Consider the following 60,468-nt stretch of genomic DNA (forward strand, 5'->3'; position numbering starts at 1 on the left):
AATAAAAAATTACATGATTTCCAATAGAAATGCTTTATAAAAAAGTGGTTTACATTTAACGTTATTTATTTATGTATTTTTACGGCTGCTAAGGCCTACAACTTAAACTACTAAATATAATTCAGTATTATTTAAATTCAAGTTTTCAGTCTTTTATTTAAGTAAGGGTTACAAATTGTGTATATATATAAAAACTAATACTATTTATGTATTTTTACGGCTGCTAAGGCCTACAACTTAAACTACTAAATATAATTCACTATTATTTAAATTCACGATTTCAGTCTTTTATTTAAGTAAGGGTTACAAAGTGTGTATATATATAAAAATTAATACTAATTGTATCTAAATAACATACATACTGAAAAGTGCACCAAACTATACTTCGGTAATGCAATGTGTATGTGCAGGTACATACGTAAATAAATAGAAAATAAAAAGGAAATTTCATTACAAAAACTAAGCCACTTGTAGTACATAAATTATGTGTCTACATATCTTTAAAAAAAAAATTTTGTGTATCTGTTACTACTTTCTGGATATTGCTTTGTTGGTCTGTAACTCCACATCCAACATTTGTTTTTTAATTTCTAATTTGTTTAATTTGATTCTTAAATTTTCACGGTCCATTGTTTGTTTATGGACAAATTGTTCTTTGGCGAACTTTAACTTTTTATTTTTTATTTTTAATGTAATTCTCATCGTTCTGGCAATGTTTTTCAAATTGTCATTAATCTCATTTAGCACTTTTACTGAGTTGCTTTGGTATTCAATTTGGTTGTCTACTTGCCTTTCCAATAGACTCTGCTTCTTGCATGGAGTAAGTACCGATCGGCTGCAGCAAGGTTCCTGTTGTTGTTGTAGCAAGAAAGGTTGCTCGTTCTCCTCTTCACTCATTTCAACCGAATCGCTGTCGTTATTAAAAGCAGGTTCCAAAATTTCACTTGGTACTTCCGTCATAGCCTGCCGCGCACCAAACTCCCGCGTGCCAGCTATCCCGTCGACTGCTTGGTCCATCGACAGCAAATCGCTAGCTTGCTGTTCCAATGGCGTGAGTGCGGAGTAAACAGATGGGCCGCCCCCCGTACCAGCAATATTGGTTTTATTGCGACGCATTTTGGCCTTCAAATGGACTTTGTAGTCAGCCCAAACCTATAAATTTTATCAATCCCATTATAGAATTAAAAGTACACATATATCACCCAACCTACTTTTTTCCAGCCGGTGATATCACGCATCGGTGGTCCAGCTGGCCATTGGCCATTGTTTTCGCGTTGGGTGTTTTAAGTAACCCTTTGGCCAAATCTGGGTGTATTGCCATGAAGTCCACTAGGAGTTCGAATTGTTGCTTTTGTGTTTGTTTTGTTTTTTGAGTTGTCCTATATATTTTAAAAAGAATGTACAATGAATTTAAAGATATCAATTTATAAAATCATCAATTAATACTTACATATTTGTACAATGCGAATGCCTATTACTTGTAGCAAGAAAAATGCGAAAATGAATGCTGTTTGACATTCGCTTTCGCAATACAGAGTGCCGGCAATGCGAAAAGGGAGAAAAATTGCGAATGGGCAAAATGTGAATGCGAAAGTCAAAATATGCATGCGAATGTCAAGATACAGAGTACCGATTTTGCGATTTCGCGTATTTTTGCTTTCGCATCGCAATACAGAGTAGGCCCCCTGGGCCCGAATCGCCACATAAGTGATCGTATAACTCGTCACGTAAAAACTTGTTTTTCGGATTATGACATACGTGATCGTACGATCCGTCACGTAAAATGTCACTTTTTTGGATTACTACATACGTGAATGTACTTTGTGGATCGTAAATCGGTATCGCGACAACCGTGAACGAGAGACAATTGCACTCGATCGTTCGTATTGTTATTCAATTACAAACCGGCAACCGAAAGCGAGTACAAATATATAAATATACAAAAATTTAATACAAATATAAGAGAAAATGTAAGTTATTTCTCAAAATATGTGTTTATATTATTGTTGAACTATGTTTTATTATTTAAGGAAGAATTTTAAAAAGCTAAACCCAAACCAAAAGGAGTGCATGGCGCAGTTTATGGCGGAACACCCGAACTTGGCGAAAAATAAATTTCCGAATTCCGCACAAGGTAGAGCAACGTCCAACAGACTGTGGGAGGAGCTTTCCAAGCGTTTTAATGCTGACGGGCCACCAGTCGAAGACGCCAAATGTGGAGGAAGGTAGATATATATATATATAAAGTGCAACCAAGATACTTACAAATGTTTGCTCGTAGGTTTTCGCGGATCAAAAATATCAGGCGAAGAAGAAGCTTTCCCACAACAAATTGTCCAAAAGACAAACTGGAGGAGGTCCTTATAATGAAATTCCCATCAGTGCAACTGAGGAATTGATTATAGGGGCAGCCGGACTTGAGGTCGCAGCGGACGCACTTTTGGCAATTCACCCGCTCAAAGAAGCAGCACCGAAAATAGTGATAGTGAGAGCGACAGTGATGGTGGAACAAGCAGCGCATCAGCCAGCGCTTTGCCTGGTTCATCTAGGTCGGTTACTACCCAACACCACGTATAACCTCTCGGTGAAATACTCTACGGCGAGTAAGTAAGAGTGCCGAAAAATTGTCCCTGCTCCAACAAAATTTTAGTAGAGTGTCTGATTTTCAGCGCGATTTGGGGAAAATATTGACCGACTGGTGCAGGTGCAGGAGAGGTTGTTGCAAGTGCAAGAAAGGACGCTGACCATTAAGGAGGAGAAGCATCAGCTGCATCAAGAATCACATGCACTTGATTTACAAATCAAAAATTTAGAATTAGAGTCTCTAGCAATAAGTGTAAATAGAAAAAGAAGAAATTAAAATTTTAAGTTAGCTTTAACAAGTTTGTATATGAATTTTTTTTACTGTTTTGATTTTAAGCAATTAAACGAATAGTCATTTCATTTATTTTATTTCTAATTTTAACATACATACTTAGCACGTAGTAAAAAACAATTAAATGAATTCATTTGCTTTTACAAATCGTTTTTTTCTTAATATTTACGTGGAATTGCTTAGAGAATGTTTTATTTGGTCTCTTATTATTTGACCAATTGTGGTAAGATGGTTGGCTTCGCCTGGGTCAACATCGCTGATTTGGTCTGATTCATATCTTCGTATGTTGTAATCAATTTTGAACTGTGTGCAGATATTATGTAAAGCTGCACACACATTGGCAAACCGTGCCACTTTTGTAGGATTGTATCTACCCCTATTGCCATACCCTAAAATTCTCCAACGTCCTTTAAAAATACCAATGGTACGTTCGATGATACATCTTGCTTTTGAGTGTACACATTAAATGCGGATTCACTGGAGCCAGAATCACCTGTTGAAATGAAAATTGTCATTACAATAGTAATATTAACCACAAAGCATACACTGTCGTATCTAAAAGCTACACATTGCTCCGCCTATTAATTTCAAACCTCTCTTGCAATACTCGTCGTTGATCTGAATGCCTCCAAACGAAGGAATCATGAGCCGCACCACCGTACTGACAGTTGATTGCCAAAATTTTATATGTGTGATCGCACATCTGCCAAAATATTTATATAGTTGGTACAAAGAATAAAGAAAATGAGCAACAACTCACTATCATGGCGTTGATACTATGGTATCCTTTCCTATTAAAGTACATATGCTCATCCACAGATGGTCTTTGCAAGCCGATGTGTGTGCCATCAATGCAACCGATGACTGTAAAAGTAGATATTCAATTAAAAAACTTAGTTAATAAATGTAATTGAACGTTTGCCTACCTCCAGGTATTTTGTATTTATCCATAAACCATTGCTTGCATTCCGAAGTTTCGTTTAAATGAAATTGTACATTTTGTGGACACAACTTGTTCTCCATTTCGAGAATAACGTGGGATGTTATCTTTGACACAGTGCTCTGGCACATTCCAACCAAATAATCACTGCCGAAACAATGCTGATACCCGCCACTTCCTAGAAGAGAAAGTGTGGCAGCTAGTTGTAGAACTGGAGGCACCGCTTTTGCATCCGACTGCTTCAAATTTAAGGCATGAAGTACAAACTGGAAAGCCTCTTTAGATAATCTAAATCGTTTCAAGAATCTACAGAACTCACATTTTTGTATACTTGTAAAACTTTATTTGCCACATACTTACGCAGTTTGTGGTACAGCTAAAGGATCACTTTTATCTCTAAGTAGCCTCCGTGCTACTGTTTCATCTTCCTCACTATCGCCTGAACTTATATAGAAAAGTAAGTGCACATCAATTTTGAAATTTCGTTTGTTTATTAAAATTTTTAAATATTTTGACATTTCCACATCTATTGTGAGATAAAAATAAAATCCACAGTGTTGTGGACCTTAAAATCTATTGTGAACTAAGAATGAATTACGATACGATAGCTTTCGTATTTTGTAATGCCAATCGACCCATACGTGTGACGTATCACGTAATTGTCTTTCGTATAGTTTTCGATCCGTGATCGTATATGGCGATTCGGGCCCTGAAATTTTCGTGTAGCTAAACGTACAGCAATGTTGGTCGCTGAGCGTACGTACGCTTGAAAAAAAGGAAGAACAAGATGTTTGTTTACATTTTTTTGTATGCAAATATGTTTAATTATTTAAAAAATGTTACTTTAGTTAATAAAAGTGCGTGAAAGGTATATTACCAAAGCGAAAAAGAGTATTAAACACCACAACAGCTTGGTTAGACATTGTTGAGGCGTTTAAAAGGCTAAAAAGTGTTGGAAACTAGAAATCACCATTTTCTCTAGTCCGCGGTGGTTTAAAATTGCCTTTCATAATTTACAAAGGCACGGGGATGCAAACAACGTTTAATACCTATTTTCCTTTGGTTTCGGGGACGGATATAGCTGAAGAAATTTAATTTTTTATTTTCTTCAATAATTGTTTGTTTTTTATAGCGACGCTCGAAAGTAGCTTCGTGTGCAGATCTTGAGGCGTAGAGAAATTGTAGCTATATGAAATATCTTGTACGCTTCTATGACGCGTAGCCTAGTGTGCACCTTGCCTTATCGTGTTAAGGGCCGAGCGGAGCAGACGGTCGACTGTGTATAAAAACTGGGCGAGACTTCGACCGATTTCGCCCATTTTCACAGAAAACAGTTATCGTCGTAGAATCTATGTCCCTACGAAATTTCACAAGGATTGGTAAATTTTTGTTCGACTTATGGCATTAAAAGTATACCAGACAAATTAAATGAAAAAGGGCGGATCCACGCCCATTTTGAAATTTTCTGTTATTTTTGTATTTTGCTGCACCATATCATTACTGGAGTTCAATGTTGACATAATTTGCTTATATACTGTGAAGATGTTCAATTTTTTGTTATAATTTGACTTACAATTTTTTTTTTTAAAGTGGGCGTGTTCGTCATCCGATTTTGATAATTTTTATTTAGCACACATATAGGAATAGGAGTAACGCTCTTGTCAAATCTCATCATGATATCTTCAACTACTGCCAAATTGCGGCTTGCAAAACTTTCAAACTACCTTCTTTCAGAAGTGAGCGGTGCCACGCCCATTGTCCAAAATTTTTCTAATTTTATATTCTACGTTATAAGGTCAACCCACCTACCAAGTTTCATCGCTTTATCCGTCTTTGGTAATAAATTATCGCACTTTTTGGGTTTTTCGAAATTTTCAATACCGAAAAAGTGGGCGTGGTTATAGTCCGATTTCGTTCATTTTAAATAGCGATCTGAGATGAGTGCCCAGGAATCTACATACCAAGATACCTCAAAATTTACTCAAGTTATCGTGTTTACGGACGGACGGACATGGCTAAATAAATTTCTTTTTTCGCCCAGATCATTTTAATATATAGAAGTCTATATATATCTCGATTAGTTTATGCCGTTACGGTTATGCGAACAAATTTAATATACTCTGTGAGCTCTGCTCAGCTGAGTATAATAACGAAATAGAGAATTTAATGACGAACAAATCGTTCATATAAATATTTTATTTAATGGTGTCCTTTAAAATGAGGCAAATTTTTTTTTTTTCTTTTCCTTCTTTTTTATTATTTTGAATCGCATTTTCTTCTATATGGGGGACTCCAAATAAGGTCCACCACGAACCAAAAATTAAAAGTGCTCAGACTTTATTTTAATCACTTCGATTCAAAGGTTTAGTATGTGTGTCATATGGAAATAAAATAATTTATATCACTGTACAAAGATGCATGAATTAAAAAAAACTCGTTTTCGTTTTTTGTAATTTGCCTCTTTTACTTATGCCTTCTCTTTTCTGAAAATAGTGTCGCCATGTTGGATCGCCCGTGAGTTTGTGTGTTCATTTCACAATATATTTCCACTTAATAACAAAAAGGGTATAATGGCCTACGAAAAGGGCCATTTTGCATACCGACAGCTGAATTTGTGAGTGCAAAATGATGGTAATATTTTTTCCAAAAAAGACAACACCAAAACAATATATAACGCCTGTTCTTAATACAGCTACGTTGTTCAACTTAGATCTATATACATACATGCCGTTATTAACATTTTTCTAGACTTTTATTTAATATTGAAAAAAAGTAAAAGAAACCTTGGAAAATAGAGTTTTTATAAACTGGCCACACCCCCATCCTTATTAATATTTCTGATAAGCAAACTTACACCTGAAATTCGAATCAGAATTTAAATAGCTACATATGTGTACTTTTTTTGAAAAAAAAAGTAACCTTTTCCTGAACACTCGAGTTTGTCGCGTCCGCAACAATTTTTTCATAGGTTGAATCGTATATTGGTCTATAAGTTTAAAGCCCACTTGCAGAACGGACAAATATATTTCTAACTCAGAGTTAACCTGATAGGAGGGGTTAAACTCATACAGTTTTGACAAATTTTTCAAATTAACTCTGAGTTAAAAAGACAACTTGCCATGCTGCAAGTATGCCTAAGACTTCTTTCTATTACACCAAAAAAGAGAACATTTTTCATAATTGAAGCGATAAAAAATAGTTAATTTACTTTTTGAAATATTAGAAAAATCTTACAAAACATATCGAAAATATAATTTTGCATAAATTTTTCATTTTTTAAAACGGTTTTCTCGACAATTTTTTTTTCTTTTGTGACTATATCAACTACTGAGTGGACTATTTATTACCTTATCTCGACTGCCGTTACAAAAAAGCCCTCAGAATCCTTTTGATAAACACCCCAGCTAATGTCAAAACTTATTGTAGGGCGGTCTTTAACCGAATTCTGAGATAGGGTGTTTTCGAAACGGCAGTCGGGATGGAGTGATATTCTACTCAGCACTCGGTATACAAATGATTATTTAAAGATAAACTACAATCAGTTCTGCTGAACTTTAAACATTACTTCAGGTTTGGTTTTGGTACTTTAACGAGCTACCTTGATTTGGGCCCTGTTGGCTCGACATTACTGATACTTAGCATAGACTTGACTTGACTTGGCGTAAACTTTCAACTTAGCCACGATTATACTCCACTTAGCGCATACAATCTGGCACCATAATCAGCTGTTTTCCAGCTGTCATTTTATTGTGAAATATTTCCTAAAAAAAAGTGGCGGTTTTTAAACAAAGTTAATTTTGAATACTACAATTAATTTATGAGTGTAGAAATTAATAAATAAAATAAAAATAAATGTCAATTTGTGTGTCAAAATGTCAAAATGAAATAGAAACAAACAAATGGTATCTCAAAATGTAAACGTCACTTAGAACTTACATAGAAAATCAAAATTCAACAGACTTCTAAGTCAATTTAAGTGTTGCTAAGTTTTAAGTAATCAGTAACAGAACTGTAAGTGACAGTTCTCAAGTCAAGTCAAGTCTATGCTAGGTATGAGTAATGGGCCCTAACGTGTTCCCTTACACAAGGGTATTATAAATTTGGTTGAATAACGGAAGTATGTAATGGTATAAAGGAATCGAGATATATATATACTTCCTTATATCAAAATTATCAGCATCGACAAATATTTTGTTTAATCCATGTCCATACGTACGTTAATAGGATAACTTGAGTAAATTTGAAAAAAATAAATAAAAATAAATGTAAGGCGCTATAACCTCCGAAGAGATCTTAGGCCGAGCTTCTCTTCCAATTTGCGTCGTGCTCCTTTTTAATTTTTTCTACAAATTGGCGGGATGGGAACTACTTGTTCTGGCCGACTGCGAACGGCATCTGCGAGGCAGATGAGTTTTCACTGAGAGCTTTTCATGGCAGAAATACACTTGTAGTGCTTGCCGAACACTGCCGAGGTGCGACTCCGCTCAGAAAAATTTTCTTCTAATTGAAAAACCTTATTTCCAAAATTTTGATGTTGATTTGCCCGAGGTGTGAACCCAGGGCTTTCGGTGTGGTAGGCGGAGCACGCTAACATCACACCACGGTGGCCGGAGTAAATTGAAATATCTTTACGAAATTTGGTACACTGGCTTATCTGCACGCAGAATATATTGAAAGATGAGCGCAATCGAACGATAACTACGCCCCCTATTTAAAAATGGAAAAACTGATATAGTTCATAGAAGACAGATAAAGTGATGAAACTCGATAAGCGGGTTGACTTCATGACAAGAAATATAAATTTGTACAAATTTTGGAAAATGGGCGTGGCACTAACTACATTTAATAGTTTGAAAGCCTTTTTTAAGCCATAAATAATAATCTGTTGAAGGTATCACGCTAAAAATCGTCACGGGGCTTATTCTTCCCATTATACATTCCTCTGTGAAAATTAACAAAATTGATTGGCGGCTACGACTACTTTTAAAAAGAGATCGAATTCAAAATTTCAAAAAATAGAAACAAATCTGTAATTCATTACCAAAGATCGAAAACGTGCTGCTTCTAGATACATATCTCGATTGACTATGACTTGAAATTGAAATTTTGTAAAATTTAGCAAAATAGGCGTAGCGCCGCCCACAACGAACGAAAATTAAAACTTTATGCCTTAAATTAGATGCCCTTAGGATCACTTTGCACTTTTGCGGAATTATTGTTCTGAGGACTATATTTTTAAAAAAGTTGCTTAAAGTTTTAACCATCATAAAATTGGCAATTTAATTATGACACGTTAATACATTACCATAATAGATATGTTAGTTCAAAGTACGAAAATTCATAAAAATCTGTAAATGGGTGAGGTCTGCTCGAAAAAAGCGACCCAACCTAACGAAATTTGTTATGTATTGTTTCAATGACGATAACTGTTTTTTGGTATATTTCAGGTTTCATATCATTTAATGCTCGTGATATTTCTCTTCAAATGTATCCTCTTAAACATATGTATCAAAGCTTCCGTTGGGTATATAATGTTCGCTTTCGCACGAACGTAGACTTTCTTACTTATTTATATAACATTTTATCAGCTATGGAGTCGTAACATAAGTGATCGCATAACTCGTCACGTAAAAACATGGTTTCCGGATTATAAACTACATACGTGATCGTGTTACTTGTTTCGTATTCGGCATGATGATTAAGGCATCGAGTACCGGGAATCATGAATCCCGTTATTCCCGATCCATTTTGCCATCCCGAAATCAGGGGTTTTCTTGGGATCATATCATGGTTTAACTATTAAAGGTTACCCATATATCCCTAGACCACCCTGTGCTTTTCACATCCCAAGCTCCCAAGTCTCTCCCATTGTTCCATAAGAAGAGGTTTCTGATGTAACATTTTTAAAAAATGTGGCACTCCGCTTTCATGGCTGTTTGTTAGGTGAGGAAAGAGGGGGAAAATGCTGAAATTCAACTAGTATAAGAAAGTAATCTATATCTACTTATATCTATCTGTGTCTATCTATCTATCTATTCTATATATATAAAAATCAAATTCTGTGTGTGTATGTGTTTCTGTGTTTCCTATGGATACGTATTTCCCACACTTCAATCATCACCAAATTTTGGCTATAGGTTCCTTCGATCAAGACGAAGGTGTTTCATATTTCAGAACCAAGAATTTTAAATTTAATTTTTTTTTCAATATCACGTGCGTCACTGGGTGGTGCGACAAATTTTATATGACAGCAAAAGTTACTCATACGCCATGTACGTACTTAAGTGCAGAACTTTTGTTTGGTCATAGCATTGAATTCACAAAAAGTTAAAGCGATTGCACTGAGTGATTTAAAAGTTTTTATTAAATTTAAGCATTTCATTGTAAAAATAGCTGTGTATATGAGATGATAGACAAAAATTGTGCAGCTAAAATATTTTGATTAAGTTTAGAGATTAGAGATTTTGAGTATGAATTGTGTGTGACAAAATAAAATTTGAAAAATAAAGCAAATGATAAATTAGAGGAATGAGGGATCTAAGAAAAAAGAAGGAGAGAGGTAGAGGGTGTAAAAAAAGAAGAGGGAGAGTTAAGGAAATTACAAAGGGTAAGAATGAGAAAAATTGGAAGATACATTTTGAAGATCAATAAAATCTAATATACTGATTGCTTTACCTTAAGTAACGGGTAGGAATGCGTTAAAATACACTTTCTTATTTAGATTAGTATCTGCTCAACCCGAGCAACGCCGGGTACCCTGCTAGTACCCGTATAAAACAAAGTCACTAAATGTCATTGCACGCCCATCATTTCACACACAATGCTGCGGTTTTTTGCATTTGAAAGCTTAGCTACGCGATATGAACATTTTCAATATAATTTGAAAGTGTATATTATGGGGGCGTGGCCAGTTGCCAAAATGTAGTAAAAAAGTCATACAATTTTTGTTTACACAACTATAAATTCATAAGGAATGGATCGATTGGAATATTTCTTCTTTGCAGCAAAACTTTGAAATATTTACCTTCGTTCTGCATCAAAAAAATACTTGATCCCTTTCTAATATGAGCAAAATGGTTTAAACAAAAGTAACATGTTTGCCAAAAATGCATTGCATGGGTTTGTTCGCTGTGAACTCTGCGAGCAAACTTGCATTGAGTGGAACATTTTGCATCAAATGCGTACATACATAGCATTCGCTAGCGTTATTTAACTTCAGGAATAGATTTACAGGTGTATATGTTATATAGTTTAATAAAAACATTACATTTTCATTGTAAAATTAACTTTTTAAATATAAACGAGCTCTAGGCCAAATATTTGTATATTCTTAATAAAACACAATACGTGAATTTTTGATATACAATTATATTATTTAATTTGTCGATATTTCGACTTCAGTCTGAAGTCATCATCAGGACTAGGTACGAAAAGAACAAACATACATATTAAAATCATAAAAATACACATTTCCACAAGTACAGAACTTACATTTTTGAATGCAATATGTCGACTAGTGTAACAAAAATATAAGTTTACGAACAGTGCAAAGCAAATAACAATAAAATGTAAATAACACACAGCCGTTATCATAAACAAAAAATGAACATAAGCAGAAAGTTATCTAAATGAGTAGTGAGCGCCGCTCAAGTGATATCAGCTGCAGCCTGCAGGTGAACTCTTTGGTAAACAGTGGGAGATGCTCTTATCTATTATTGTTGTTGTTGTCGATCAGCTGCCTAAAGGCAGAGGCAATACCAATTGTATCAGATTTGAAGTTCATCCGTTTGTCGCTGGGTGTATTTATTATGTGCAGCATCTCTAATATGTAGCGTTTGTTGTAATTCCTCTCTTGCTGTAGAATTTCTACATTTTCTAAATTGGGAGAGTGTCCAGTTTCTCTGCAATGCTGTGTTAGCGCCGTTTTGCCATCATTAGGGTTGCTGCGATTTTTAATATTCGTTTTATGCCCGGAAATCCTCGTTTTTAGTTTCGATTTAGTAGTCCCCACATATACTTTGTCGCATACGTGGGACCCGTCACCATTACATAGAATTTTATATATCAAGTCCGATTTCTCATATTTATCTATTCTACTCTTGGTATTACTGAAAATTTGTCGCAACGTATTATTGTAGGTAAAGGCTAAATTATATTTCTCTTTGTCATAAATATTTGAATATTTTATTCTGTTAGACAGGCCTGACACATATGTAGTCGATTTATATATTTTATTATTTTCGGCATTTTTCCTCGCAGTGGGTTTCTTATAATAATCTCTTATAAAGTTTTTTATTATGCGTGTAGGAAATTCATTATTTTCTAGAACATTTATTATTATTTTAATGTTTTCTTTATGATAAACTTCATCGCTGATCGAGAGAACTCTGTTGATAAAATTATCATAAAGAAAACATTAAAATAATAATAAATGTTCTAGAAAATAATGAATTTCCTACACGCATAATAAAAACTTTATAAGAGATTATTATAAGAAACCCACTGCGAGGAAAAATGCCGAAAATAATAAAATATATAAATCGACTACATATGTGTCAGGCCTGTCTAACAGAATAAAATATTCAAATATTTATGACAAAGAGAAATATAATTTAGCCTTTACCTACAATAATACGTTGCGACAAATTTTCAGTAATACCAAGATGGATACGTATTTCCCACACTTCAATCATCACCAAATTTTGGCTATAGGTTCCTTCGATCAAGACGAAGGTGTTTCATATTTCAGAACCAAGAATTTTAAATTTAATTTTTTTTTCAATATCACGTGCGTCACTGGGTGGTGCGACAAATTTTATATGACAGCAAAAGTTACTCATACGCCATGTACGTACTTAAGTGCAGAACTTTTGTTTGGTCATAGCATTGAATTCACAAAAAGTTAAAGCGATTGCACTGAGTGATTTAAAAGTTTTTATTAAATTTAAGCATTTCATTGTAAAAATAGCTGTGTATATGAGATGATAGACAAAAATTGTGCAGCTAAAATATTTTGATTAAGTTTAGAGATTAGAGATTTTGAGTATGAATTGTGTGTGACAAAATAAAATTTGAAAAATAAAGCAAATGATAAATTAGAGGAATGAGGGATCTAAGAAAAAAGAAGGAGAGAGGTAGAGGGTGTAAAAAAAGAAGAGGGAGAGTTAAGGAAATTACAAAGGGTAAGAATGAGAAAAATTGGAAGATACATTTTGAAGATCAATAAAATCTAATATACTGATTGCTTTACCTTAAGTAACGGGTAGGAATGCGTTAAAATACACTTTCTTATTTAGATTAGTATCTGCTCAACCCGAGCAACGCCGGGTACCCTGCTAGTACCCGTATAAAACAAAGTCACTAAATGTCATTGCACGCCCATCATTTCACACACAATGCTGCGGTTTTTTGCATTTGAAAGCTTAGCTACGCGATATGAACATTTTCAATATAATTTGAAAGTGTATATTATGGGGGCGTGGCCAGTTGCCAAAATGTAGTAAAAAAGTCATACAATTTTTGTTTACACAACTATAAATTCATAAGGAATGGATCGATTGGAATATTTCTTCTTTGCAGCAAAACTTTGAAATATTTACCTTCGTTCTGCATCAAAAAAATACTTGATCCCTTTCTAATATGAGCAAAATGGTTTAAACAAAAGTAACATGTTTGCCAAAAATGCATTGCATGGGTTTGTTCGCTGTGAACTCTGCGAGCAAACTTGCATTGAGTGGAACATTTTGCATCAAATGCGTACATACATAGCATTCGCTAGCGTTATTTAACTTCAGGAATAGATTTACAGGTGTATATGTTATATAGTTTAATAAAAACATTACATTTTCATTGTAAAATTAACTTTTTAAATATAAACGAGCTCTAGGCCAAATATTTGTATATTCTTAATAAAACACAATACGTGAATTTTTGATATACAATTATATTATTTAATTTGTCGATATTTCGACTTCAGTCTGAAGTCATCATCAGGACTAGGTACGAAAAGAACAAACATACATATTAAAATCATAAAAATACACATTTCCACAAGTACAGAACTTACATTTTTGAATGCAATATGTCGACTAGTGTAACAAAAATATAAGTTTACGAACAGTGCAAAGCAAATAACAATAAAATGTAAATAACACACAGCCGTTATCATAAACAAAAAATGAACATAAGCAGAAAGTTATCTAAATGAGTAGTGAGCGCCGCTCAAGTGATATCAGCTGCAGCCTGCAGGTGAACTCTTTGGTAAACAGTGGGAGATGCTCTTATCTATTATTGTTGTTGTTGTCGATCAGCTGCCTAAAGGCAGAGGCAATACCAATTGTATCAGATTTGAAGTTCATCCGTTTGTCGCTGGGTGTATTTATTATGTGCAGCATCTCTAATATGTAGCGTTTGTTGTAATTCCTCTCTTGCTGTAGAATTTCTACATTTTCTAAATTGGGAGAGTGTCCAGTTTCTCTGCAATGCTGTGTTAGCGCCGTTTTGCCATCATTAGGGTTGCTGCGATTTTTAATATTCGTTTTATGCCCGGAAATCCTCGTTTTTAGTTTCGATTTAGTAGTCCCCACATATACTTTGTCGCATACGTGGGACCCGTCACCATTACATAGAATTTTATATATCAAGTCCGATTTCTCATATTTATCTATTCTACTCTTGGTATTACTGAAAATTTGTCGCAACGTATTATTGTAGGTAAAGGCTAAATTATATTTCTCTTTGTCATAAATATTTGAATATTTTATTCTGTTAGACAGGCCTGACACATATGTAGTCGATTTATATATTTTATTATTTTCGGCATTTTTCCTCGCAGTGGGTTTCTTATAATAATCTCTTATAAAGTTTTTTATTATGCGTGTAGGAAATTCATTATTTTCTAGAACATTTATTATTATTTTAATGTTTTCTTTATGATAAACTTCATCGCTGATCGAGAGAACTCTGTTGATAAAATTATCATAAAGAAAACATTAAAATAATAATAAATGTTCTAGAAAATAATGAATTTCCTACACGCATAATAAAAACTTTATAAGAGATTATTATAAGAAACCCACTGCGAGGAAAAATGCCGAAAATAATAAAATATATAAATCGACTACATATGTGTCAGGCCTGTCTAACAGAATAAAATATTCAAATATTTATGACAAAGAGAAATATAATTTAGCCTTTACCTACAATAATACGTTGCGACAAATTTTCAGTAATACCAAGAGTAGAATAGATAAATATGAGAAATCGGACTTGATATATAAAATTCTATGTAATGGTGACGGGTCCCACGTATGCGACAAAGTATATGTGGGGACTACTAAATCGAAACTAAAAACGAGGATTTCCGGGCATAAAACGAATATTAAAAATCGCAGCAACCCTAATGATGGCAAAACGGCGCTAACACAGCATTGCAGAGAAACTGGACACTCTCCCAATTTAGAAAATGTAGAAATTCTACAGCAAGAGAGGAATTACAACAAACGCTACATATTAGAGATGCTGCACATAATAAATACACCCAGCGACAAACGGATGAACTTCAAATCTGATACAATTGGTATTGCCTCTGCCTTTAGGCAGCTGATCGACAACAACAACAATAATAGATAAGAGCATCTCCCACTGTTTACCAAAGAGTTCACCTGCAGGCTGCAGCTGATATCACTTGAGCGGCGCTCACTACTCATTTAGATAACTTTCTGCTTATGTTCATTTTTTGTTTATGATAACGGCTGTGTGTTATTTACATTTTATTGTTATTTGCTTTGCACTGTTCGTAAACTTATATTTTTGTTACACTAGTCGACATATTGCATTCAAAAATGTAAGTTCTGTACTTGTGGAAATGTGTATTTTTATGATTTTAATATGTATGTTTGTTCTTTTCGTACCTAGTCCTGATGATGACTTCAGACTGAAGTCGAAATATCGACAAATTAAATAATATAATTGTATATCAAAAATTCACGTATTGTGTTTTATTAAGAATATACAAATATTTGGCCTAGAGCTCGTTTATATTTAAAAAGTTATAATTCAAAGGCCGTAAACAACAAAAATAATTGTAAAATTAAAAAAAGTAAAATGTTATAAATTTTATTATTACTGTAACGAATTCTGGGGATTTCTGATATTTGTGCACCTTCTGCTAATGTTCGAAACCCTGAACTGTTGAAATAAATCACTCCAATATTCAGTATTGGAAACTGGTATTTATTTAAGTTACTTTGGGATTAGCACTTCACAACCAATAGCGTGTTTAAATCAAATCTGAATAGTTATTACTCAGCTTGCGCTGCTTTTATACTCTCTGTTGCCTCGTCCGTATATTTTTCCAAAGGTCTAGACGTTTCACCTTCTAGAACTGTTGTATCTCCTGCTTGGTAATTTAGTTATATGCGTGTGTATGTGTGAGTAAGAACTTCGGTTGATGACTGCATCTGCGTGTGTGAGATATCTTTTCGTTGCCTTGTACATAAGTGTTGCTAGCTTTAATGTGTACATGTTCATAAGAGTGGCTGTTTCATGTTTTTGTTGTTGCGTGATTATTTACTAACAGCCTAGTGATATCAGCATTCGCCACATTACTATAGGATATGAATGTATTTTCATCTCATATCAGCTTGATATTGTATATATGTACATTAGACTGGGTCGATTTATTAACCGATATCGCGCCATCGATTTTTCGATAGGGTTTGGGCTCAGGAAAAGTTCCACTACGCATACCCAAAAAAATAATTCTCGATCCTGCGAAAAAAAATGGCGAAAGGGTCACTTTTTCGACCAAAACACTCCCCAAAGCCCAAAACTTATTTTTTTTTGCAAAAAAGTGTTATCACCAACGTTTTTACAACAGTTTTTTGAAAAACAAAATATTTTTTGGGTTTTGGGGGAGTGTTTTGGTCGAAAAATTTACCCTTTCGCCTTTTTTTTCGCAGGCTCGAAAACTATGTTTTTGGGTATGCGTAGTGGAACTTTTTTCCTGAGCCCAAATCCTATCGAAAAATCGATGGCGCGATATCGGTTAACTTTCGTCCATACAAATCAATCCAGGTTAATGTACATATTTATGCATGTTGCCAAGTAAATGCAACTTAAATGGTTAAGGCCTACTTGCAGAATGGCAAGTTAGCTTTTTAACTCTGAGTTAACCTGACGAGAGGGGTTAAACTAATACATTTCTGACAAATTTTTTAAATTAACTCTGAGCTAAAAACCTAACTTGCCGTTTTGCAAGTGCGTCTAAGAATTCATACATCTTTTGAAGAATGCTCTTTCGTTAAAAATTTTAAACATTTCGTTAAAGTTCTTAAACAAGAGTTCCATTTTTTGGTATGTTTGTATGTACATATGTATATGCTAAGCTTTGTGCACTAACGAGATTTATTCTATCAACATACCTCTATACATATAAAGAAGGATATATGTTTGTATGCAGCTTACGGACTGAAAATCTACTTTTCGGTTTTATTCAAATTTGCAGGGTCGATTCATGGCAAACCGAAGAGTGCTCCTGCGAAGTTGCTTCCCAGAAAGTGTTCCAGGGTCCGATCTATTCGAACAGATTCTATTCACGATGAGTATTTACGACACTTTGGAAATGAACCAGGACCGACTGTCCCGACTGGGGCTTTTCAGCTGGGACTGGAGCTGGGACTCGGAATAAGGGATGGAAAAGAATAAGAACTAGAGAGAAGATAAAAGCGGGACGGAGAAATCGACTGAGAAAGAGATAGAGTTAGATGAAGATATAGAGGAAAAGAAGTTACGGAAAAGACGGAGAGGGGAAAGAGATGCACAGAAAGAGAAAGGCAGAGGGAGGAGTGAATAAAAGGACAAGAAAAATGGGGATGGAGAGTAAGAGATAAAAACTTCTTAAAACTTATGCAGGCAGATCAAAGTTAGGGCAGAACAACATCTGTCGGGTCTCCTAGTCTAATATATAAAATTCTTCTGTCACGGTTTTAGAGGCTGAACTCCTCCGAAACGGCTGAACCGATTCTCATTAAATTTTGTGAGCATATTGGGTAGGTCTGAGAATCGGCCAACGTCTACCTTTTTTTCGCTACGTGTCTAGGGTCTTGAGATCAGAACGTGCACCCGGGTACCCCTAGAATGTGTTTATACAATATGGATATCAAATGAAAGCTGTTGATGAGTGCTATCGTACAGGATAATATTCATACCCCTGGGTGACTAGGGTCTCGAGATATAGGCCAAAACGTGGACCCGGATAACCCTAGAATGTGTTTATACAATATGAATGTCAAATGAAAGCTGTTGATGAGTGCTATAGTACAGGATAATTTTCATACAACTGAGAGGCTAGGGTCTCGAGATATAGCCCAAAACGTGGACCCGGGTACCCCTAGAATGTGCCTATACAATATGGATATCAAATGAAAGCTGTTGATGAGTGCTATAGTACAGGATAATTTTCATACAACTGAGAGGCTAGGGTCTCGAGATATATCCCAAAACGTGGACCCGGGTACCCCTAGAATGTGTTTATACAATATGAATATCAAATGAAAGCTGTTGATGAGTGCTATAGTACAGGATAATTTTCATACAACTGGGAAGCTAGGGTCTCGAGATATAGCCCAAAACGTGGACCCGGGTACCCCTAGAATGTCGTTATAAAATATGGATATGAAATGAAAGCTTTTGATGAGTCCTATAGTACAGGATAATTTTCATACAACTGGGAGGATAGGGTCTCGAGATATAGCCCAAAACGCGGACCCGGATACACCTAGAATGTGTTTTTACATTATGGGTATCAAATTGAAGCTGTTGATGTATGCTTTAGTACCGAGTAAGTTTTACACCGCTGGGTGACTACGGTCTCGAGATATAGGCCAAAACATGGACCCGGATACACCTAGAATGTGTTTTTATATTATGGGTAACAAATTGATGCGTTGATGTGTGCTATAATACAGAGTAAGTTTTACACCGCTGAGTGACTAGGGTCTCGAAATATAGGCCAAAACATGGACCCGGATACCGCTAGAATGTCTGTGTATTATGGATATCAAATGAAAGCTGTTGCTGAGAGCTCTGAAGTTCATTGTGATATTTTATTTAATCGCATCAACCTGGCAAAACTGATAAATATTCATGCGAAGCCGAAATAAAGACATGAATTAATAATACCCACATACTTATTTGCATACGTCCTATTTATTCGATTTGCCTGAAATTTCGTATATAAATTTGCCTATATTAGTATTTACGATGCTTTTTTCCGGGAAGTATAATAGAGACGGACTGGGACTGGGATTAGGACTAGGACTGGGACTGAGACTGAGACTTGAAGTGGGACTAGGACTGAGACTCGGAATGGGACTGGAACAAAATACATGCCACCCTCTGGGACTGGCAATAAGAAATGAAGAAGAAGGAGAAAAACTTGAGAGAAGGGAAAAGGGAGAAGGATACTGAGAAAGAGATAGAATGAGCCGAAGATGGAGATGAAGCGAAAAAGACGGAGGGAGGAGTGAATAAAAAGATTAGGGAAAAGTGTAGAGGGGTAGGGCAGAGTTAGACGGAAAAAGCTTATTAAAATGTATGCAGATAGGCTAAATTTTGGGCAGAACAACGTCTGCCGGGTCTGCTAGTATTATATAAAAATAACAAATAAAATTTCTATTTAAACATTATGTGTGATTATATGGGGAAATCTCTACCAAACCGCAACAAACAACATCCGAAGATTTGCTAGAAAATAACAAGTAAAGGTGTCTATTATCGGGTGTAACCGAACATTATATACTCAGCGTGAGCTTCAGTTGTACATTTCATTTCAGATAAATTACTTTTCTATATAACACGTGGCACAGCACGTTTAAAAAAAATGTCTCCCCATTTCCTCTTACAATACAACTTGATAAGTGAAATATCATTGATTCAAACCAATTTTTTGCTAAATTATAGCTAATTATTCTAGTCTACAACCCTTTTAAATTTGTTTTATATCTAAGTTGCCGTGATCTTTAACCAATCCCGTCCATTTTTACTAAAAATATTTTCTTTTTTGTTATTTTCTGCTATAAGGAAAATATGTGTACCCAATTTTGTTAAGATAAGTTATGGCTCCCGAAACATAGAAAATTGCTTAGTCATAAAAGGGCGGTGCCACGCCCATTTTTTTAAATTGGAAGTTTTTCCTATTTATTGTTATAAATCCACTTGCGAAATGAAATACCATTGATATAAAGCTCTTCTTTGCAAAGATTTGGCTTATTATATTCGTCCACGACCCTTTTAAAAATCTATAAATAAAGGTGGGCGTGGTCCTTAACCGATTTCGTTAATTTTTCTTCAAAGCATTCCTTATAGTGAAGGCAACCTCTGCCTAATTTTGTTACGATAGGTTTAACGATTTTTGATTTATGATCAAAAATATTTGAAAATTGATTTTATCACAAGTGAGCGGTGCCACGCCCATTTTAAAAAAATGTTCCCAATTTTTATCAAGAGTCTCAATATCAGTCCAAATGTCTAATTTCAACATTCTAGGTGTATTGTTTACTAAATTATCAGGTTTTTTGTGTTTTCCAAAATTTTATATATATAAAAAGTGGGCGTGGTTATCATCCGATTTCACTCATTTTCAAAGCCAATCTCTTCTAGGTCCAGATAAGCTCGTGTTCCAAATTTGGTGAAGATGTCTCAATATTTACTCACGTTATCGTATTAACGGACGGACGGACGGACTCCGCTCAATCAAATTTTTTTTTCGATACTGATTCCTTTATACCTGTACAACCAACCGTTATCCAATCAAAGTTAATATACTCTGTCTGCAAAGCACGCTGAGTATAAAAAAGTAGTCAGGGAACGCCATGTCTTTGTAAAACTTAAACCCTTTAAGTATGTTAAACTAATCATCCTTTCACCTCTCACGAACTGTCATGGAGTTATTGAAAAAAAAATATAATTACATTAAAGCCCGGAATAATTTCAAGGTGTTCTCATTGCGGTGTGACTACTAGCAACTTCCCTGATGCTTCGAAAACCTGACGGAGCACGGAGCCCTGGCTAACTGTTAGATCGTAAATTTCAAACTGACGACTAGAATACAACAAAGTCAGACAGGCAGTATCGTCTTTTGCGCGATAAGAATTCACTCGAAAAATTTAAAGGGATAGCTCACGCTAGTAATTATTCCAAGGGTATGTAAGCCAAAAATACTTTTCACACCCTATATTCCAAGAATATGTGAACCAAAAGTTCTATTCAAACCCAAAAGAACGAAAATCGGATCGAAGTCCTTCTAAAAAAATCCGATTTTTTCTGTAGCCACTATCGACTTAATCGGTTTGCACAAATCCCCAACTGAACCCTCCGACTGCTAATAGACACTACAGTATTGAGCCTGTGCGATGTCAGGACGGTGTCCAGCTAAGATCGAGAATCAAGGCCGTGTGCCTGGCTCACTAATGGCCTGGTTATACGGAAATGATTCTTGGTCATGGTTTCTGGGGTATCTTTCTCTCTTTCTATTACTTTGTGAGGACCAAATATAACACCATTAATTTGGCCCACACAAAGCGACCCCACATCATATTCGATACAGCACTAACACAACAGCCAGTCACAAAAGGCTATAGCAACAGACCAACCAACAAGTTCAATACAGCATTGACACAACAGCCAGTCACAAAAGGCTATAGCAGCAGACCAACCAACAAGTCTCAGCAACACAACGGGGCAAGCACAACACTCTAAGGCCAACACAACAAACTAACAAATCTCAGCAATGCAACGAGCGTTCGCAACATCGAATAGCAACAATGGCAACGCAACCATTTGAGCCAGCAATACCAAACAAAGCAATAAAAGGAGCAACATAGCAGGACAGAAGTTAGTTAGCACGGAGCTGTATCCGTGACCAGAGCTACTTGTGGAGCGTCACTTGAAGTTGTCGGTTCTACCATGCGGACAGGTCGTTTCACAGGAGTAAGTCGTGGCCTCAAGTGGTGAATGTGTCGGTTATACCACCAAACACCGCTTGAGACTTCGCCAGCAACGGCACTACCACAGTAACGCGCACCCGCGAACAGGCAGCGTCCGCCCGCCTACGCCGACAGTAACAGCGCTACGCAAGCATATACGTTGGCCGCAGCAACACTACGCAAACATACAACGCTAGCCGCAACAGCACCATAGCTAATACACTACGTTGGCTTCAGTACTGCGCCGATCTACCACGCTGACCACGACAGCGCCCCGATAATATACTGCGTTGACACAGCAAAGTTACGCAAACCTACTACGTCAACTGTACCAGAGTTACCCTCGTGCCGAAGCACGGAGCTGTGGTCGTGACCAGAGCTACTTGTGGAGCGTCCCTTGAAGTTGTCGGTTCTACCATGCGGACAGGTCACTTCACAGGAGTGAGTCGTGGCCTCAAGTGGTGAATGTGTCGGTTATACCACCAAACACCGCTTGAGACCCCGTGAGCAACGGCACCACCACAGTGACGCGCCCCGCGAGGAGGTGACATTCGCCAGCCAAACTACCACGCTGGTCACAATCGCAAACATACTACGTTGGTCATAGCATTACGCCAATCCACTACCCCGGCCACAACCGCACACACACTACGTCGGCCACAGCATTACGCCAGCCACTACGCTGACCGCGACCGCACCACGCTAATATATTACGTGGACCACATCACTCCGCAAACATACGACGTTGGCCACAGCATTGCGCCAACCCACTACGCTGACCGCAAGCGCCAACATACGACGCGGGCCACAACAGCGCTACGCAAGCACATTACGTTGGTCACCGCACCACGCTGACCACAACAGCACTACGCACACATACTACGGTGACCACAGCAGATTCACGCAAATACACGACGTCAACCACAATAGGGTTGCGGACATACACGCCAACGCAAGGCGTCACCGAAACACGTTTTACACGCACTCAGGCATCGACCAGCCGGGCGTCCTAACGGGACATGCACGCCGACGCAGGGCGTCACAAAACACATTTACACACCCACAAGCAACGACCATCGAGCCAGTGAAACGAAAACAACAAATATTTCTTCTTTTGATTACGTAAAAATTTCCATTTTAATTATAGTGTACATACACATATAGAATTAGAGAAATAAAGTGAATTTATATGAAAACGATTTGCACGGTGTCCCAAATTTACAAATAAATTGTAAGCGAACCTTGGACACGGCGAGTATGCCCCTAGCACTTATTGAAGAAGCGCCGGGACGGAAAAAGCTTCGTTACAATTGGCGCCCGAGCAGGGACCCTGCAAATCATTACCACGTCAGAAGGAACATATCTGACGAGAAACCTAACCACAAAATGGTCGACCAGATCGATACCACGAGGTTAGACACAATTTCAAAGGAGCAGCTGATATCCATCACACAGGAATTGGGTATTGAGCAGACAGGTACCACCCGAGAAATCCGAAAGCGCATAGCAGCACTGGCCTCAAAGGCAAATACGGACTCGGAAATCCACGAAAAATGTTTATCCCTACAAGCCACCTACAAGGAAACTACGCACATGAGCGACGTAAATGAGGTTAAGACACCGACTCCGTCGAACGGAGGAGGCACACCGAAGGTCGCCGTTACAACAGTAGAACAAACTCAATTCGCGTTTCCTCCCAGGAATACAGTACCCACACAACAGTACTTACCATCAGGAATAGCGGTACCACCCAACGGTACATCTCAGGCACCTCCCAGGAGTACAGTACCCACACAACAGCACGTACCATCAGAAATTATGGCATCATCAACCGGCACATCTCAACCCACGCAACCGTACTTACCAGCGGGAATGACGGCACCAGCCATGAACTATACATGCCAGGTAACTCAAGCACCGACCGTGGTGTTCGCGCCCATCATCGACCAGGTAAGAAAATGGTCCGTAAAGTATGAAGGTGGACGGGACCCGTTAGCGTTCATCGAACGGTTAGAGGAGTTAGCCGAAGTATACGCGCTAAACGTGGACCTCCTGCCAAAAACCATGCCCGAGCTACTAGGGGCGCCGCGCTACAATGGTACCGCAATAACAATGCGCACTGGGGAGAGTGGACAAGCTTCAAAAAGGATTTTTTACGTTTCTTCCTACCAGTCAGGTACTTCGAGCGGCTCGACGACGACATACGCCAACGAAGGCAGCACAACAAGGAGAGGTATAAGGACTACGTACTAGGAATCCAGAGCTTGATGAGACACGCAGGGTACACCAGCGAACAGCGGCTAGAACGAATCTTCCGTAATAGCCACCCCGATTACCAACTTTACATCCGTCGGAGGGACTTCACTAGTCTCGCAGAGCTCCTGACACTTGCCGAAGAATACGAGAACATACGCGAGGACTATCGAAGATCATCAGGCGGACATCACCGCGAAGTTACGCGACACATCGCCAGTGACACAACCCGGGTGTCACCATCAAAACCTGCAACACAACCACCACCACCACCGAACCTAACGAACCGCACGCCTACAGGCAATCAGAGATACGACCTCAACGGCGTATGCAGGAGATGCGGCTAAAGAGAACATGACACCAATAGGTGCCGAAACCCACAGAAAATTTTTTGCTGGGAATGTGGCCGCAACGATATACGAACCATCGAATGCTGCCGCCGACGTCAGGGAAACGACAGAGGGCTCCACGAAGAAGAAGGCGCCGTGAGCCCAAGGGACATAGCGCCGAAACGGCAGTAACGATACCCATGGAACCCAGCGCTGAAACGGCAGTAACAATGTACCAAGAGCATGGTCGCCTCTACGCCGTAGCCAAGCTCGGCGCGGAATCAGCCGAGGCGGTCATCGACACGGGGGCATCAAGAAGTTTCGTCCCGAGCAGCTTAGCAGAACGTGTGGTGAACTCGGGAAGCGGAGAAATGGTGAGAGTGGCCATCAAAATAACGATGGCAAACGGGACTAGCACTACCATCTTCGACGCCATAAGGACTGAGGTACGCCTCGGAGAAGCGTCACTCCACACAGTTTTACACGTCATGCCCGGAGCGATCGACGACATCATACTGGGCCTAGATACGCTAGGAAGCATGGGAGCCACCATATCATGTGGAGAAGGCCACCTCGTGCTAACCAGACCCCTTGCCCAGCACACACCGAATCCTGGAGCCGCGCCAGAAACTATTCAGAGAACAACACCAGCAATAACGAATATCGCCAGGTACGACAGCCCTGGGACTATTCCAAGTTCAATATCATCAAGAAAGGATATCGCCAGGTACGACAGCCCTGGGACTATTCAAAGTACACCATCAGCCAGAACGGATATCGCCAGGTACGACAGCCCTGGGACTATTCAAAATTCAACATCCTCAAGAACGGATATCGCCAGGTACGACACCCCGGGGACTAATCAGAGTATAACACGAGTGAGAAAGGGTAACGCCGGGTACGACACCCCTGGAGCCCCATCTGGAACCATTCAGAGTGTAACAGCACCGAGCAGTAGTAACTTCAAGCACGACGGCATTATGCAAAACAACGACGACGACATACAAGAAGAAGCGGAACGAGTGCGCGGTTTTCTGGCAAAGGAACTCCGAAAATTCGAGAGCATGAGTGGAGTGACGACAATAGCCGAGCACAAGATTGTCCTGACGGACGAACGCCCCATCAAGCAACGTTACTTCCCACGCAACCCAGCCATGCAGACAATCATCAACAGCGAAGTTGACGAATTGCTCCAGAAAGGATGCATCGAGCCATCCTGTAGCCCACACAGCGCACCGATCGTACTGGCCAAGAAGAAAAACGGGAAGTGGAGGTTATGCGTGGACTATCGGCAGCTCAACGCCCGATCCGTACCCGACGCATACCCCTTACCCAGAATACAACACATCCTGGACAAACTACGACGAGCGAAGTACATCAGCAGCTTGGACTTGAAGAACGGCTACAGGCAAATACCACTGGAGCCCAAGAGCCGGCCCTACACAGCTTTCACAGTACCGGGACGCGGATTATTCCAGTGGCGCGTTATGCCTTTCGGCCTACACTCTGCAACCGCAACGTTTCAAAGAGCACTAGATCAGGTTATTGGGCCTGAAATGGAACCCCACGCCTTCGCATACCTCGATGACATAATCGCCATAGTATCCACTGTGGAGGAGCACAATCGCAATCTGAGAGAAGTAATGCTACGACTACAGCGCGCCAACCTCAGAATAAATCCGGAGAAATGCGAATTCTTCAAGAAGGAAATCCGATACCTAGGACACCTAGTAAGTGACAAGGGAATTCACACCGACCCCGAGAAAGTCACAGCCATCAAAGACTTGAAGCCACCAACGAACGTGAAAGAGGTACGCCAATATATCGGTATAACATCCTGGTACCGACGTTTCGTACCCGACTTCGCCACGATCAGCCAACCACTCACAACCCTGCTGAAAAAGGGCAAACACTGGAAGTGGGGGCCGAACAACAGGAGGCCTTCGAGGTCTTAAAGCAAAAGCTCACGGAAGCACCGATACTTGCCTGCCCGGACTTCACCAAGACCTTCACCGTACAAACGGACGCCAGCAATCTCGGGCTGGGTGCCGTATTGACACAGGACCTGGAAGGCGGAGAACGCGTGATCGCCTACGCGAGCAGGAAACTCAACAAGGCGGAAACCAACTACTCGCCCACCGAGAAGGAGTGCCTCGCGATAGTCTGAGGAATACGCAAGATGAGGTCATACTTGGAAGGATACCGATTCAAGGTAATCACGGACCATATGTCTCTAAAGTGGTTAAACTCCATCGAAAGCCCTTCAGGCCGTATAGCACGATGGGCCTTGGAGCTTCAACAACACACTTTCGACATCGAGTACAGGAAATGGAAGCTGAACCTGGTAGCGGACGCACTATCACGGCAGCCACTGGAGACCCTACGCCTAGCAACGACAGCAGAGCCACAATGCAAGTGGTGGCACAAGCGCGTCGGCGAAGTACGCACTAACCCCGAGAAATTTTCTGACTACATGATACAAGATGGACAGCTGTACCGCCATATTCCCTGCCGGTCACACGATGAGGAAACGGTCCCTTGGAAATTTTGTGTACCAACACCACTGCGACAACGAGTGTTAGAAGAAAACCACAACATCCCAAGCGCTGGACACATGGGCATCCGCCGGACAGTAGCACGGATTGCCAACCGGTATTACTGACCCGGCATGTTTCGTGACATCAGTCGATATGTACGGCAGTGCGAGTCTTGCCAGAAATACAAGGAGGCACAGCAAAAATCAGCAGGAAAGATGCTCACACAGGTGGCTCAAGAACCATTCGCCACGGTATGCGTCGATTTCGCCGGACCACTCCCACGATCCACACACGGGAACACGATGTTATTAGTATTTTTCGACCGCTTCAGCAAATGGGTGGAATTGGCCCCCATGAGGCGTGCGACAGCAGAGGGCCTTCGCCGCGCGTTCAGAGAACGCATCTTAGCAAGATTTGGTGCTCCCAAGATACTGATATCGGACAACGGCGTTCAGTTCACCAGCACAATGTGGCAGCGTTACCTCAAGGAAATGGGGATACGACAACAATTCACGGCGCCCTACACACCGCAAGAAAACCCGACGGAACGGGCGAACAGAACGGTAAAGAGGATCATAGCGCAACTCACCAAATCACGACACAACAAATGGGACGACTTTCTCCCAGAGATCGAGCTGGCCATCAACACCAGTGTAACCGCGTCCACAGGGTACAGTCCAGCCTTCCTCGTACAAGGACGGGAACCGCGATTAGCAGGGGCATTGTTTGACGAGGTCAACCTGGGGACGGGCACAGCCACCACCACGGCAGAAGAAAAATCCGACAGAATGCAAGAGGCATTCAGAATAGTGAGCCAGAACATGGAACGAGCAACGGCAGACCAAGCACGGCATTACAATCTACGGCGGAGAAAATGGACCCCCGTAGTCGGCGAACTAGTGCTCGCAAAGGAACACCATCTCTCCAAGGTCGGGGAAAATTTCGCGGCAAAGTTGGCCCACAAATATGACGGGCCCTACCAAATCCTATGATATGTATCCCCAGTGATACTCAAAATACGAAAACCCAACGGAGGAAAGGAAAAAACTGTCAACATCGCGGAACTAAAAGCATATCATACAGCAGAGATCATCGCGTGAAACCAAACAAATTCAGGGAGAACAATTTTTTTTATATTATTAATTAATATCAAGGACAATCAAGCGCCGGTCATTCCAACGCAAACCACCGAGGTGACAACATCGTTTGCTTTTGCTACGAATTTTTTTTTTTACAAACCAATAATCTACAATGCAGAGCTATAACGCTAGACTAACCAACAGCGTCAAGCGTATGCGCCAGCGCTACGAGGAGGAGGAAGCAAAACGCCCGAGGGCCGTATTGCTGGAAGGAGTTACAGGCGCCGACGTCAGCCACACGCGTGCAACTATACGCGCAAACAGGTACGCTGACGTCGAAAACATCATTACACCATTAAACACTACGGGGGCCGACGTCAGCCACACGCGTGCAACTATACGCGCAAACAGGTACGCTGGCGTCGTACACGGCATTACACCATTAATTACTACAGGCGGCGACGTCAACAACACGCGCAAACAGGTACGCTGACGTCGCACGCATCATTAAACTACCACACATCACGGGCACCAATGACAACACCACGAACACCGAACCAGTCACGGGCAAGGCCCACAATAAGACCGGAGCATCGCCGATAACATTCACACTCGGTAGGATAGAAGTGAAGGCAGGGCAGTTGCCGGCAGCCGTCGAGTTCCCCTCCAATGAGGACACAGCTCCACCGGAAAAGCCACAGTCGCCGAAAATTATCGAGCTCTCCTCGGATGAGGACACAGCCCCACCGCCGAGAGACACGCCTAAAATAATATTCCCGGCAGGACCAGGCGGCATACCCCTCTATACGACTGACCTCGACACTCCCAGAGAATCGAAATGGTTGACCGACACCGTCATTGACGCTTGGGCAAAGGGACTGGAGGAGCAACATAAGCAACAAAATACGACTCTCAGCCCGTTCGTGATCTGGCAGCTGACCCAGAAGGGTAACACGGAGGAAGACTACCAACGCATACGCCTATGGGTCCGGAACGTCGACCTGTTTGGCAATAGTGCGGTCCTAGCACCCCACAACACAGCTAACCACTGGTACCTGCTCGGTCTGGCAAACGCAGCAGTCACCCACCACGTCACCGACACGGAATGCTGGCAGGAACGATATATATGGGTAGCAGACTCAATGCACAGGGCCAGAGTCCCCCACGCAACCCAGGTTTGGCAGATTTCCTCCGGTGGGAATACATACAGCGGTACGGACACGACGGTTTTAAAGCGCAGGAACTAATACTCGAGGTGCTCCAACAACTCAACAACAACGACTGTGGCGTCTACGTAGCCGAGAATATGGAGAGGGTTTTACGATACACAGGGAGGGGAGAAGGAATGCCCGGACTGTGTAAACAGCCGTGAGGACCAAATATAACACCATTAATTTGGCCCACACAAAGCGACCCCACATCATATTCGATACAGCACTAACACAGCAGCCAGTCACAAAAGGCTATAGCAACAGACCAACCAACAAGTTCAATACAGCATACATCATATTTGATGATACAGCACTAACACAACAGCCAGTCACAAAAGGCTATAGCAACAGACCAACCAACAAGTTCAATACAGCATACATCATACTCGATACAACACTAACACAACAGCCAGTCACAAAAGGCTATAGCCACAGACCAACCAACAAGTTCAATACAGCATTGACACAACAGCCAGTCACAAAAGGCTATAGCAGCAGACCAACCAACAAGTCTCAGCAACACAACGGGCAAGCACAACACTTTAATGCCAACACAACAAACTAACAAATCTCAGCAACGCAACGAGCGTTCGCAACATCGAACAGCAACCATGGCAACGCTACCATTTGAGCCAGCAATACCAAACAAAGCAATAAAAGAAGCAACATGGCAGAACAGAAGTTAGTTAGCACGGAGCTGTGGCCGTGACCAGAGGTACTTGTGGAGCGTCCCTTGAAGTTGTCGGTTCTACCATGCGGACAGGTCGTTTCACAGGAGTAAGTCGTGGCCTCAAGTGGTGAATGTGTCGATTATACCACCAAACACCGCTTGATACTTCGCCAGCAACGGCACTACCACAGTAACGCGCACCCGCGAACAGGCAGCGTCCGCCCGCCTGCGCCGACAGTAACAGCGCTACGCAAGCATATACGTTGGCCGCAGCAACACTACGCAAACATACAACGCTAGCCGCAACAGCACCATAGCTAATACACTACGTTGGCTTAGACAACGTCACCATAAAGGTCCACAGTAAAGACGTCATCGCCGCTAGAAATTTGGCAGCAGAGGTGGAGCCAGAAGAACAGAGGGCGACGAAGAGGCAGATATTGTAGCGAATTTAGAGAAATTCCGCTTATTCCAAACCTTCTGCTAACGTTCGAATCGCTAAACTGTTGAATAAATAACTCCGATATTCAATAATACAAAATGGTCTTTATTAGACTACTTTGAAAGTGCTTCACAATAACACTTATACTTAACAACCAATAGCGTGCTTAAATCAAAACTGATTCATCAATCCTCAGTTTGCGCTGCTTTTACTTTATGCTTTACTCTCTGCTGCATATTTCTCCAAAAGTCTAGACGTTTCGCCTTCTAGAATCTCTTGCTTGGTTACCAGCGACATACATGTATATTTGTAGTTTAGGCGTTTCTCTATGCGTGAGTATGTGTGAGCACTACTTCGACTGATGATTATTAGGGTGGTCCAAATTTTTTTTTTTTTTTTTTTTGTGATTTTGACCCAGGGTAACCCGTAATTTTGTTACCCCAATCAATCACATTATCTATGCGAAATTTCAAAGTTTTGCGACTTGTGAAAGAAGGTGCTCAACGCAAATGAAATAAAGTATTTCGCCAAAAAGTACCACATTCCATGATTTTATAAATTTTACATCGTCTCAAACTAAGTGCTCCACCGAAAACTAAAGTACTGTATTCATGAGTAAGTTGAATAATATTACTGTTCTTTAAACGAACTCCGTTTATATTTATTTTTCAGTTTATTGCAATGCATTTGTCACACACACAAATATATTAGCGTCGCGCGTGATTACGTTTGCCATTTCAAATTTCAATTTGAAAATACTTGATCGCAGAGTGCCTATGCACAATATGCACATGTAAATCCGCTTTTTAATACAAATAAAGTGGGAGATTACATAATATAAAACAATACCTAAATAACTATTTTTATCGGTAAGTGTTTGAAATTATTTAAATAATAATAATTAAGTATGCAAGCATTTATTAAATATTTCTAAAAATATTAGTGAAAATAATGGCCTGCTCAACACGTCAAAAAGATGGAATTTTCATTCTCGGTGTACGAGATTTGCAACCGTTAACTCGCTTTAATCAACTTCCAACTCTCAGACAAACACTTTTGTTTTTTCACGAGCTCTTGAGAAAAAAAAAAGTGTTCGAAATGCGGCACATTATGTGATTGAGGAACTAATAGAAGTTTGGGACAAGGCATTTATACCAACGAATGAGGCGATAAACTGTATCGATAAGCTTGAAAGAATACACAATAAATGGTTGCTTTTGAAAAAGAACATATCCAGAGCTTCTAAAAGCCAGAAAGGCCGGGAAAAATCATTTGTTGAGGAACTAGACCAACTATTTGATATCGCACGAGCGGATGCTCTCGATATGATAAAAATTGACGAAGATCGAACATTTTTAATCGATCAAAGGCAGGACCGAAAAATGGTGACGACTTCTTTTGATAAGAAGGCTGAGAAAGTAAATAAGCGCTCGCAAAAACGTAAGTTAAGGGCGGAAGAGCTGCGTGAGAAGGCAAAACAAAATGCAGTTTCTACCTCGGTAACATCAAACCAACTTGAATTAAGCTTAAGTAGTTCTTCTAGTGAACAATTTGAAAATGACGATTACATACCAATAATGCAAAAAAACCAAAAGAAGCCTCAGCTTTGACTTCAGACGATTTGCCATCCACAAATAAAATGCTCACACCGCATGTATTAAGTGCTATGGATCGCAACAATATATCAGACAGTCAGTAAGGCAGTCAAACTGTTCATTCCAATTGCTGCTTCACTTGGTTATAGCCCGTCAGCATTTCCAGTTTCCAGAAGCTCGATTCGACGAGAAAGAAAGAAAGCAAGAATCGAGTTCCATGCTGAAATTAAAGCTTCATTTACGACAGAATATCCGCTAGTTGTTCATTGGGACGGAAAGCGTTTGCCTGATCATATAAATAACAAAAAAGTGGAGCGGCTACATATACTCGTGTCTGGAGATGGAGGTGAAAAACTGCTGGGTGTTCCCAAATTGAAGGCTGTAACGGGGGAACAAATTACAAATGCCGTGTGTAAACTTTTGAAGGAGTGGGAATTAAAAGGTCAAGTTAGTTCTATGAGTTTCGACACTACACCTTCAAATACAGGTTATAAAAGTGGAGCATGTGCTCTACTCGAAATAAAGCTTGATCGCCACTTATTATGGCTAGCATGTCGCCATCATGTGCTCGAAATAATTCTTTCCAAAGTGTTTAATTTGTGCTTTGGTCCGTCTGTATCCCCAGAAATCCAATTATTTAAAAGATTTAAGGAGGTCTGGGAAAATATTTCGCGAGATAGTTACACAACCCTTAATTTAAGTACAGCTTCTAACTTACTGGTTCAAAAAACTTTAGCAGTGATTGAAAGAACTGATACGTTACAAAACACTCGAGATGACTACCACGAGATCGTCTAACTTACGTTGGTCGTTTTAAATAAACCTCCGACCAAAATTCATTGGCGAGCCCCTGGGCCCATACATTATGCACGATGGATGGCCAAGTTACTTTATGCCTTTAAAATATTTTTGTTTAAAAATCAAAAGAACAAGTTCAACCTGACCAACGAAGAAGAAAAGCAAATTTCCCGATTTGTGAAATTTGGTGCAATGATTTACACCCAAGCGTGGGTACAAGCCCCATTGGCAGCAGAAGCACCCTATTGTGACTTGCAGTTATGGAAAAACCTCAAGGCATATGAAGAAATGAACTCTGAAATTGGAAATGCAGCAAGAAGTGTTTTGGAACGTCACTTGTGGTATTTATCTGATGAGCTTATCGGGCTCGCTCTATTTTCCGACAATCTGACTTGTTTACAAAAATCAGAAATCATTCGAGGAATGAATGTTGAACCAGGGCCACGAAATTAAGAGATAGTCCCCAAATGTTAACTCCTCAATCTACTTTGGGTGATTTCGCCACAAAAAGGACGGCAGAAACACTTTCCAAATTTGGATTACCTTGAGGGAAAAACACGAATCAAACACTTACGCGTGGTCAATGACACTGCAGAAAGAGGTGTAAAACTGTTCGAAGAATTTAGCAAGTCTCTAACGAAAGACGAAGATGAGAAGCAATTTCTGATGCAAGTTGTTGAATTAAATCGTAAACTCATATCAGCTGATATAACTAAAAAATCCCTTATAGAAATAGTTTCAAACAAAACCCACTAATATTTCAATATGTTTTGAATAATATTTATTACGTGCTCCGCCTGCCACACCGTATGCCCTGGGTTCGCACCCCGGGCAAAGCAACATCAAAATTTTAGAAATAAGTTTTTTCAATTAGAAGAAAATTTTTGTAAGCGGGGTCGCCCCTCGGCAGTGTTTAGCAAACGCTCCGGGTGTATTTCTGCCATGAAAAGCTCTCAGTAAAAAGTCATCTGCGTTGCAGATGCCGTTCGGAGTCGGCATAAAACATGTAGGTCCCGTCCGGCCAATTTGTAGGGAAAATCAAGAGGAGCACGACGCAAATTTTAATATTTATTACATGAATTATATTTTACAAATATGTTTTGCATAATACTATATGAATTATATTTACATATTTTCTTTACAAAATAAAATTATCAATTTTTGTTGTTATATCGGCCTACTGATTTTAAGATCGCGGGTTCGAATCGAGCTCAAGGCCTAACAATAATTTTTTATCATTATTATTGTTATGATAAATTTTTTCTTAATTGAAAAAATTTTTAAATTAGAATAGAAGAAAGAAAAAATTTAGACAACTGCCAAAGCTCGTTGTATAGATCCATTTCGGGAACTGCTAAATTCCTTCATCGGTGAATATCAATTGGCACGAACCAGAATAGAAGTAGGATTAATGAAGACAAACAAAAAACCGCTGTGATGGCTGAATGGTTATAGCAGCGGCGCCTAAACGTTGCCGATGAAGGAATTTAGCAGTTCCCGAAATGGATCTATACAACGAGCTTTGGCAGTTGTCTAAATTTTTTTTTTTCTTCTATTCTAATTTAAAAATTGTTTCAATTAAGAAAAAATTTATCATAACAATAATAATGATAAAAAATTATTGTTAGGCCTTGAGCTCGATTCGAACCCGCGATCTTAAAATCAGTAGGCCGATATAACAACAAAAATTGTTAATACATCCCAGAGCACGGGGAAAAAGTGTCAATAAAATATGACACTATGGCGGCATTGCCATCAAACAAGTCCAATTTTCACATCCATTCTGCAACAGATGTCGCAGTGTTGTGAATATCAATTGGCACGAACCAGAATAGAAGTAGGATTAATGAAGACAAACAAAAAACCGCTGTGATGGCTGAATGGTTATAGCAGCGGCGCCTAAACGTTGCCGATGAAGGAATTTAGCAGTTCCCGAAATGGATCTATACAACGAGCTTTGGCAGTTGTCTAAATTTTTTTTTTTCTTCTATTCTAATTTAAAAATTGTTTCAATTAAGAAAAAATTTATCATAACAATAATAATGATAAAAAATTATTGTTAGGCCTTGAGCTCGATTCGAACCCGCGATCTTAAAATCAGTAGGCCGATATAACAACAAAAATTGTTAATACATCCCAGAGCACGGGGAAAAAGTGTCAATAAAATATGACACTATGGCGGCATTGCCATCAAACAAGTCCAATTTTCACATCCATTCTGCAACAGATGTCGCAGTGTTGTGAATATCAATTGGCACGAACCAGAATAGAAGTAGGATTAATGAAGACAAACAAAAAACCGCTGTGATGGCTAAATGGTTATAGCAGCGGCGCCTAAACGTTGCCGATGAAGGAATTTAGCAGTTCCCGAAATGGATCTATACAACGAGCTTTGGCAGTTGTCTAAATTTTTTCTTTCTTCTATTCTAATTTAAAAATTTTTTCAATTAAGAAAAAATTTATCATAACAATAATAATGATAAAAAATTATTGTTAGGCCTTGAGCTCGATTCGAACCCGCGATCTTAAAATAAAATTATAAAAAAATATGTTGTTAAAATAAAACCTTTTTATTTACAATATAGCAGTTTTCTAGAATTTTTAAAAATATAACATCGATGGGCACCCTGTTCCTTTCAACCAATTTTCCTTCAATTTGAAATTCAAAGTTTACTAAGTATGGGTAACAAAAAAAAAGAGTTAGCGTAAAATTTCTGAGAAAAAATTTTTTTTTCATGATTATATGTGTTTGCGGGTATCACTTCGTTGCCTTTTATGTACATATGTGTGTAAATGATGATTGATTTGTTTACGTACATACGAGTACCTGCTTAGTATCAGGTTAGTGATGCTATTATCACTGAGTGATGCTAATATTCGGGCCTTCCCAACTGCACCAAAATTTGGATGGAACACCTCTCCACCGGTGAGGGTTATATAGCAGTACCAAATCTCCCTCCAGGAAACCTTACGAATTATTGTTCTTGTTGTACCGTGTCATCCTACTACTCATTGTCCTGGACCGTTCCCTCATACTCTGTTGTTTGGCCAATGAACTACTTCTCAGAGCTTGATCTTGACGGATTGACTTTGCATCATCAGTATCGTCTTGACGGTTCACAACAGTAGTGCGCCCTGGCTTGAAACCACCCTTGCATTCTTTCTGCGAATTTTTTTCCTTCATTTTAGTTCGTCTATTTCGGTTTGTCAATGCAAGTGTTCTTCCCGCAAGTACCTTCGCTATTGATTTGTGTGCTCCATTTGTTCCACTAATCTTTGCATGGCCTTCTGGCTTTGACTTTCGTGGTCTTTGTCGAGTCTCCTCCATCAGCACTCGCTTACTGCTGAACCCTTTCTCAAAACTGTAATTAAGGGGTACATCCTTGTTCTTATATTACATAATCCTTCTTTGCATGTCGATCTTGATGCCATGGACAACCAAGAAGTCCACTCCCAATATGACTTCATCGACAATCTCCGCCACAACGAATTTGTGTAGAACCGTGACTTTCCAAATTAAGACTTCACATATCACTTCTCCCTGGACTTGGTTATACTCGCCAGTGACCGGGCGCATTCTTGCTCCAGGTAATGGATTTACTCTCCTGTTGACAAATCAGATCGGATTAAGGAATGAGATGCTCCCGTATATACATTCAGTACACGTTCTTTGCCGTCCACATTTCCTCTGCTCGATTTTCTTCCGATTTGTGTTACAGAGATAACGGGACATTCCACAGCTGGAGCTTGCTCTCGATCTTTACATCTGACTCGCTCTTGCTCATCTCCTCCAGCTTTGTTGAAACCACTAGGATCAAGATCGCAATGACGTGCAATGTGACCTGGCTTCCCGCATATAAGCATTTGATAAATCTTTCACTCCGCTTTTGCGATCCTTCCAGTGCCTCCAATATTGTGTTCACCCATTCTGGCCTTTCTACCTCCACACGGCGTGCTTTGAACGCTGGCTTACACAGAAGCGATGCTGTTTCCTGAATCAGAGCATGTGATATCCGGTATTCCATTAATAAAGCACTGGATTTTTACCCTTTCCGTGTATTCCACGGGTGCGTCCGCATTCGCTAAATGTGCCAAACTTTCAACATCCGACGCAAACTCTTTCAATGTTTCACCAGCCCTCTGGAAGCGGTTCAGTAACCCCATTTGGTATATATGTCTCCTATGCTCGGTTCCGTATCGCCTCTCTAGTGCGCCCATCGATGCTTCATAGTTGTTCCGTTTTCCTTCGGGAATCGTCTGTAGGATTTCAGCTGCTGGCCCCTTGAATGCTTCGAATAGAGCTGCAACTTTATCTTCAGCATTCCAGTTGTTCACTGCTTCAGTCTTTTCAAACTGTAGCTGAAAGACCTGGAAAGGAACAGAACCGTCAAAGGATGGTGTTTTTACCTTCGGAGTAGTCGCTGAAATTGCTGGCCGATTTAGTTGCAACTCCTGTATATGACCTCGCAATATTTCAATCTCGGCATCGATTTTGTTCTCCAGTTGCAAAATGTTTGTATCCTGCGCCTCCATCTTTGAAGAAATACGTCCTTCTTGCTCTTCCAGTTGTGCAGAGATCTGCGCTGAAATTTGTGCCGACATTTCGGATATTCGTACCTCTTGTGCTCCAATCTGCGATGTTATACAGTTCTCCTGCGATTCCAGTTAAGATGCTTTACGTGTCTTCTGTGCTACCATCTTCGATGTTATGCGTGTCTCCTGTGATTCCAGTTGGGATGCCACTGTCGATGTTTGAGCAGATATTGCAGCCAATATCATGCTCAAGTCTATGCCCGTAACTGTCTGCGATGTCTCTTTTTTCTCCTCAATTTTTGTTGTTGTCTCGTCTCCATCAGGATGAAAGACATACTCGTCCACATTAATTGCTTGCGACTCCATTACCTCCCATAGCCGTGCTTGAAGTTCGATCTTATTACCGGTTGTATTCAATCCCCGGTTCTCCAACTCCTTTTTCAGTTGCTGAATCCTTAATTCACTTTACTTTGCCATGTCCAAGTCGTATTCGAAATCTTCGGAATTTATTCAACAATTTCTCTTCTGACACCAATCGTAACGAATTTAGGGAAATTCCGCTTATTTGAAACCTTCTGCTAACGTTCGAATCGCTAATCTGTTGAATCCAATATTGTCCAATATTCAATAATGCAAAATGGTCTTTATTAGACTATTTTGAAAGTACTTCACAACAACGCTTATACTTCACAACCAATAGCGTGCTTAAATCAAAACTGATGTGCTGCTTTTACACTCTCTGCTGCCTCGTCAGCATATTTCTCCAAAAGTCTAGACGTTTCGCCTTCTAGAATCTCTTGCTTGGTTATCAGCGATATACATGTATATTTGTAGTTTAGGCGTTTCTCATAGTCATATACGTGTGTATGTGTGGTGGAATTCACAATATACGTGTGTATGTGTGAGCACTACTTCAACTGATGATTACATGCGTTTGCGAGTATCTCTTCGTTGCCTTGTATGTACATATGTGTGTAAATGATGATTGATTTGTTTACGTACATACGAGTATCTGCTTAGTAACAGGTTAGTGATGCTAGTATCACTTAGTGATGCTAATATTCGTCACAATATGAAGGCAGATGGGCGTGAGCCGGATACGTTGGACGGCTACACTTCATCTACATAATCCATAGGTATAGCCGCAATATACGGAGGAGGAGGAGCTGATGATGTAAGATGCAGCTAACTCCACTCTCAAAGAGGGAGCGATAGTGTGCGATGATGGTGCGGGTCCTCTAGTTAACCTGCACCATAGTAAAGCAGCCTCCGCTGCACTGCTGCTCCAACTGGCATCTAAAGGGGCAGCTGATATTGTCCTCATCCAGGAGCCGTGTGTGGTAGGACAAAACATTTGCGGACTCAAGTCTGCCGGCTACACATTGCTAAGTTGTGGCACTGTGGAAAGTCTAGATCGTGTATACTTGTTAGTACCAACCTTAACGTTTTTGTTTTCCTCAATTTAGAGATGAAGACACAACAATGACCAGCCTGCGCTTGAGTATGGAAGAAATCAGGCTATCATCAATTTATCTAGCTCATGACAAGACGGTGCCGACATCGACCGCCAGGAGGAGATGCAAACGGGCAGCACTCCACCTAAGGAAGTAATGACGAAAATTAAAGGGGTGAGTCACTATTTGATTTCATTCTCAACTCTAGACTAATCATAGGCAATAGGGAACCTGACCTTCGATGTCACCCTAGTCTCAGAAGATTCGCAGGAGTTGGTCAGGAACTGGAGGGTCCTTAAGGACCACACAATCTCTGACCATTTTTATATCCAATTCGACTTGGACTTGGTTAAAAAGCAGAGCGCTGCCCCCAGAAATATAAAAAATACAAATTGGCAAGAATAAAATAGGGAACAAGTTAAGATATTGCCACTTGAGAGCGTATCCGAAACGCCAGGTAGCATACCAGAACTGGAAAGACTGGTAAATAACTTCACGGAGTCATGCCGTAAGGCACTAGATAAAGTATGCCCCAAAAGAAAATTCAAAGGGGTAAAAAGAAGCCACCATGGTGGAATTCACAAATCAAAAACCTTCGCAGGTTAAGTAGTACAGCTTTCAATGCAGCTATAGCCTCTGGCGAAGAGCAGAATTGGGAAATGTACAAACAAAACCTTATAAAAGGAAAGTCAAAAGATCCCCCTGGCGAGATTTCTGTAGTAGCATGGAAACAGTGTCTGAAGGGGGGACTCAGGAAAGAACTTTCCAGATCGGCTAATACGGCCCCAGGATGCTTGCAAAGGCCTGATGGTTCATGGACCGAAACTGGGGAGGAAACCCTGGGCCTACTGCTGAACACACATCTTCCAGGTGCAACCAGGAACGAACCAGGGGATCCACAAAGCTCGGCACAAGTAATAGTGCAACCTATACTGCACAAACTAGTTACATGAGATAAAATATCTTGGGCCATTCAATCTTTTGCACCATTTAAAACTCCAGAGCCGGGCGGAGTTACACCTATACAACTGCAACAATCACTGGAATGCAGCGCAATCTGGCTATACGCTATAATAGGAGGTGTTGTGGCAGTTAACCACAACCCACGTATATGGAAAAGATCTAAAGTGGTATTTATTCCCAAGGCAGGCAAAGCGTGCATCGCGAAAGAAAACGACTTTAGACCCATCAGTCTATCTTCGTTTCAACTAAATTTTGATGGAGACATATATCAGGGAGGCAGTGAACGACCAACTCTCTGAAGCACAAAACGCTCATATGAAGCGAAAATCAATGTAAATGACATTACACGAAATTATATCGTGCATAGAGAGATCGTTCTCCTTCAAGGAATACTGCCTGGCAGCTTTCCTAGATATAGAATGAGCGTTCAACAACATCAAGCCCGACTCAATCATTAAGGTACTGATCTGGGCATCGAATCTCAGCTGGTAGAGCTTGTGCACCAATTGCTGCTATGCAGGGTAGTACAGGCAGACCTTGCAGGGTTGTCGGTGAGCAGGTTCGTCAGTAGGGGAACTCCCCTCTGATGTGGGTCATGGCGGTGAATCAGCTGCCAAGGGACATGGAGGAGGATAGGGACTGTAAGTCATAGCATATGCTGATAAGTGGGAATTTTTCACAAACTCTCTGAAATATGATGCAGTTGGAATTAAGAAGGGTCGAAGCATGGGCCGCTGATAATGGTCTTCGCGTTTACCCAAATAAAACGGAGCTGGTGCTCATTACGAGGAAATATAAGATACCACCTCTCTCAACTCCGGTGCTGGCAAACACAGTGCTTAAGATAAGTGAGTCTGCCAACTATCTAGGGCTCACACTTGGTAAGAAATTGAACTGGACACAAAACACCACGAAACGTGTCCGCAAGGCCACGATTGCCCTCTACACATGTAAAGGGGCAATTGGACGGAAATGGGGTATGTCCCCTATGAGAGTGCATTGGATATACACGCCCATAGTTAGGTCAATATTGCTATACGGGGTGGCGGTATGGTGGCCCGCCCTGAATAAATCCTCGACGGTTCTTGCTCTGCAAAAGGTGCAAGGATCTGCACTATTATGTATAAGCGCAGCCATCCGCACTACGCCAACACAGGCTATGAATGTAATACTGAACCTACTACCCATAAATATAGTAGGCATAAAATATGCAGCATGTGCAACTATTACGCTGAGGAAACTGACCACATGGTCTCACTGCAACCATACTGAAATTCTTGACAAATCCTGCATACCAAATACCAATTTTAACAAGGGATACGAAATATTAATCCCTGAGAGGGAAAAGTTGGTAAGAGGGGGTGTCTACTCGGAACGATTGGACATACAAAGATCTTTTCGCCTTCCGGATCACTGTAGCGTAGTTCAGGCCGCGCTTGTGGCCATACAAGACGCTGTTCACTGCCTTTGGCAGATGGCAGTCCCTCAGAAGCACGTTTATATTTTCTCAGACAGCCAAGCAGCGCTGAAGCCCTTGACTCTGTACACCCCATTCTGAAACTGTAGTAGGCTGTCGCAGATCACTTAACGTGATGGCTGAACAGTTTACTCTGCATCTGGTATGGGTTCCGACAACAACAAAAACAACAGTTTGGGATAGGGCCGCCAACTTTAGTAAATGTCAAATCGGGAGGCTTGGGTGTTGAAGGATGAAGTGTGAAAATCAAAATTAACATTTCAGAAGCTATTTTATAGTTTCGAAAATAAACAACAGATGTTTGAATATGAGCCCAAGTGATTTTTCACACCCTTCTCATGCGTACATATTTCTTCAACTTAAGTATGAAAATAATGTCAAAGGAGTGTTTAAACCCCTACAACCTACTAAAGGATTTTGCATCGCTTATTCTTTTAGCCAATCGGGATAAAGAATTTTTGAAAAACACGGCACCTTTTTCGGGTAATTTGCTTTTTTTTAACAACTTGAGGACAATTTGAAAACATTCCGGCTTTTGTCATTTTATATAAATTCAATGTTCCTTATTAATTTTTTTGAAAAAATTATGCAAGAGCATTTAAATTTTTTATATAACTTTTCTTTTAGTGTTTTGTTTTAATAACTAGGTGAATTCGGTGATGCAAAATCCGTGTTAAGCTGACATCGAAAGCCCTTGTTTTTATAAATAATTTTCCAACAATTAGAGAGAGTTAAATTTTACAATTGGGTTCTAATAACTGCCAGTGATACGCATCCGTTGATACCGCTTTCGACGATATCTGACATTTGGGCCGCCGGCGCCACGCCGATATTTTTGACATTCGAATTCGAACCTGGAATCCTTTATTAATAGATAAAACAAAAACAATTTTTTTTGAATTTTTGTTGGCTGCAGAACTATGAGAAAATAAATTGAATTAAACTAGAAAGATAAATAATACTTATTTTTATTATTTTTAACTAGAGCTTACGATTTCTCGCGAGACTCACCTTCCCGCCATATTCTCGAATCTCGAAATACTCGTAAACGTCGCGAGCTTCTCGAAATTATTTAATCGACGGATTGGCTGTTTTATATAGAGCTTACGATTTATTCTGGAGCAATGGCAGAAAATTTCCACAATACCAGAACTGAAAAACGGCGAAATGTGTAGAGTACTGCCATTGCGGCAACTTAATTTAATGTCGAGAAGATCGCGAGCAGTACGAGTACTTCGAGATTCGAGAATCTCGCGAGAAGCCAAGTTCTCGTTTTCTCGATAAAAAATTAAAATATTATAAACCAAATTACATATGTATATAAATATGTTTTGAGTGAAGTATCGTTGGAAAGGCAATTTAATCAACAAAAACCAATAAAGAAAAAAACAGAGTGTTAAACTGTCAAAACAGCGACTAAGTTAAATGTTGAGAAGCTCGCGAGTTTTGTGAGTATTTCGAGATATTAAAATCGCGCGAGAAGCCGAGTTCTCGATTTTTCGGGTCTCGGAATACTCACTTGTGCTCGAGAAGAAATCGTAATCTCTATTTTTAACACATTTTGACGGCTTACTCAAATGAAAAAAATCTTAGTTTTAAAATATTTAGCGATGCCGTCTTAGCAGTAATTTATGTGTATTTTAAAAACGATTCAGTTTTATACACAATTTGGAATTCTGTTTTTATTCTGTTACACTAATATTAACGAAAATTATCGTTTTTACATCCGTTCTTGTATCACATTGGCACACTATTTTTAAACTTTTTTTTCTAGTTATTATAAAATATTTCACATAAAAATGAAAAAGGCATAACATAGAATATTGGAAAGATATCTATAGTATGTTTTCTTTTCTTATCGTAAGGCTTAAATCTATGAGTAAATATATGTAATTTGATGTGTGTTTGGAATGACTGTCAGCATCCGGCATTTATGTCTTCCTGTGTTTTGTCATGTAAGAGCCTACTTCCGACTATACACCTGACGATCGCGAGCTATGATGAAATAAAAAATATATATAAAATGTGTTAGATACTTCAATTATTATAATAACTATAGTTACGGGAAAAGTTTTTGATTATAAGTGAAACCGAAGGCGGATATTATAACGCACATTGTTTTATTAAAGTCAACCAATTACACGCACACATATCCGTACCACCTGAAAATACGGTTACTGGTGCGTATACCGCAAGAGCGTGTTAATAAAGTACATTTTTTCTAATAAACATATCACTTTCAAAGTTCAGCTTGGTTTTGAATAGTATATGTAAGAAATAACACCTAAACTAAAGTTTAACTAGCGAATTTCCGGAACCCACATCCAAATACTATTAGACTAAGTCGATTAGACTCCTATTGAAAAAAGTTCGTTCCTAGGTTGAAGGAAACAATCTCTCGAAAATTGTATCATCACAAAACAGTTCCTCAAGGAACGTTAAAACACTCACGAAATCAATTTTGTCCTGAAGTATCATGAAAATATTTCGGCACGATCCCGAGATAGTGCAGAAGTTATCCCGAAATAGCCCCAAAACTATCCCGAAAACAATCCGTAAATAGTTTTGAGAAGATAATACAACAACAACAGAAGATAGTTTTGAAATTATTTAACAAACAGCTGATACAATTTCAAACAATTATTGCTGCTATATTTGTTAAAAAAAACACAATTAACACCGGGCGCTATACACATACCTCGTAAGAGGTTTAGGACGGGCTCGGAGTACTTGCAAACCATTGCCGATTGGCTACCCCGCTTAGAAAAATGTTATCTAAAATATTTTGATGTTGCTCTTCCCGGGACGTGAACCCAGGTTGTTGTTGTTGTTGTTGTAGCAGTGCTTCGCCCCACCTAACAGACGCGACCGATCACAAACTGTCACCAATATCCTCTAACGGGAGTCCAAGGAAACTTGCTGTTTCAACAGGGGTGGACCATAGGGAAAGGGGTGTTAGAGGCGTTGGTTCCACATTACAATTAAAGAGATGGTTGGTGTCATGTGGGGACACATTGCAAGCGGGGCATACATTTTGTATGTCGGGGTTGATTCTGGATAGGTAAGAGTTTAACCTGTTACAGTATCCAGAACGAAGTTGAGCCAGAGTGACACGCGTTTCCCTGGGGAGTATGCGTTCCTCTTCCGCAAGTTTTGGATACTTTACTTTGAGTACTGGGTTCACCGGGCAATTCCCGGCATAAAGGTCCGACGCCTGTTTGTGGAGTTCACCAAGGACCTGCTTGTGTTTTTTCGCTTCATACGGCTGTGTTCTCAGATGCCGTATTTCCTCAAAATGCTTACGGAGATGACTCCTTAAGCCCCTAGGCGGTGCTGGCTCGTCAATCAGATGTCTGTTGGGATGCCCAGGTTTCTGGGTATTCAACAGGAACTGTTTGGTCAGCATCTCGTTTCTTTCCCTGATGGGGAGTATTCTCGCCTCATTATGTAGATGGTGTTCTGGGGACATAAGAAGACAGCCCGTGGCAATTCTGAGAGCAGTATTTTGGCAGGCCTGTAGCTTCTTCAAGTGGGTAATTTTTAGGCTTGGCGACCATATGGGTGACGCGTAGCACGTAATCGGCTGGCTAATTGCTTTGTATGTAGTCATGAGCGTTTCTTTATCTTTCCCCAGGTACTGCCAGCAAGGGATTTGAGGATTTTCTTACGGCTCTGAATTCTCGGAACAATTGCGGCTGCATGCTCACCAAAATGTAGATCCTGATCAAACGTCACACCCAAGATTTTGGGGTGTAGGACAGTCGGTAGCGTAGAGCCATCGACGTGGATGTTCAAAATGGTCGACATTTGGGACGTCCATGTTGTAAATAAGGTCGCGGAAGATTTAGTCGGTGATAATGCCAGGTTTCGCGAGGCGAAAAAACTGGAGAGATCAGGGAGGTAGCCGTTTATTTTATTGCATAGCTCATCGATCTGTGGGCCTGGGCCTGTGGCCATTACTGTGCAGTCATCGGCGTAGGAAACGATTGTGACTCCTTCCGGTGGTGAAGGTAGCTTAGATATGTAGAAATTAAACAAAAGTGGGGATAGGACCTTGTTTAATTCTCCTTGGCTTTGATGTTTCGTTTCTAAATAGCACCGATGCCTGCCGACCACCCAGATAATTTGCGGTCCACCTTTTAAGACATGGGGGAAGGGTAGACCCTTCCAGGTCTTGCAGTAACGAGCCATGGTTGACCGTATCAAAAGCTTTTGATAGGTCTAGCGCTACGAGTACTGTTCTCTGGTGGGGGTTTTGATTTAAACCGCAATTTATCTGGGTGCTGATGGCATTTAGCGCGGAGGTAGTGCTATGGAGTTTTCTGAAGCCATGCTGATGGGAGGCTAGTTGCAAATTTGCTTGGAAATAAGGGAGCAAAATGGCTTCGAGCGTCTTTGCTACTGGCGATAGGAGAGATATCGGGCGATACGACTCTCCTATGTTAGCTGGTTTACCAGGCTTTAGTAGCGGGACCACCTTGGCCATTCTCCATTTCTCGGGTATGACAAAGGTGGAAAGAGACAGGTTGAAGACCTGCGCTAAATATTTGAAACCCTCTTTCCCTAGGCTTTTAAGCATCGGCATGGCTATGCCGTCTGGGCCCACTGCTTTGGATGGTTTAGCACGACCAATGGCGTCCTCAACCTCTTTAGCGGTGATGGTGATTGGTGACGCGCTGAATTTGTGTTTATGTGCGTGTCTGTTGGCCCTCCGTCTAACTTTGTCGACCGTAGAATGCATTATATATTGTCGGCAGAAAGCGCTCGCGCATTTTTTCGCATCCGACAGCACTTTGTCGCCAAAGGCGATGGAAACTTTGTTGTTGTTGTTGTTGTTGTTGTAGCGATTAGGTTACTCCCCGAAGGCTTTGGGGAGTGTTATCGATGTGATGGTCCTTTGTCGGATACAGATCCGATACGCTCCGGTAACACAGCACCATTAAGGTGCTGGCCCGACCATCTCGGGAACGATTTATATTGCCACATTAAACCTTCAGGCCATCCCTCCCTCCCCACCCCCAAGTTCCATGAGGAGCTTGGAAACTTTGTCTTTGTGCTTAGTCGGATTCGATAGGGACTTTACGGTGGACCAAAGTTTACCCACACCGGTAGAGAGGTTACAACCTCTTAGGTGCTCCTCCCATTTCGCCCGCTTGTGTTCATCCACAAGCAATCTGATGCGTTGGTTTATATCCCTTATTTGGGGGTCGCCTGGATCAAGCTGCCTTATAAGGTCACGTTCTCTCGCTAAGTTTGCGGCCTCCGCCGGGAAGTGGGGCCGGATTTCGGGAATTCTCCCGGCGGGAATGAAACGTGCCGAGGCGGATTCAATGACCTTGCGGAAGGCACGCTCCCCTTGGCGGGCATCAGTCGGGATAGGGAGGGCAGCAAAGAGGTTGTCTGTAAAGGATTTATATTCTTCCCACTTTCCTTTTTTAAAGTTTATGAAAGTGCGTTTTTCGGTGACGATGAAGTCGGCGGTACGCTCGAGCGAAACAAGTATAGGCAGGTGGTCGGATGCCAATGATACCATCGGCTGCCAGTTGACGCAGTTTACGAGTTCTGCGCTCACGATTGAGATATCTGGCGAACTGTGACAGCTTCCTACCATACGTGTGGGGGCGTCTCCGTTTATTGTGCAGAACGTCGTTTCTTCTATTTGATCCGCCAACATCTCGCCCCTACTGTCCGCCCGCAAATTTGAATGCCATAGATCATGATGGGCATTGAAGTCGCCTAAAATAATGCGATTGTTTCCAGTGAGTAAGGCTCTGATATTAGGGCGGTATCCACCGGGGCAACATGTGGCAGGGGGGATGTAGATGTTGATGATTTCTAGGTTTGCATCGCCTGACCGGACAGATAGGGCTTGACGTTCTAAGACGTTGTCCCTGCGGTCGATGCCAGGATCAAATATGTGATATTGCACAGAGTGGTGTATTATAAACGCGAGGCCGCCTCCATTTCCGCTCTCGCGATCTTTTCTGTGGACATTATACCCAGAGCAGGTCTGCAATGCAGATCGTGCTGTGAGTTTAGTCTCTTGAATCGCAGCAATGCGGATGTTGTGCCGCTTCATGAAATTGACTATCTCCGTAATCTTCCCTGTTAGTCCATTACAGTTTAACTGCAGAATTCTGAAGTGCATGAGGGGAGACGTCGCCACTCTGGGGGTAAGTGACGGGTGACTACGCCTGGGTTGAGGAAGGCCAGGACGCAATTGCTGTTGTGGCCCTGGGACTGGGCGTCCTTGGGCAAGCATTGGGGTACCCGCATGATTTGGGTTTGCGACCTGGCAACATGGCGCGATGAAACCCGTCGAGGGGTTGCCGTCGCGGAGACCAGAACATCTAGGAAAGTGGCACCACCCAAGGCAGGAGCTGCATTGGGCGGATGTCGCAAACATATATATTCTGTGCTGGCAAACGGTGCAAACGGAGGTAGGGACTAAGAGTCTGGTTCCCTGACCTACACGATTGCTGCCGGAAAAGAGGGGGGGAGAAGACGGGGGCAGGGGCTGTTGCTCAGCATTGCTTCCGACTCTACTACGAAGATTGTAGTTATGAGTGGTAGCAGCTGTTTGAGTTGTTGGCGCCGTAAGGGGCGAGCAGCAGCGGGTACTTGTTGTGGCTTGCTGAGCAGCGGGGCTGCTGGAAGGTAATGGGGGGGCGCTTAGACGTAGACTACGAGGCGCCCTTGGGCGTGAACAGCAAGGAGCCACAAAAGATTTATAAAAGTTACGTGGACGTCGGGTTTTGGGATCAAGCCCAGAACAACCTGTCCGATGCACCCATCCCTTACACGAGACACACTGAACAGAGTATGACCGTCCTAAAAAGATTCTTTTCCGGCAGATGCAGCAAAACCATTTCTGAGGACCGGGGTCAGGAGACGGACCCGGATTGGATTCGATACCTTCCCGGAGCAAGAGAATATGGAGCAGTCCTGCTGCAAGGAGCTGCTGGGAGGATGACAATTTGTGGGAGGGACGAAACAAATTAAATGGGGTTACACTGAAATGACAGTCCTTGGTCGGGAAAAATCCCGAGTCGCTCCGGTACATAGAACCGACTGCCTTGGGAAGCGACGTGAACCCAGGTCATAGGTTTTTACTATATAATAATATCATAATATAACGCTTCCCAAGGCAGTCGGTTCTATGTACCGGAGCGACTCGGGGTTTTTCCCGACCAAGGACTGTCATTTCAGTGTGACCCCATCTAATTTGTTTCGTCCCTCCCACAAATTGTCATCCTCCCAGCAGCTCCTTGTAGCAGGACTGCTCCATATTCTCTTACTCCGGGAAGGCATCGAACCCAATCCGGGTCCGTCTCCTGACCCCGGTCCTGAGAAATGCTTTTGCTGCATATGCCGGAAAAGAATCTTTTTAGGACGGTCATACTCTGTTCAGTGTGTCTCGTGCAAGGGATGGTTGCATCGGACAGGTTGTTCTGGGCTTGATCCCAAAACCCGACGTCCACGTAACTTTTATAAATCTTTTGTGGCTCCTTGCTGTTCACGCCCAAGGGCGTCCCGTAGTCTACGCCTTAGCGCCCCCCACTACCTTCCAGCAGCCCCGCTGCTCCGCAAGCCACAACAAGTACCCGCTGCTGCTCGCGCCCCACGGCGCCAACAACTCAAACAGCTGATACCACTCATAACTACTACCTTCGTAGTAGAGTAGCAATGCTGAGCATCAGCCCCTGCCCCCGTCTTCTCCCCCCCTCTTTTCAGGCAGCAATCGTGCAGGTCAGGAAAACAGACTCTTAGTCCCTGCCTCCGTTTGCACCGTCTGCCAGCACAGAATATATAGGTTTGCGACATCCGCTCAATGCAGCTCCTGCCTTGGGTGGTGCCACTTTCCTAGATGTTCTGGTCTCCGCGACGGCAACCCCTCGACGGGTTTCATCGCGCCATGTTGCCAGGTCGCAAACCCAAATCATCCGGGTACCCCAATGCTTGCCCAAGGGCGCCCAGTCCCAAGGCCACAACAGCAATTGCGTCCTGGCCTTCCACAACCTAGGCGTAGTCACCCCTCACTTACCCCTAGAGTGGCGGCGTCACCCCTCATGCACTTCAGAATTCTGCAGTTCAACTGTAATGGACTAACTGGGAAGATTACGGAGATAGTCGATTTCATGAAGCGGCACAACATCCGCATTGCTGCGATTCAAGAGACTAAACTCACAGCAAGATCTGCATTGCAGACCTGCTCTGGTTATAATGTCCACAGGAAAGACCGCGAGAGCGGAAATGGAGGCGGCCTCGCGTTTATTATACACCACTCTGTGCAATATCATATATTTGATCCTGGCATCGACCGCAGTGACAATGTCTTAGAACGTCAAGGCCTATCTGTCCGGTCAAGCGATGCAAATCTAGAAATCATCAACATCTACATCCCTCCTGTCACCTGTTGCCCCAGTGGATACCGCCCTAATATCGAGGCCTTACTCACTGGCAACAATCGCATTATCTTGGGCGATTTCAATGCCCATCACGACCTATGGCATTCAAACTTGCGGGCGGACAGTAGGGGTGAGATGTTGGCGGATCAAATAGACGAAACGACGTTCTGCACAATAAACGGAGACGCCCCCACACGTATGGTAGGAAGCTGTCATAGCTCGCCAGATATCTCAATCGTGAGCGCAGAACTCGTAAACTGCATCAACTGGCAGCCGATGGTAACATTGGCATCCGACCACCTGCCCATACTTATTTCGTTCGAGCGTACCGCCGACTTCATCGTCACCGAAAACGCACTTTCATAAACTTCAAAAAAGGAAAGTGGGAAGAATATAAATCTGCAACAGACAGCAGCTTTGCTGCCCTCCCTATCCCGACTGATGCCCGCCAAGGGGAGCGTGCCTTCCGTAAGGTCATTGAATCCGCCTCGGCACATTTCATTCCCGCCGGGAGAATTCCCGAAATCCGGCCCCACTTCCCGGCGGAGGCCGCGAGCTTAGCGAGGGAACGCGACCTTATAAGACAGCTTGATCCAGGCGACCCCCAAATAAGGGATATAAACCAACGCATCAGATTGCTTGTGGACGAACACAAGCGGGCGAAATGGGAAGAGCACCTAAGAGGTTGTAACCTCTCTACCGGTGTAGGAAAACTTTGGTCCACCGTAAAGTCCCTATCGAATCCGACTAAGCACAAAGACAAAGTTTCCATCGCCTTTGGCGATAAGGTGCTGTCGGATGCGAAAAAATGCGCGAGCGCTTTCTGCCGACAATATATAATGCATCCTACGGTCGACAAAGATAGACGGAGAGCCAATAGACACGCACATAAACACAAACTCAGCGCGTCACCAATTACCATCACCGCTAGAGAGGTTGAGGACGCCATTGGTCGCGCTAAACCATCCAAAGCAGTGGGCCCAGACGGCATAGCCATGCCGATGCTTAAAAACCTAGGGAAAGAGGGTTTCAAATATTTGGCGCATGTCTTCAACCTGTCTCTTTCCACCTTTGTCATACCCGAGAAATGGAAAATGGCCAAGGTGGTCCCGCTACTATAGCCTGGGAAACCAGCTAACGTAGGTGAGTCATATCGTCCGATATCTCTCCTATCGCCAGTGGCAAAGACGCTTGAAGCCATTTTGCTCCCTTATTTTCAAGCACATTTGCAGCTAGCCACTCATCAGCATGGCTTCAGAAAACTCCATAGCACTACCTCCGCGCTAAATGTCATTAGCACCCAGATAAATTGCGGTTTGAATCAATTCAGGAACGAAATATCAAAGCCAAGAAGAATTAAACAAGGGGTACTCAGGGTGGTGTCCTATCCCCACTTTTGTTTAATTTTTACATATCAAAACTTCCTTCGCCACCAGAAGGAGTTACTATCGTTTCTTACGCCGATGACTGCACAATAATGCCCACAGGCCCGGGCCCAAAGATCGATGAGCTTTGCAACAAAATAAACGGCTACCTCCCTGATCTCTCCAGTTTTTTCGCCTCGCAAAACCTGGCATTATCACCGACTAAATCATCCGCGACCCTATTTACAACCTGGACGTCCCAAATGTCAACCATTTTGAACATCCACGTCGATGGCACTCCGCTACCGACTTTCCTACACCCCAAAATCTTGGGTGTGACGTTTGATCAGGATCTACATTTTGGTGAGCACGCAGCCGCAATTGTTCCGAAAATCCAGGGCCGTTTAAAATCCTCAAATCCCTTGCTGGCATTACTTGGGGAAAAGACAAAGAAACGCTCATTACCACATACAAAGCAATTGGCCAGCCGTTTGCGTGCTACACCCCCCTATATGGTCCCCAAGCCTAAAAACTACCCACTGGAAGAAGCTACAGGCCTGCCAAAATACTGCGCTCAGAACCGCCACGGGCTGTCTTCTTATGTTCCCAGAACACCATCTACATAATGAGGCGAGAATACTCCCCATCAGGGAGAGAAATGAGATGCTAACCAAACAGTTCCTGTTGAATACCCAGAAACTGGGCATCCCAACAGACATCTGATTGATGAGCCAGCACCGCCTAGGGACTTAAGGAGTCATCTCCATAAGCATTTTTGGGAAATACGGCACCTGAGAACTCAGCCATATGAAGCAAAAAAACACAAGCAAGCCTTTGGTGAACTCCACAAACAGGCGTCGGACCTTTATGCCGGGAATTGCCCGGTGAATCCAGTACTCGGGGAACAGTACCCAAAACTTGCGGAAGAGGAACGCATACTCCCCAGGGAAGCGCGAGTCACTCTGGCTCAACTTCGTTCTGGATACTGTAACAGGTTAAACTCTTACATATCCAGAATCAACCCCGACATACAAATGTCCCCACATGACACCAACCATCTGTTTAATTGTAATGTGGAACCAACGCCTCTAACACCCCTTTCATTATGGTCCACCCCTGTCGAAACAGCAAATTCCCTTGGACTCCTGTTAGAGGATATTGATGACAATTTGTGATCGGTCGCAGCTATTAGGTGGGGCGAAACATTGCTACAACAACATTATATGGAAACCATTTCGGGAGAACTTCAGGGTCATTTCATTAACAGCAGAGGCTCTGGCGACCCCGAACTCCTCATGGATCTAAAGGGTGGGAGGCTGGGATAGCCTAGAAGAAGGCGAGATGGTCATACCAAATCGTTCCCGGGATGGTCGGGCTTGGTACCGGAACGTACCGGATCTGCATCCGGTAGAGGACCATCAACATCGATAACACTCCCCAAGGCCTTCGGGGAGCGTCCTTATCGCTACAACAACAACAACATGAGAACCAATAACGCAGAAATTTAGGTGAAAGAGTCTTAAAAACGTATTTTGCCAATATTACGTCGCCATAATGGTTAATCTATATTTTGGATTGATTTGGCTCCATAACATTACGCTAGTGTCACCCAAAAGTTTCTCCAAGATAAAAAAATGTTAGGAAAAACTTTGAATCCACCCAACGTGCCTACGTTGCGGCCAACTAAGCGATATTCTGCTCAGAAGGCAAAACTTTTGAGAATAGGGAAACCAACAAAAACGGTTGCAGAAGTAAAAAAGAATATGGCAAACAGTGGCGCTTAGGGGTGTGAACACAATTGTACAAAACTTGATGTCGGGTCTCTCCAGAAAACTTCGGCCATACGGACAGGCAACGAATAAAATGATGAAATTTCTTTACCTGTCGTTGATATAGATATGTATTTCCATTCTTATAAAAAAAAAGGTACACAGTTAGCACTTTCCGAGAATTTTTTAAGCTGTTTTGTACCAGTCCTTAAGTTTTATCATCAGCCTTTCGAGTGTAAAAGAATTGTATCAAATTATATTGTTATAGTTTCAGCTTGAACACATCGAAAATGAGGCATGGTTTTCAAGGGGTTAAGTAAGCGAAACTTAAGCCACATTTGTCCATGGGATGGAATGTATCGTATATTCTTAGACCGTTTTGAGACTCCCTCGTGGCACCGCTCGTGAACATTATGTGGAAACCAGTTCGGGACAACTTCAGGGTCATTTCAAGCCTTATTCGGGACACCTTAACTTTGCAACAGTTGTAGGATTTTTATTCGGCAAACTTCGGGATTTTTGTTGGAATCATTTCAAGGCCAATTCGGAAGAATTTCAGGGATCTGAGGCTGTCCCAAACTGATACGTAAAATAATCTCAAAGTGATCTTGAAATTGGTCTCGAAATAGTATCAAAATGATTCTAACGTGATCCTGTAAGTATCCCGAAATGGTTTCGAAATAGTCTTAAATGATCCTGATGGTTGGATGTAGTCCCGAAATGATTCTGAAGGCAGCACGAAACGCTCATAAGGGTGCCGCAGCACCAAAATGGTCCAAGAATATAGTACGTAGTCCCATCTCTTTAAGAAATTCATCGAAGTCCGTCAACACCTTACGGATAAACAAACGTGTCACCCATCGCCGACACACAATGTAGTTTTTCATATCAACGAAATCCAGTGACATCGCCACAATCACGCAAGGGATCCATAATTCGTTAAACGAATTCAGAGGTTTTTGAAATGACCCAGTTACTTTCTTAATTTTGTCCTCAGATAAATTTCGTATAAAAACGTAAAGTGATAACTGTATGCTATTTGAAAGTGTAGTATAAGCAAATTTTAATACACCCTTTACTTACAAGTAGAGATGGCCCCTGACGACGAATTAAAAGCATGCGAACTAGCGTGTCGTTTAATTTTATGTGCTGAAACTGTTTGAGTAGTAATTGTACTAGGCGTGATTCCTCGTGAAGTTGTTCCTGCCATTTTTGATGTCATCGCAGTCGTTGTGTGGGTGGGACTGGCTCTGCCAGTAGCTAATGCCGCTTCTTTATTCGTGGGCATGGAATTGTGTCGTTGAAATGAGTTGCGAGGTTTCTTCGATTGCTGTGTTGCCTGCAATATAACATCGTCGAGTGAAAGAAACCAATCATCGGGAGAATCATCTTCGAGGAACTTCATATAGAGCGAGGAGCGTTTTTCATGCTGCTCAGAGTTAGATACCCGTTTTTGAATTTCTGCACGCTCACACGCCTTTTTTTCATTATTACTGTACATCTTTGCTGAGTTTGTTTTTGCAATAACTACGTCATTCGGTGCTTTTTGAGCTAGTTCTTCTATTTTCGATTCTACTTGTTGAGTAGCTTCAAGAAGTATATCATCAGCAGCAGAATCGTTGAAAAAATCATCGAAAGTATCATTTCCATTCGAAAATATATCTTCAATTTTTGCAAAGTCCACAACCGCGGCCCTGTGTGAATCTGCGGAGTTTTTGCTGTTGTTGTTGTTGGTCTCCTTTTGGCATTTTGATGGTGATTGGTTGTTACTTTCCATACTCTGTTTACGCCGTTTTTGGGTTTCTCTCAATTGCTCTTCTAGTTTTGCGCAACGTTGCTTTAGCAATTCATCCGCTCGCAGCTTTTCCGCTCTTCGCATTTCTATTTCTAACTTCCGACGATGCTCCTCTTTTTGCTTTTCATATGCAAATCGCTGAGTATGAGATTCCACACGCATACGTCCCAGGGAGTTTCTTACATCTGATTTACTTGAACCCGCTGATGTAACATTATTTTCCGCACCAGAAGCTGAGTCGGGTGTAATGGCAAATGATCCTATTTGCTCATCTACAGAATGTCGGCCCCATTTCCAGCTTACTTCAGGACTATTGGAGGTAAGTGTCTGAGAGAGCAAATTAGAGGGTGAATTGATGCTATCACAGAACCGTGGTGAATATTCAACGCTATCGTCTAAACTAAATTTTTTGTGGGGCGGTGTACACACAACACCACCATCGGAACTAATTGAAGACATAGAAGGTGATTTCTGTTTTCTGTATCTATATTCTTCACTATCATCTAAATTACTTAGAATTTCCTTAAATTTGGGACCTGCGCTCCCTTGTTGAATTAAAGTTGATCCTGTATAATAAAGAAAATAAAATTAAAAACTTGTTGATTGTCGCGATAGTGTAAGCGGCGGCACAATACCATCTCTCTTTTGATGCCGCCCCAATGATAACGAGAACTTTTTTTTTATTTTTGGTGTTCTCTCCATCTCAATCAAGCGATGATTTGATGATTTTATAGTTCCAATACTACATTAATTACACTAATAAATATTTCTATTTTAATTGAAAAACAAACCGTAGGAGAATCGCGCCAACCCAAAATTATAAGCAATTTGCCTATTACTCTGGAACAAAACGAAAAGGAACATAACAGTTCAGAATTTCAGTCGCGACTAGCGCGTTGAAAATGAAACACAGGGGGAAAATGAAAGATATATTAGCTATCATCCGGTGGCAAAATCCTGAGCCAGATAAATAATTTTGCATGTAAATCGATTTAAAAAATCGATTTAATCGATCAATCGAACCAAACAAAGATTATTTAAATTTTGCTTATTCTTTGTAACAGGTGTTTGGTTAACGCATTTACATTGGAAGCAGTAAGGAAGGCGGTCGGCATGATGTGTTGGTGCACAGTGGCTAGTCATTGTCGGCTGGGGCGGGTCCTTGCCAACCTTACTGTTCCTGCGCCATAAACAGAAAAAAGGTCATATCATGCCTATCAAAACGAGCAGCTGTCAAATTCAAAACAAACTGACATAAGCGCAGAGACCGACTCAAAACGCTTATAAATTCAAAATAAAACAACATCCGGCCGAACCGGATGTCACGGACAGACCGTTAACATTCAAAAAATTTAAACTTCAAAAAAAAAATCAAACGCAAAAAAAAATTACCGAACCGGACACGGCCGGTTACTAAAGCTGAAATTCAAAACAAAAAAAAAACGCTGAAAAATTAAAATGCAAAAAGGAAATGGGCCGAATATAACTTGGGGCGCCGCGGGTGTTGTTGCGACGCCCGGTGCTTGTCCCACCCTCAAAATCCATGGCCACCGACGCACCTAAATTTCGGTGGCCCCTTACCTGTATGCCCTACGTGCGTTCTAAATAAAATTGAATGCCAGCATTCCCATTTCAATTACAAATTTATTGATGATTCATTATATAAAAAAAAAACTGAATTAATAATTATTGTAATATATATATATAGATAGGGACCTACGTTGGCCCTTTAATTTTCGACTGAATCTTGTTTTGGTTTTCTCTCAATTACAAAACATTGGGCCCTATTCCATGTAACATTTATAGGTTCTACTGGGTAATTAACGTTAACTGCCCCTTGGTTATGGTACTTAGATATAACGCGCCATTCAAATTTCATTTTATGGATTTTTGCTTCAATAATCGGAAATTTTAACATTGATCAAATTGATTGATTACTCATGACCCGATAGTGCAAACTTCAATACGTACTAGCCGTCACTACAGGGGTTCACAACTTCCGATGAAATGTTTCTTACCGACTAAGTATATTCAAAACGTATACGCCCATGCATGGATGTACCTATGTAGCGAGTAAGGAACACCCCCCCTTTTTTTTAAAGAATATTTAAATGAAGTTCGCATTAATTACGGTAACGCATCTAATTACGTACATGTTTGTATGTAGACCTAAATATTTATCTTATTTTGCATAAGCATTTATGTACTTATCTACAAAGTGTGTTAACTTTTATATATCCAAATATTCTAAACCAGCTTATAAATTACATATTATTATACATATCGAAATACCACAAACGAATTCAACACCCCTTTTTTTCCTTTTTTTTTATATAATGTAGCGGAAAAGTAACAATCCTACCGGAGGTATGCAAACATCATAAACCTCTTTTCTTTTTTTTTTTGATCTACTTGAAGACGGGGCTTAGGTCAATAAACCTCAGTCAATCACAGGCCTTGCGGAAAATATTCGACAGAAAAGCGGACAGTTATCACCGATCCCCGAAAAGCTTGAGCAAATTCTCTGTGCAGCGACTTATCGGATATCACCATTTCCACTTAAAAAGGGCAAATGACAATTAACTACTTATTTCGGTATATAACACCAATCTTTGTATAGCGTAGATCCATTTGTGATACTTTGTATTGTATTTTTAGTGTATTGGTATTTATTTATTTATCTTCTATTGCTTTAATTTTTGGAGGATCCTAACGCTACTAACTCACTCTACATAAATATGTATGTATATTTCATAAATAGTACATTAAATTCAAAACACGCCTGAGCTTGTTTAAATACTAGATGTTTTAAATCAATATAATATTTTTATAGAATTATACGCAAAACCGAATTTTTAATTATGATTTGCAAACAGATAAATTTAATTTAGTTCTTTTATCAAATTCGTTAAACATTTTGATAACGAATACTAAATTATAAAATAAAAGTTCTAAACTAAAGTTACCAAGCGTGCCAAAAACAACTTCTTTATTAATAATAAAGTGCTAGCCAACTAGTGCTTTTATTAGCATTATGTATAAAAAAATCTAAGCAAATGCAATCAATTGCTTATATACTCTAACACAATTTTTTGTTGGTTGATTAACTCTAGCTTCTATTTGGTTAAGTCAAATCGGAAAAAAATATATTTGATTATGCCAGATTTCTACTAGTTAAACCACTAACTACTTAGGCACGACTCACCCGGTAGGCTAATACCTACTTAGCCAGCACGAGGCTGTGGTTGTCTGTGGTTGTTGTTATTGCTGGTGCAAGGCCGGTTAAATTGTTACGCCTGTTGTTGTCGTTATTGCTGGTGCGAGGCCGGTTTAATTGTTACGCCCTGTTTTTGTCGTTATTGCTGGTGCAAGGTCAGTTTAATTCGGTGGGCCTATATGAAGCGGCCTTTGCAGTTATTATCGTGGCCGGCGGTTGTTGCGTCCGGTTTATCTCGGTGGGCCTATATGAAGCGGCCTTTCTGTTGTTGTTGGTGGTGGTTGGTTACAGCGGCCTATATGAAGCGGCCTTTCTGTTGTTGTTGGTGGTGCTTGGTTACAGCGGCCTATATGAAGCGGCCTTTCTGTTGTTGTTGGTGGTTGGTTACAACGGCCTATATGTTGTTGTGCGGTCAGTGGTTGTCGTCTTAATATTAAACTTCCCCTTTTACAGAGGGTATTTCTTTACCTCACACTATTCTCATAGGGGCTTTTTGGATAAAAATTAACACGTTCTTGAAATCCTGCTAACATTCACCAGCACCCACACGGCCGACCAACAAATTACGCCCGCAACCGTAGCCCAAGCACACCACGTATTCACTTCAAAAAAATTTACCGAAATCTCGTTTGGATTTTTTTTGCTTTTAGTTACTTTAGGCTCTAATTTCAATATGCGCACCTAAGAGCCCATAGTTTATAGGTAATGCTTTTCGCCTAGTTGTAAGGTTCACGGCGTTGCTATCATCTCAATTCCCTGGCAAAACCCAACCGATCCCAACGCTTGCCATCTAAGTTTCTTTTCTTCTGCCAAAAATGGCCGACCGCGCCATGGCATTGTGGAAAAACTTTCGTTCCATTATTGCGACTGCGCAGTGGAACGGTGCCGTTAAATCGCATGATTTAACTGTGGTTGCCATGGTAGAACCATACAAGCCGGTAGTCGCGGTGACAATCCTGCAGCCATCATTAAAAGTTCGATATATTTGGGTTTTGTGAACCGATGGACTAATGTCAAAATCATACTGCGCTGAAAGTTAATGTGTCAATTCGTATGAACCTACTAGTCAGCTGTCACCTTGTATAGTTACGCCATGGTGGTTGCCGTTATTGGGAATTTTCCCACATCGTTGGATTATTTCGTGATGCCACCTGCGCGAAATTAACAAAATTTTGTTTCATCCACCCCAGGCAGACATGAGTGAGGGTGAATCCTACCTTTTTCCCTATCACTAGCCAACTGGTACGTTCCAATGTTGAATCCCCCAAGTGGACCATAACAAACCTGCTTCGCTTGGAAGACCTGACGATGAAGCGAACAGGAAACTGGTTCATCTGTGGGAAGCCACTACCGGGAACCTCCGATGCCAATCAACGTGGGGCACGACTCACCCCTGAGATAAGAGTCTCAAAGTCCCACTTCGAAGCTAGCCGGGCAACACAGGTCCATCAACAAAAAAAAAGGTTAAGTCGAGTTGGAATTATTTCTGTTTCCTAGTTTAAAGTGCTTTGCGGCAATCAGACATTTTGATATGGAGAACTCGTCAAAACTCCGAAAGATGATTTCTAGTGGTTATCGCCACCACAGAAAGGCAAGACAAAAAAAAAGTGTAGACATTTTGATATGGAGAACTCGTCCAAACTCCGAAAGGCTAGTCCGACCTAAGCGTGGACTGCCAGGATGTTCACGGTCCTCTGTGAGTACGCGTGTGAACACCCCATGAGGTCAGTGCTCGGGGAGAATACTGGGCGAGATGTCCCCGACCGCCAAAACGCCCAGATAAAAAAGTCCGATTGGTAGGTAGATAAAAAAAATCATTTGGTAATTTGGCAAAAAAAAGTGTTCTTGTTGTTCATTGTGGACGAATATCCGAAGCATGAAAGCGACCTATCACTTTCCCGTTTAGGTCTTCGAGATCATACAGTGCATTGCCTATTTTTCGGAGCACGCGACACTTCAGGTATTTTGGCAGGAATTTGGCGTTAATGCCCTGTTTGAAGTTACTTAAGGCAAAGTTTTTCCGGAAAACTTCCTGACCTTCCTTATAGTTGACTTGTCTAGAGCGCTTGTTATAGGTGGTTACTCCTTAGCCTGATCTAAATTTTTACGGATTTGCTCACGAATATTAGTCAACATGTCAGTTCTGCTTGCTATCGTAACTTGGTCTTCCCGAAGGCTGCCGAGCTTCGCTAAAATTTTGTACGTTGCGGCATTTTGGACCATATTTTGGCCATATAATGCAAAGTATGGAGAACACTGAATCGCCGTATGAAAATCACTTCTCAAAACTGATAAAATTTCGGGTATATGCTTATCCCAATCGGTGTGGTCAGGCTTATCCTTCAGGAAAATCCTAATCTTAGAAACAATTTCTCTATTGACGCGTTCGGATGCGTTCGCTTGGGGAGAATATAGCCCCGTCCTCACGTGCGTCACCCCATAATTTGCAAAAAATTGGTTCATTTCCTTCGAGATAAACTGCTTGCCATTGTCACTGTGAATAAATTGAGGGACCCCTACAGCTGGAAAAATTTCGGAAGCGAAGTAGTTTATAGCGTTAACAGTGGTGGCTCTCTGCATGGGCTTTAGCCAAACGTATTTTGAAAGATGGTCTAGTACTATAAAAAGGAATTGATTTCGCCGCTTAGATCTCGGATACGGTCCTAGGAAATCGCAATATAATCGCTGAAATGGCCTCTCGGATGCAAAGGTATTTTCTATAGGCGGTCTCGACTGCCGATTAGTAGGTTTTACTGATTTGCAGGTGTCACA

General features: G+C 41.1%; 1 protein-coding gene and 1 pseudogene across 1 annotated transcript; one reads left to right on the forward strand and one right to left on the reverse strand.

The window, feature by feature from the left end:
* LOC137240361 (putative nuclease HARBI1) overlaps positions 1–40 on the forward strand; it is a 1,544-nt pseudogene extending 1,504 nt beyond the window's left edge.
* A 42,753-nt stretch (positions 41–42,793) lies between these two features.
* On the reverse strand, positions 42,794–55,307 carry LOC137241918 (uncharacterized). The gene is made up of 3 exons (XM_067769272.1): positions 55,115–55,307; positions 53,768–55,045; positions 42,794–43,138 (listed from the first exon to the last, which is right to left on the reverse strand). The coding sequence occupies exons 1-3, from the start codon at positions 55,179–55,181 to the stop codon at positions 43,107–43,109; spliced, it is 1,377 nt and encodes a 458-aa protein (XP_067625373.1). The 5' UTR covers positions 55,182–55,307; the 3' UTR covers positions 42,794–43,106.
* Between the last annotated feature and the right edge of the window lie 5,161 nt (positions 55,308–60,468).

Source organism: Eurosta solidaginis, chromosome 1 (genome assembly GCF_040869045.1).
Source record: "Eurosta solidaginis isolate ZX-2024a chromosome 1, ASM4086904v1, whole genome shotgun sequence".
In the NCBI taxonomy this organism is placed as follows: domain Eukaryota; kingdom Metazoa; phylum Arthropoda; class Insecta; order Diptera; family Tephritidae; genus Eurosta; species Eurosta solidaginis.

Excerpts from the sequence above, each read along its gene's own strand:
- LOC137241918 (XM_067769272.1), bottom strand. The coding sequence starts at position 55,181 with ATGGAGAGAACACCAAAAATAAAAAAAAAGTTCTCGTTATCATTGGGG. Across the intron at positions 55,046-55,114 it reads GCGGCATCAAAAGAGAGATG|GATCAACTTTAATTCAACAA; the intron begins GTATTGTGCCGC and ends TTTATTATACAG. Across the intron at positions 43,139-53,767 it reads GTCAGGGGCCATCTCTACTT|CTCGCGATCGTCAGGTGTAT; the intron begins GTAAGTAAAGGG and ends ATTTCATCATAG.